Source organism: Saccostrea echinata, unplaced genomic scaffold (genome assembly GCF_033153115.1).
Source record: "Saccostrea echinata isolate AGI-Se365-2 ecotype Australia unplaced genomic scaffold, CSIRO_AGI_Sech_v1 ptg000009l, whole genome shotgun sequence".
NCBI lineage: Eukaryota > Metazoa > Mollusca > Bivalvia > Ostreida > Ostreidae > Saccostrea > Saccostrea echinata.
Window position 1 is genome coordinate 26952391 of NW_026889758.1, and position 72089 is coordinate 27024479.

General features: G+C 31.6%; 2 protein-coding genes and 1 long non-coding RNA gene across 3 annotated transcripts; all 3 read right to left on the minus strand.

The window, feature by feature from the left end:
- Positions 1-7045: 7045 nt before the first annotated feature.
- LOC133183533 (uncharacterized) lies at positions 7046-9411 on the minus strand. Its single transcript, XR_009720666.1, has 2 exons — positions 9002-9411; positions 7046-7987 (listed from the first exon to the last, which is right to left on the minus strand). It is a non-coding gene; the product is annotated as an uncharacterized LOC133183533 (long non-coding RNA).
- An 18331-nt stretch (positions 9412-27742) lies between these two features.
- Positions 27743-29011, minus strand: LOC133183534 (uncharacterized). Its single transcript, XM_061318478.1, has 4 exons — positions 28936-29011; positions 28495-28736; positions 28298-28411; positions 27743-28195 (listed from the first exon to the last, which is right to left on the minus strand). Exons 1-4 carry the CDS (start codon positions 28937-28939, stop codon positions 27848-27850), a joined length of 708 nt encoding a protein of 235 aa, XP_061174462.1. The 5' UTR covers positions 28940-29011; the 3' UTR covers positions 27743-27847.
- Positions 29012-39667: 10656 nt separating this feature from the next.
- On the minus strand, positions 39668-58036 carry LOC133182128 (potassium voltage-gated channel protein Shaw-like). Its single transcript, XM_061316855.1, has 4 exons — positions 57692-58036; positions 48350-48580; positions 41646-42803; positions 39668-39854 (listed from the first exon to the last, which is right to left on the minus strand). Exons 1-4 carry the CDS (start codon positions 57977-57979, stop codon positions 39675-39677), a joined length of 1857 nt encoding a protein of 618 aa, XP_061172839.1. The 5' UTR covers positions 57980-58036; the 3' UTR covers positions 39668-39674.
- Positions 58037-72089: the final 14053 nt, after the last annotated feature.

The window sequence follows — 72089 nt, forward strand, 5'->3', positions numbered from 1 at the left end:
AAAGGGAAAGAAATCCAAATAAACTTACAGAAAAATTGAAATTGCCCATATCAGGAGACAAAATTACTTATTTTAATATTGAATATTTAAAACAAATCCTCTTAAAAGTTCCTCTTCTTTTTCTTCTTTCAATTATGGTCCCAATGGACCCCATTATTGGTGATGTTGATGTAGTTGAAATGCAATCATTTTAAAAGGTCCCCCGTTCTTTCAATTTGGCCACAGAACTTCATTTATCTTAAGAATCCTTTTGAAGATTATGCCAAACGTAGGGCGAAAAATTGAAGAGGAAGACCTGAACACTGTCACAATGAGGATACTGTTGGGAATCATTAAGTCCAGCGGGGTAGCAATGTGAATGTGATGGGACTTTTTAACAATACACAGAGACGTAAACCTAGTCAAGGACATTGGTCTTACAATAAACCTATTATACACGATGTCTCCTTCGATTCACTACTAGCTTATATTAATACACACTTAGGTCTTCATCACATTCGCACCAAACTTTACCCTGTTCCTTTGAAAGTTTTAAATAGTCTATTTTAAAAGTCAAGGAGATCCATATTTGGATTCTTCGACACCAGAATACAGGCTCGGATCCGTTATTATGGCTATTGCAAGTCATAGGGCTTTTTTGCTCAAACAATCCGTTTGTTCCTTAAACTTTAATATACCAACAAAGGAATTGACACAGTTATAATAAGTAATATTCTTTATCACAAAAGCTTTCAGTCTTTTATTCCAATATATCTCAAGTTGAAGTCCACACCTTGTATTTCTTACAAACATACATCGACTATAGCTTCCAAAATGTTTAATCACAAAAACTCTACAGTGAACATCTGAATCATAATTCTCCAATGTGTTCATGTTCTTCTTCACTCTTCAACTATAGTCCTGCTGGACGCTTCATATCGGTGTCGTAAATATAATTATTGATTTCAACCTTCAATTACTTATTTTTAAAAGGGTCAAAATTTAGGGACCCCGATAATTTCATAATTATTATGAATTCTATGAAAGATGACGCCAGGCGATGGGCCATACGTGAAAAAGTAGACCTCTACACTTTGTCAGAATGGATAAAAAGTATCAGATGGATATTTAAATCTCTCATTAAGTGATTGAGGGGCAGTTTGAAAACCATCTGTCCTTCTGTCTTCAATAATCCAGAAGTGAAACAAGAATGATTACAAGATCAATATATACTGGTCTCTGCCGATAAAACAGGTAACAAAATTGTCTTTCTTAGAAAGGCACATTATTTAATTACATGATCAGTACGTACTGGTCCCTGATGACAAAGCAGGTAACAATATTGTCTTTGTTTGTAAGGCTCATTATATTAAATGTATTTTAGAGGAACTTGGATTTAATTCTACAAGTGGTAATCCAACTTATACTCGTAGTTCCCTTTCTAAGGAAGAAATTCTTCAAAATCATATGTCAGTTTTAAATATTTTTAATATTCCAAACAACCAAAATGAATTTGAATTACCATATTTATATTGGATTCCAAAACTTCATAAAAATCCTTACAAACAAAGATACATAGCGGGTTCCAGTAAATATTCAACCAAGCCTCTTTCTCTACTCCTCACTAAGATATTAACAGTGGTGAAGGAGAAACTTCAAGAGTACTGTGCAACAATATATTCGAGAAGTGGTGTAAATCAGATGTGGATAGTTACTTAAAAATTCCAAGGAACTTTTGGAAAATTTGAAATCGCTAGGTTTTACCAAAATCAACAGCTTAAAAACTTATGACTTTTCTACTTTATACACAACCATTCCCCATGATAAATTAAAGTCCAGGCTTTTTGATATAATTGACAGCTGCTTTTTCAATAAAAATGGAACTCGTAAATATACTTACCATGTCATTGGTCATTTGCAAAATTATTTTCTTAAAAAACATTCTGATTGTACACACAAGTACTCTGAAGTTGACATTAAAAAGATGCTTGAGTTTCTGATTGACAATATCTATGTGGTTTTTGGAGACCAGGTCTTCCAACAATCTACTGGAATTTCCATGGGTACCAATTGCGCCCCGTTATTAGCAGACCTTTTTTTGTATTCATATGAAGCAGAATTTGTCCAAAATCTTGTACGTGAAAAGAAAAAAACACTTGCTGTGGCCTTCAACTCGACATTTAGATATATCGACGATGTATTGTCAATTAACAATGGCTATTTTCATTCTTATGTCGATACGATATATCCTGGTGAGCTTGAGATAAAAGATACCACAGCGTCTGACACATCTGTTTCATATTTGGATATTTTACTTGAAAAAGACGTTACTGGTAATCTAACAACCAAGCTTTATGATAAACTTGATGACTTTAACTTTTCAATCGTCAACTTCCCTTACTTATGCAGCAATATACCTTCATCACCTGCATACGGGGTATATATCTCTCAGTTGATTCGATACGCAAGAGCATGCTCTACGTATGAACAATTTCTAAAACGAGGTCAATTATTGACAAACAAGTTGATGAAACAAGAATATCAGCTGTCTCGTTTAAAGTCATCATTTCGTAAGTTCTATGGTCGATACAATGACCTTGTCAGCAAATACAATTTATCATTGAGTCAAATACTGACTGACGTTTTTTCATACTAATTGTTAGGCCATTATTTACACACTGAATTGTCGACGGATTTTTCCGTTATTTCCCGATCATGAAAAGGAGCACACGGCGGGTGTGACCGGTCGGCAGGGGATGCTCACTCCTCCATGGCACCTGATCCCACCTCTCATGTTTAGAGGTCCGTGTTTGATCTGCTCCTACTTTGTATTGTTTAATGGACTTTTGAGCTTGAATACTGTTCGTTATCTCCATATAATTCATTAATTGTATATCTTTTAAGAGGAACTGGGATTTAAATCTGCAAGTGGTAATCCAACTTATACCTATAGCTACCTTTTCAAGAACTTGCGAAATGATTACTTCAAACGAGATTGTTAAAATTCTTGTTTCATCAACTTGTTTGTCAATAGCATGCCTCGTTTTAGAAATTGTCCATACGTAGATCATACTCTTGCGTATTGAATCAACTTGAAGACATAAACCCTATATGCAGATGATAAGAGTTATTGCTACATAAGTAAAAGAAGTTGACGATAGAAAAGTTGAAATCATCAAGTTTATTATATAGTTTTGTTGTTAGGTTACCATTGTCGTCTTTTTGTAGTAAAATATCCAAATATGATAAGGAGGTTTCAGACTCTGTTGTTTCTTTTATTTCAAGTTCACAGGGATATATCAAGTCGACATCTGAATGGAAGTAACTGTTGTTAATTGATAATATGTCGTCAATGTATTTAAATGACGAGTTGAAAGCCACAACAAGTGCTTTTTTTTCCTCTTGTAAAGATTTTTGAATCACTTCTGCTTCATATGAATACAAAAATAGGTCTGCTAATAACGGGGTGCAATTGGGACTTATGGGAATTCAAACAGATTGTTGAAAGAACTGATCTCAAAAAATTACAGACTGGATATTGTCAATCAGAAAATCAAGCATCTTTTTGATATAAACTTCAGAGTACTTGTGTGTACAATCAGAACGTTTTTAACAAAATAAATTTGCAAATGACCAATGACAGGACAAGTAAATTTACGAGTTCCATCTTTATTGAAAAAGAAGCTGCCTATGATTTCAAAAATCCTGAACTTTAATTTATCATGGGGAATATTTGTATAAAGTTCTGAGAAGTCGTACTTTTTGATATTACCGATTTTGGTAAAATTTTGTGTTTTTAAATTTAAAAGTTCCTTTTACAGTATAAAAATACACGTAAATAATTAGCCAATTACAAACAAGAAAAATGTTGTTACCTGTTTTATCAGCTGGGACCAGTACATACTGATCGTGTAATCTATCTAATTCTTGTTTCACTTCTGGATTATTGAAGACAGAGGATAGTGGTTAGAGCGTCTGCTCTATAGTCGCGGAGTAAGGAGTTGATCCTAAGGTCGCGGGTTCGAATCCCACTGCGGGACGTGGCCATGGAGACCGGTCCTTCGGATGAGACCGTATAAAACATCCATCTGAATATGATAATAAATAAATTTACAACTGATCAATACATTTCATAGATTCAATGTTAACAATGAAAAAATGAAGAGAACGAGGAGTTCTCAAGCTCACAGTTCAACTCAAAATTGAGAAGTGCATACACAAACCCCTAAAAACACCAGAGATGGGATCAGGTGCCATGGAAGATATGCATCCCCTACCAACCCATCGTGAACCATTTGCCTTTAAGGATAAATAACACAATTTTTTTCTTTCAAGAGTCAAATATCTTTGCTGAAGTAGATGTATATCTCACTAAATATATATATATATATATATATATATATATATATATATATATATATATATATATATATATATATATATATATATATATATATATATATATATATATATATATGGTATCTGTTTAGTTAAACAACTTTATGTTTGGTCAAGCCACATACTAGTACGTCGGTGAAAAGTAGAAAAATGTGACTTAACAGCTCAATGTAATATGGAAACATATGAAGTTGTGTTACAGCAAAGTTTCTGGATAAATTTTTCAAAGTTAAAATTTCTTAATTAGATTTCCATTGAAAGAAATATTTTAAAAATAGTAATGTAATTCTTCTGTGTGTGTGATGAGAAATTTAATGGTATGTATCTTTAAGATGCAAACTATCAGTATAAATTGTTTGTTTGAATGTCTGTATGTTTGTTATTATTACATCTCATATTGAAAATGAGGTCACCAATCATGGATAATTATCATCAGTTTCTTTCTTTTTCAGTAGACAGCAAGTAATAAAGGAATAAGAAATTAGAAAATATGTTATGGACACAGCTGGCAGAGCTTGTAACAATACAGTATTCGTGTATAAGACTTTTGCGAGAAGCACTGACTTTTACAGTCGACGACTTTCTTGGACATTTAAACCTGCCTAATGTACGGAGGTACGGAATTGATAATAGACATGAAAACCTTAATAGTGGTTATAGATATGGTGTTAGGGGCACGGACATGATTTACCGGTATGCCATCAACGCAAGAGATGATGGGAGGCAGAATTACATAACTTAAATTACCTTATTCGTAAAGGGTAGTATCTCTTTTCAATCTCATTTTCTGGAGGAATCAAATAAGGAAGAAAAACATCGCGGAAGGAAAACTAAGCAAGAATGTGTGAAGAGAATTAAGGGTAGGATGGTTGCCGTTCCCTTCCTAGATAACGTAAAATGTGCTTTGAAATGGCCCATTATTATCGTTTGATTAACTGTTAAGCTTAATATTTATATCGAAAAAGAGCTTCCGTATATTGTCAAAGTGTAAAAGTAAGCCGTCGTTTGTAAAAGTCAGCGCTTCTCGCAAAAGTCCAATATTGAATACTACTACATTTAGATATACAAAACAGAATGCACTATATATGCACTGTAGTAATTTTATCTGGTGTGGTGATTTTAATTTAGTTTTAAACCCAGAATTAGATTATTATAATTATAAATCTATCAATAATCCAAAGGCAAGAGAAAAGGTTTTGGAAACAATAGAAAATAATTGTTATATTGACCCTTTTCGACAATTGCATGAAAATGTTCGTTGATACTCTTGGAGAAGAAAAACTCCTTTGAAACAAAGTCGTTTAGATTTCTTTTTAATATCAGAGTACCTTTTGTCAGGTTTAGAAAAATGTACTATAGAATCTAGCTACAGATCAGACCACTCCATAATATCATTGTCTATAGCCTTTAACGACTTTAAGAAAGGAAGGGGTCTATGGAAGTTTAAGGGTTTGGTTTTGTGTGCAGCCAAGTGAGACTCACTAAAAATAAAAACCTTAATATCTCAAAAATTAAGCCTTGCTAACACTTGAAAACTGGTCCATGTCATCTTCATAATGAAAACAATCTCTGGGTATATGCAGCTTAATTGACACTTGCAGCAGTTTGCAGCTATGAAGTGCACAATACACCTGCAGGACTGCGCAGCCACAGGTTTTAGTAGTGCACCAAAAAATCCAAAAAAATATGAAATAGTTAAAACAATTAAGTGGCTACAACTATTTGTGAAGAACCTTTGATTTAAATGTAAACTCACTACAATAGGTACATTTCTTTAAATGCATACTTACAAGAAAATGTTAGCCATGAAAGTAGTCCCAACCACATGGCAATGTGTTAAAAATAGAATTAAAGAGACTCACTTTTGATCTAAATATAGCACTTTATATGAAAGCCCAGATGTTTCTAAAATATTACTCTATGGTGTGTACAAAACACAGGGAAATTAATGTTAGAAAAATGATTTTCTCCTTAAAAAGTATGCCAAATAAGATGTTAAAAATCTGCAGGGATAATGGAAGTGGGCAATTTAAATAAGAGGCCTAGCCCACAACATTCACTTGAGTCACCTTGGTGTTCTTCAGATTTCTAAGACATTCTTATCCCCCTTAATTCTCATAAAAACAAATCTGAGCTAATATTGTGGCCCCACCCTGGGCCATAAGGCCATGTCTAATCCAAAACTGATTCCACAACATGAGGATATTTCATTATCAGTATTGCTAACATGGCTTATATGTTTTCTAAAGTTTTTTTTTCACATTTATACATGCATTTACCAATTTATATGTAAAATCTGATCTCAGATTTATTTGAAGAAAAAAAATGAAAAAAATACAAATAGGGAATATTTTAATATTATTATAATAATAAGTCAGGCAAATGATTTTGACCAACTTGAATCTTCACTTCTTGAGGATGCTTGCATACATTATGAGTAAATCATTACCTTGTTGTTCATTAAAGGACAATTTTTTCCTATCTATTCCCATGTCAAACTTTGATACCCCTATTTTAGGGTTTAATTAATGGATGACAGATGGACAGACACCAGAGACTCTTTGATCAGAAAAGTTCAACAGAGCCTCTGCTCAGATGAGCTAAAATGTAAATGTCTTTGATTATTGTAAAAAAAAAAGTCACCAAGAAGAACAAAAGAAAAGGATGATAAATGAACTTTTTTTTTATTCTTAATCACTTCCAGGATATTATATTTCTTTTAACATGTTAACCAGTATATGCAAGTTTGACTATTTTTTTGTGAAACTTTCTTTAAAGATATAAGGTATAATTTTATAAATAAGCTTCAATTCTAACAATATAACTCTAATATAACTCTCTAAGATATTTGAGACCTGTGTTCTTAGCATGGGTTTCACAAGAGTGACTTTAAAACATTTTTTTGCATTTAAGGACATACGCAACATAGTTTGAACTTTATTGTCTTTTTCATTGGAGTTGAAGAGTTCCAATACTTAAAGGAACTGTGTGCTAAATTTTAATGTCTATATATGCTATTGTACACTTCTTCTAAAACAAGTTTGGATAAACATAACATCTAGAATATATGTTTAGTAATTTTTGTATATTTTTCTTTGAATTATACAAGAATTTTCATCAATTGATATCTTTTCAAAACCCCTGGTAATGCATGCTGATTTTTTGTCTACGAACATCTGATAGCACTATAATCTTAAATTAAGAATATCTCGAAAAAGTATCAGTAGGTAAGGTACGTTGCGTATGTCCTTAATGCACTAAACAATATGAATAAATTAGATAAAACACTAAAACACTAAACACAATAATATCCTGTATCAAGATCCCAAAATGTTCTTCATTGTAAACTCGTGGAAAGTTCAAATATGTATTTTTGTTTGGTCATCATATGTTCTTTTTCAATGATGTTTGGAAAGTTCAAAGCATTTGTTCATACAACCATGGAATCAAAAATATTAACTTTCTTTAGTCATATCATATGAAACTAAATCACAGTCTTCACATGTTGCTGATATTTTCTCCAACACTGCTTTCCAAAAGATTAACTGTTGAGACAAACCAAGATGGACCAAAACCTCTGTCATTTGAATGATCTCCTTAACTTTGAAATCTGTAAAATATTAAATATAAATAATTTATAATATACCACTAAAAAAACAATACTGTTGATCACTCTCAAAGAGGGAACTTTAAAGTTAAATCTTTACATCATGACTAAGTAAAAAGCATGCAAAGACAGACATGTAAATTTCAGGGTCAAAGGCTACACATCCCTCAGCAATGATGGTCACATTGTAAATGTTGGTTAACACTGATTGTTGGACTGAATATATCTTATTTTAATTTACAATTAGTGTAGATCAGAGTAGTTTAATCCATATAGAGATATATGAGTCTAATCTGTATACAAAGAGATCAACCATAAATAAGATCAATTAAGGTAAACCCAAGTGATGGTCATGTCATCTTGCCTTGGGAAGTAGATGAGACAAGCATATAAGATCATAATTAAATAAAGCAAACAAGTACAAAATCTGAAGGTTAAATGACAAGGTAAGGATTTGATGGCAGAATTTTAAAAACCTGATATGATGACATGTGTGTTAGTAAGCTACAAGAAGATGATCAGAAACAGTTCCTTCTAAAAGAGATTGAAGTTTTCAATTATTTAAAAATAACCTCTGATGTGACTTCTTTTTTCAGTCACTGTTTACCTAACATTTGGTCATAAAGTCAACTGCAATATAAACAATTACTTTTATTGGGTTATAACGTGACATCACACATAAGGTTTGATTATTCATGATAACGATACTTAATTCGCTCAAGCAGCCTCGGGTAGGAGAGAGCTGTAGGCGGACTCCAACCATGGCTTGAGACAATGTGATGGACACATACACAAAATTCACTCAAACAAAATCTTTCTTTTCATCCAACCGCATATATATTTCTCATCATAAAAATTGTACATTCTTTCATTCATTACCCATAGAATAACATCTGAATCCAATCATACAAAATGAAAATGACTAGTCAGCTCACTGTGATTATAACACCTACCTTATACCTTTATACACATGTCTATTAGATTTACAGAATCTTTTAAATGGGATATAAAACTCACCTTACAGGGGAGGTTTTTGGGAGGGCTCCAACACAGGTATCACATGATTATGAAATGCAGAAATTGACAGTCCAGAGAAAATATCTGAACAGTGTTCTTTTTTTGTGAAACAAGGCATTCTGTAAACATGGTAAACATAGTTATAATAAATTTTAGGAAAAAAGTTCAAAAACAATTCTTTTAAATCTAGATATTAATATTAATCTTTGTTGAACATGTTGAAGGGTGTCAGTGTTTTAACTGAATGGTATTTATTTCCTGAAACTGTGTCCGTTAAAACTTTTGTTCTATGAGACATTATAAGAATAGAGTTTTGCTTCCATCTCTCAAAATTATGTGAATTTGAATTTGATTATTGTTTGTTATCTTCATATTTCATTTAAAGTCTCTTCCATTTTTTTCTTTAAGCATTTTAACCTCAATGTGTCAAACTACACCAGATTTCTTAATTTTTTTTATTGGTCCCATCAGGATAGAAATACAATGTAACAAGGTTTGCCTGTACCATTAAAATGCAGGTCCTCCAAAAAATAATAATAATAATAACCTTTGAGATAAAGTGGTGGCTACATGTACATAACATTCATTTTTTTTTCAATTTTATAGAAAAAATCTTAGAGGTTTCTACAAGAATATTATGGTATTTATGGATCAATACCAAGGTTTACCCCCCACCCCACCCCCAGCACCTTATCTCTTCCTTACAAGTGCAACCAACAACCTAAGTCTAATTGAGCATATGAAAAACTTTCATAAAATGAACATTCAATTAAAAATAAACATGCTTGGTAGCATTTGATTCAGCATGCTCAATGGTAACTTAAGATCAGGTACCTTATTATACTCCCTTTTTGATGAAACCAATGCCGTTGCAGAAATTCAAGTTTTCAATCTTAACCATTTCAACTAGAGAATATTAATTATTAATACTTTATGCAATTTTCATCTTTAAAAAAAACCTATTTTTCAATTTTGCTGCAGTCTCTTCATTTGATGAACATTGAACAATTTACATATCAAGCAATAAGCAAATTAAGTTGACATCCTTGAAAATTTTTATCGTTTAATTTACTTTTCCCCATGAGAACTACATATACTGCACTAATCTGCAAATCAGAAGGACCAAGTCCAAAATGATGGTTTGTATACATAGTATAAACTTATGTGAAAATTATTTATATAAATAATCAATAATACTTGCATCTCTTTTACAAAAAGTAAAACAAAAAAGCAACAAAATTTGAATATCAAAATTTTGATTTACAAATAACACATCTGATTTACCATATATGTGTACTACGTAGAGCCACTTTACTTAGCCGTCATTGGACATTTAACTTGGTGTGTCTGAGGCTCAATGAAGGATCTTACACAAAAATCGCTCATTAGTGAAAACAAAGTTCAGTTCTTTACTCTACTCATAATATTTGAAACCCTGTTTTTGACTGAACTATATTTTTATACAATGACGAATACTTTTAGTATTTTGAAACATAGTAACATTTATTAGAGGAACCTTAAATATTGTCCGCTACCAAATTGTGGTCTGCAAGAAACACGTGGAAATTCTCAGATCCTTTGTATAACGTTTAACCTTTTTTAAAATTGATGTGCATTAGATCGCAGGCGTTGTCATACTCAAAATGTATTACTGATACTAGGATTTATATCGTATTTCTGAGATAAGGCTCATAAATCACAATAAACACAACAAATCGACTTACCAACACACATTAGTTGGTGCATTAAATAAACCTGAAATAATGTCAAAATTTGTTGAATGCATCTGCTCTTCAAAAGTACTAGTAAAATCACTTGTCAGTCATCTCCTTCCTAGTCTGACAGAAACATTACAGAGTGTACTTGACCCTCTAAGAATATCTATTGATAATCTCACAGACCAGTTGAGGAAATCGGAAGAGAGATGTGTTGAATTAGAATTGAAAAATGATGATTTAGAGCAATATACGCGAAGACAAAATCTTAGAATATCCGGAATTACTGAAAATGAGAGTGAAAATACTGATGCCCTGGTAGCTGATTTTGTAAAAGAAACAATGAAAATTGACTTAAATATGCAAGACATTGACAGGAGCCACCGGGTAGGGAGACGTAACTCAAAACCAAACCGCGATATCATTGTCAAATTTACCTCATGGAAAACAAGACATAATGTCATAAAGAGATGGAAAACAGTTCACGAGTACAATCAGTCTCATAACACTTCCTTCTATATTTTCGAAGATCTGACCAAAAACCGTTCTGCGATTTCGTATCAAGCAAGACAACTTAAAAATAACAAAGAAATCAAAGATACGTGGACGGCAGATGGGAAAATCTTCATAAAATACCATGATGACAAAACAAAAATGTGTACAAGAATTGATGACCTTAAACCAGGTGCAGTATCCCAAACAAAAACATATGCCAGTGCGGCCATGGAAACAGTTGGACTTTCCTCATAGTGGCCACACTGACTGTAAATACCAAGGTGTCAGAGACCAGTCTGACTAAACAGACTTATACACCGGTTAAAACTTGCAATTTTGTTCTATGAACACAAAAAAACAATATATATATATATATTGCTCAGATTACCTAAAGTAGATATGTATATTGTAATAGTGTTGGATTTGTACAAAAATAAAGTAACAGAACTTGCCAGAAGATATATTTTAACTTTTATTTAAATTTGTTATTCAAAACCTAGATCCACCCCTTAGTTCTCCCTTACCTGTACATACATATATATACCTAAGGGCATTGGTCAGGTGTTTTGGAAGTGGTTATTGTTATTTTGGTTTTTATTGATTATTGATTTGAAAGGTCTGATTCTATTGGTTTTATTGACTGGGTTGGAGTTTTCCCGCTTTATTAAGACCATTCTTTGTTCAATGGTTGATCTGACCAGACTATATATATATTAAAAAAAAGACATTCTTGACTTTGGACAGATTTCCATTTCTGGTAAGTTACTAATATTATTTCATATTTTAAATGTTCATCCTATAGTATGCAAAAGCCATTTCCATTTGCACTTACTAAAGTGAATGAATGAATTTGAAAGAAAGTTATTTTATGATGTATATTTATTATTGATTACAAGATCAATATTAAGTATTTAACAGAAGTAATTTGATGTTAATCAGATTATATGTTTTTATGATGATCAAAGATATATTTGATGATATTGTTCAAAGTGAGCAATTGATATATATTTTTAAAGGGATAATATTTTTAAATAAATTGTATTAAATTACAGATCACCATTCATGTAGATACTTCTATATTAACAATTTGTGGGAAAGCCTATTCCCATAGAATGGTGAGATTTAGATTTATATGTTTTTAATCTGGAATATATTTTTTATGAATATTATGGGAGTAATTAATATGTAAAGATTTATATATTCAAGAGTTATCTCCCTTTGATGACAGTGTAAATATTATAAATGATGATAATCTAATTATTATCTTCATGTAAAATAATGAACATTGTGTGTGATAATTATTTACATTATATTTATTGTTGTTTTATGATATTTACAGGGCTTACATAATACAACACAATATATATATAATCACTCCACTGTGCAATAAATCTGATGAACCCTGACAGGAGTGTTGTATTTACTTCCATAGTGATTTCCCTGTTACAATATGCTTACCACATATATCTGTGTAACTCCAGATCCACGTGCATTTCGACTTTATGGAAAATCCCTAATGTCACGTGATACTTCTCAAAAAAGGGAAAAACACAATTTATTTTTAGAATACCAATACACATTTTTTTTATGCTGCGTATATTACTACGCACAGTACTTATACTATCTTTTTATGACGTGGGAAAAACTTCCCCTTATTATTCCTGTATATATTCAATTATTCTTTTTCCAAACAAGTTGCACTTTTCTTTGTTGTATTCTAGTGTATATTTGCACTTTTCCTCCTATATGTTCTTTATTTTCGTACCAGTGTAATTATTTTGCACTTAAAATGCTGAGTATAATCTTATCAAATTATTATGGAATTCTTGTTACAAATTATACATGTACGTATATCCTCCAAGTTGGCGAAAAACGGAAAAAATTGTTTACTGCTCCGGAAATTGTTGATCCTTTCAAATTCTATATTTATTTTGAACATGTCAACATCCTGTGTGTACCATGTGGTGAGACTCAGGTATTTTTTCTAATTATTCAATTGATAACTTATGATACACATGATTAATTTTCTTTTATGTGCTAAAAACCAGAGTCTCCCGAATTATTTATATATTCCAGATTGTCTGTCACTTATATGTAACTATTCAGACTTGAGGTTCATATGGCTCAATGTTGAATCACATACATCTGCATTTTTAAATGTGTTCAATAATTCTCATTATTATATTTTAGTATTGGGTTTTTTACTCATAATGGGTAATTTAGAAACAAACCCTGGACCAATACCAAATAATTCTGGAACTCGAAATTTAAGCATAGTCCATAATAATGTATGTAGTTTACTTAACAAAGTTGATGTGGTTTATAATGAGTTGTCTGAATATGATATTATTGGCATTACTGAAACTCACCTTGATAATAATATATCCAATGATGAAATCATGTTTCATGGTTTTCATCCTCCGATTAGAAAGGATCGTAATAGGTTTGGGGGTGGAATACTGTTTTATATTTCCCTAGACTTGCATTTTATCATAAGAGATGATCTTAATATTACTGACATTGAGCTTCTGTGGAGTGAAATACATATGCAAGATAATAAGAAAATTTTACTTGGTTTAATATATCGACCACCTAATTCCACTGTCTCCTACTTTGAGCGTCTTTCTGATTCACTAGATATAGTATCAAATGAGTCCATGCCAGTATTTCTTATGGGTGATTTTAACATTGATATGTTGAGCAGTGGAAATAATATTTTTAAACAATGTATGATACAAAAAAATTTATTAAACCTGATTAATGAACCAACAAATTTTACAACTACTCCTGGTACTTGTATAGATTTAGTTTTCACCAATAATCTAAGTATGGTAGATAATGTGTATGTAGCATCTCCATTCTGTAGTACACATTCACCTGTTAGTTTTGATATAAAATACAAAACTTTCAAACAATATGCTTATAAATGCACCATAAGAAACTATGAGGATGTTAATTTTAAAGATATTGAAAATGATCTTAACAAAGTCAATTGGGACTCCACAGTCTTTAATTCCTCAAACATAAATGAAATATATGATAATTTCTTACACACGTATGATGCTATCTTGGATAAACATATACCTAAAAAGGTAGTCACAATTAGGCCACGAGATAAACCATTCATGAATAATAGTATACGTCTAAGAATAAGGCAACGAAATCGTATACACAAAAAAGCGAAACGTAAAGATTGCCCAAACCTATGGTGTCATTTTAGAGAATTGCGAAATGAGGTAATTTCTATGGTTAGAAATGCCAAAGAAAAGTATAAGAAAAAACTTACATCTCAAATACTTAATAAAGATATTCTACCAGGAAAATGGTGGCGAATTACAAAATCAATTGCAAAACTTTCAAATAAACATAAACCTATGCCTCCCTTAAAATCAAATGGTCAAATTTTACTTCATCCATTAGAAAAGGCAGAAGCATTAAATAACTTTTACTCAAATGTTTCTAGTGTTGATGAAAGTAAAACCTTGCCTGAGCATGGACCTGGTCCTCCCTTAGTAACCATAGAAAACATATTTGTCACTGAACAAGATGTGGCTGATCAATTGAATAATTTAAATGTAAGCAAACCCCCTGGTCCAGATGGTATAACACCAAAGATTCTTAAACAATTATCCTCCTCCATCTGTGAACCACTAGTAAAACTTTTTAATAAGTCGTTTGAATTAAAACGTTTACCAAATGTATGGAAGCAAGCTAATATTACCCCAGTATTTAAGGGTAAAGGTAGTCCTGACTTAGTTAATAACTATAGACCAATTTCACTAACTAGTAGTCTTTGCAAGATTATGGAAAAAATTATATTTAAATATTTGTACAATTTTATTTTAGAAAACAATATCTTAACAAAATACCAGTCAGGTTTCCAACCAAATGACTCAACTATCAACCAATTAGTGGAAATTTATAATACGATTATATCAAACCTAGATAAAGGTAAAGATGTTAGATTTATCTTCTGTGATATTTCAAAAGCTTTTGATAAAGTTTGGCATAAAGGTCTACTTTTTAAATTAGAATCATATGGTATTCAAGGTACATTATTAAAATGGATCGAAAATTATTTGGATGACAGAGTTCAAAGAGTGGCCTTAAATGGGTTCTATTCTAATTTTAAACCTATATCTGCAGGTGTTCCTCAGGGTTCTGTTCTAGGTCCTTTCTTATTCCTCCTGTATATTAATGACATAACTGATAATTTAGCTAATAATACAAGGTTATTTGCAGATGATACATCACTGTTTATAATTGTAGATAATGATGTTAATGCAGCAGCAATATCACTTACGTCTGACTTAGATAAAATTAATAAATGGGCTTCAACATGGGCTGTGGATTTTAATCCAACCAAGACCTGTAATTTAAATTTTTCAAGAAGTTCGAATGACCATCCCCCAGTCCATTTTGGGTTTAATGGTAGTATTATTAATGAATCTAGAACACACTGTCATCTTGGACTCCTTTTCCAAAATGATGCCAAATGGTCATCTCATATAAATAATTTATATGAAAAAGCTTGTTCTTGGCTAAATCTTTTAAGAATGTTGAAACATTTGCTAGATAGGAGTGCATTGATAAAAGTTTATTTTGCTTTTATTCGACCCATTTTAGAATATGGTAGCATTGTCTGGGATAATTGCTCACAGGAACTTTCAAATCTTCTAGAAAATATCCAAGTAGAAGCAGCCCGAATAATAACAGGACTTAGGAAAAATTCATCCAGAAATGCTCTGTATTTAGAATTAGGTTGGGAACCATTAAATAATAGAAGGGAAAGACAAAAACTCTCGTTATTTTATAAAATTGTGTATGGTATAGCTCCTCTCTATTTGCAAGAAATGGTCCTACCTTTTATGCCACCAAATCATGGTTACAATCTTAGGAATATTGGTAATTTTAATTTTGTCATACCTCAAGCAAGGACAGTGTCATATTTCAACAGTTTTCTGCCTTCTACTATACAATTATGGAACAATTTACCATTAGAAACAAAATGTATTGAATCCTATTCAAGTTTCAAGAATATCTTAAAGAAACCTACTATAGACAGAATAAAAAATGTCAAGATCTTTAATTATGGTAATCGCAAGGAAAATATTATACATTGTCAACTACGTAATGAATCTAGTAATCTAAATGCTCACTTGTATAATCACTATTTAAGTGAAATGGCATCTTGTACTAAGTGCGGATATCCAAACGAGGATAACTATCATTTTTTCTTAGAATGCCCTGCCTATAATAATCAGAGAATGATACTTTTTGACAGTCTTCAGAGTATAATAGATTTAGAAACCCTCTCTCCTGATCAAATTTTGAGTAATTTGCTATTTGGTGATAGGCAATTACCTGATAAAACTAACTGTTCAATTTTTGAAGCAGTCCAATTATACATCAAGTTTTCAAAGCGATTTTGATATTATTTCATATTTAAGTTTTAATATTAATTTCCTAATATTTTTGATATTTATACTTATTTCAAATCTCAGCATTTCCATGTATATATATTGTATTTTTTCTTGGATATTTGTCTTTTGCATTTTCATTTTTTTTTTCTTTATTATTATCCAGTGTTTTTGCTTGTTCCAGATTTATTTATTTGTTATTATTAATATTATTTTCTTTGCTTTTTTTTCTTTTTTTAATTTCCTTGCATATTTGTCTTTTGCACTTCATTTGTTTACTTATTCTTTGCACTCTTTTATTTTTTCATTATATTGTATAGTGAGTATACATGCTAAGTAATAACTCTTGTGAATTTATTAATTTATCTCTCTTTTTTTTCCCATTTCTGGTAAAAAAAAAAAAAGAAGAAATTAATGTAACTTATTATGAATTATTTCATCATGATTGTAAGTCATTGTCAATTCTTAACATTTGTAACCTTGACCTTCTTGGAGAGGACTTACATAGGCAATGCCTGATGTCCAATCCAATTATGTAAACTGACTTTACATAATAAAATACTGATTAAATTAAATTAAATCGACTTACCAGCTCCTACTTTCACTTTAGCCGAATATCGCATGACAGACCTCAGAAATAAACTACGCTGAGTGATTATAGTTCTTAATTTTCGTGCAATATTTTTCAATATTATATGACATTGTCCTACATTTGTAGGATTAATATGCTTATTTGATAAAAGGTAATTAACAGCCTTACCTGCAAAAGAAATAACAGACGTTAAATTCAGTCGGAACTGCTAAAACTGGGCGCGTATTAATTTATCTGTCCATTGTAAAATCGAAGACGGAGCATTCCCTGATATGACGTAAACATCGATGTTACTTTTAAAATAAACAATATTAAACATTTAGATCGAAATATTCTAATAGCTGGAGATGTTTAACGAAATATCTCCCTAATTGCTTTGTGTAATCGAGGTACTAGAGACATCAGATTACAGAAATAGTCAGTTGGTTTCAATACCGGAATGGCAGCCCCCCGATTTCGCATGGCGGACATGCCTAGTTGATGAAAAACAGACAGTTATGGAAAAAGTACGCACAGTATTGTTAGGAACGAAACAAATAGTTGTACCCATGACGTTCAACTATCTGCACATATACAACAAATGTCATGTTATTGTTTTGTTAGACCTGTAGCTGTGCAGTCCTGCAAGTGTAATATGCACATTATTGCTGCATGACACTGCAAGTGACAATCAAACTGCATACATATCAAGACAGCTTTCAAATGGAAGGTGTCATAGGTCAGTTTTCAAGAGTAAGCAAGAAGTATTTATTAAAATATTGAGATTTTTATTTCGTACGAGTTTCACTTGGATGAACACAAAACCAAACCCTTAATAACTCTTTACTTCATGATGAAAAATATCTGGAATGCATCAAAAAAGTTATTTTAGAGGTTAAAAAACAATATGCAACTCCAGTATACAATTTTGATAACATAAATAATATTTTAGATTCAGACATTTTCTTCACTATTGATGATCAATTATTCCTTGAAACCCTGCTCTTTGAAATAAGGGGTAAAACTATTTCCTATGCAACTTATATCAAAAAGAAGAATGAAAACAAGGAGAAAGAATTAATAGAAAATATTAGAATATTGGAAGAAAATGTTAGTGAAAATAATATTGATGAATTGTGTAGTAAAAAGCAAGAATTAGAGAACATTCGAAAACATAAGTTACAGGGTACATATATCAGAAGTAGAGCAAAATGGGTTGAGGAAGGTGAAAAACCATCACATTATTTTTGTACACTAGAATCCAGAAACTTTACTAGTAAGATCATACCAAGATTGGAGGATAATAATGGAAATGTTATTTATGACCAGTCAAAAATTTTGAGGGAAGCAAAATCATTTTATGAACAGTTATATACAAAAACTACAGTAAATACAAATATCAATTTATTCAGTAAGTTAAGCATTAAAGAAATACCTAAGCTTTCATGCAAAGAGTCAGAATCTATAGAAGGCGAAATTACTATGGAAGAAGCCTCTTCTACACTTTACAAAATGAAATCAAATAAATCGGTTTTCTGCTGAATTCAAGATGTTTTGGAAATATATTGTTTTTTTTTGTAGTTAGATCTATTAATTACGGATATAACAGTCTGCCTGTTACACAAAGACATGGTGTCATTACTTTGTTACCAAAAGGTGACAAGCCAATACAATACTTAAAGAATTGGCGACCTATTCCTTTGTTAAATACCGTATATAAAATTGCATTTGGGTCTATTGCTAACAGGGTAAAATGTTATGTATAAATAAAATAATTAATCAAGATCAAACAGACTTCATTTCCAATGGATATATAGGAGAAAACACAAGGCTAATTTACGACATAATGCATTACACTGAGGAAGAAAATATACCTGGACTATTAATACTTATTGACTTTGAAAAAGCCTTTGATACTTTATCATGGAGCTTTATACAAGGCGCACTTAACTTTTTTAACTTTTGTCCCTCAATTAAGAAGTGGGTATCGCTTTTTAATACACACATTACATCTGCAATAAACCAAGATAATCTCTCTGATAGAATTAACATTCAGAGGGGTTGCAGACAGGGCGATCCTTTGTCACCATATATATTTATTATATGTGCTGAAATTTTAGCAATCCAAATTAGATTAAACAAAAATATTAAAGGTATTACTGTAAACAATATTGAAAAAAAAAGATTTCTCAGTTAGCTGATGATACATCAATCATTCTTGATGGTAGTAAAGAGTCCCTCACACAAACATTGGAAACATTAAAGAAATTTTCAGAAATGTCTGGATTACATATTAACTATGCCAAAACTCACATAGTGTGGATAGGTTCTAAAAAGTTTAGTGATGAAATTTTATTGCCAAATTACAACTTAACTGGGGAACTACCAGATTTAATCTTCTAGGAATACATTTTGATGTAGAATTGGATAAGGTACAACAATTAAATTATTAACCCAAATTAATACATATTAAATCAATACTTAAACAATGGGAGAAAAGGTATTTAACTCCCATAGGGAAAATTACAGTCATTAAAACATTAGTTTTACCTTTATTAAATCATATTTTAATGTCAATCCCAAATCCTTCTGAACTGTATTGTAAGGAATTGGAAAAAATCTTCTTCTCGTTTATATGGAATAATTCAACTCATAGAGTAAAAAAAAAAAAAAAAGAAGCAATTGTAAAAAAAAAATGAAGATGGGGGTTTCAAAATGTTAAATCTGATGTCTTTTATAGCTTCCATGTAATTAATTTGGGTAAGGCATCTCTTCTTTACAAATAGGGGGATTGAACACCTCATTCCAAAATTCAATTTGAACAAATCTTTAAGCTGTGGAATTGAATACACTACAACTTTCTTAAAAACATTGAAGAATAAATTTTAGACAGATATTTTTAAGTCATGGATAATGTTACAAAACCTTGAAAAAAAAGTTTGATGTTGCTGGTGACTCACCATTATTTTACAATCCACATCTACATATCGGTGGAAAACCATTTTATAATAAACAAATGTTTGACAGTAACATTAGACAACTTAATGATATCATAAATGAGGATGGTTCACTCTTTACTTATGAGTGTTTCTGTAACACCTATCCAAATAAAAAGACTAATTTTTTACAATACAATAGTATTATTCATGCTATAAAGGCTTGGATGAAAAATTCTGGTAAGGAAAAAACAATAAAACAGCTCACTAACCCATTAATTATGTCAAATATCTACACAGTAATGAAATGTAAAAAATCTAAATGCTATTATGAAATCCTAAATCAAAATTCTTCTGTTGCAGCAGCTAAAACACATTGGAGTGAGCTTCTAGAAATGAAATTAAGGAATGGAAAAAAAAATTCATATAATACTCTTCAGAGTAACAAAAGATTAAACTCCAATGGTTCCAGTATAGGATTATAAACAAAATTTTAGAAACAAAATCATTCTTATTCAAAATTAAGAAAAATGACTGTAAGTTCTGCAGTTTTTGCCACACCGATGAGGAAACAATAGAACACCTTTTGTGGGAATGCTAATACACAAATTTTTCTAGAAGAATTTGTTCATTTATATCAATTGATATATGAAATGGGACAGAGGGTGATAGTCAATTAATTGACATAAGGACAGGGCCATTTTATGCATAAAATGAACCTAGCTCTTTCATTATGAAACACAAAAATTTATTTCTTATAAGAATGGTGGAAAGGAAAAGTTTGATACCCAGTGGAACAAGTGGAACCTACTATTCTATTAACTCTCACTCTCTCTCTCATAAAATAAAAACGCACTTCTGCCTCTGAAACTTGATGTAAGTATATTATGTTATGGATGTTGTGTGGAGAAAAAAAAAAAAAAAAAAAAAAAAAAAAAAAAAAAAACTGAAGTGAGTTTAATTTATCGTAACTATACTGGATTCTAAAAAGTCATAAATCCTTACCAGGATATACTGCATGGTCCAGTGAATGTTTAACCTAGCCCCTATCCTGAGTCTCACTCAAAATATTAACGGTTTTGGATAAGGCACTTCAGACTTAGAAAGTTTAAAAATTTTCCATAAATCAACAACCACAGCACGAGTTTTCCCTTTATGAATTTGCTATTCTTTATACAATAATTACGATAAATTAAAAACTAGGCTTTTTGACATCTACAATATTTGTTAAGTCATTCTGATTCTACACACAAGGTACTGGAGTTCCTCAATGACTATTTCTATATAGTCTTTAGAGACCAGGTCTTCCAAGAATTTGTTGGAACTTCGATAGACACTTATTTTGCTCCTTTATTAGCCGACTTGTTTTAATATTCCTATGAAGCAAAATATTCTGATTGTACACACATTCTGAAGTTGATATTAAAAAGATGCTTGAGTTTCTGATTGGCAATATCTATGTGGTTTTTGGAGATCAGGTCTTCCAACAATCTATTGGAATTACCATGGGTACCAATTGCGCTCCGTTATTAGCAGATATATTTTTGTATTCATTTGAAGCAAAATTTGTTCAAAATCTTATACGTGAAAAGAAGAAAACACTTGCTGTGGCCTTCAGCTCGACATTTAGATATATCGACGACGTATTGTCAATTAACAATGGTTATTTCCATTCTTATGTCTACACGATATATCCTAGTGAGCTTGAAATAAAAGATACCACAGAGTCTGACACATTTGTTTCATATTTTGATATTTTACTAGAAAAAGACGTTACTGGTAATCTAACAACCAAGCTTTATGATAAACGTGATGAATTTAACTTTTCAATCGTCAACTTCCATTACTTATGCAGCAATATACCTTCATCACCTGTATACGGGGTTTATTTCTCTCACTTGAATCGACACTTAAGAGCATGCTCTACGTATGAACAATTTCTAAAACGAGGCAAGCTTTTGAAACAAGAATATCACCAGTCTCGCTTAAAGTCGTCTTTTCGTAAGTTCTATGGTCGATACAATGACCTTGTCAGCAAATGCAATTTATCATTAAGTCAAATGCTGACTGACGTTTTTCATAATAATTGTTAGGTTATTATTTACACTGATTTGTCGACGGATTTTTCCGTTATTTCCGATTCATGACAAGGAGCACACGGTGGGTGTGACCGGTCGGCAGGGGATGCTCACTCCTCCATGGCACCTGATCCCACCTCTGATGTTTTAGAGGTCCGAGTTTGCCCTGCTCCAAAATTTTTATTGTTTACTGTACTTTTGAATATTGTTCGTTATCTCCATATATTTCATGTACCGAAAAAACCTACATGAGAAGAAGAAAAATGCTGTGGCATTCGATTCAACATTTCGATATATTTACGACGTTTTATCAATAAACAATAGTTATTTCCGTTCATTTGTCAACTCGATATATCCCAGTGAACTCGAAGTAAAGGACACTTCAGAGTGTCTGCCACATTTGCTTAATACTTAAATTAGATATGTTACTGCTAAAGACGTTCATATTGAACAAAAGTACATAACAAACGGAATGACTTCTGTTTTTCCATAGTCAACTTTCCATATTTATGTAATAATATTCAACAACTACATGCATATAGTGCGTATGTCTCCAAACTGATTGGAGAGCATGTTCTTACATGTATATATCTTTTCATTAATAGTTTGTCAAATCATTTTAAATGGGAAACCTCCTCCGAGACTTTATTAACAATAACAGACTAAAAGTTTTACTGTTTTCTTCACTGGCAAGGTCTATCATTCTTTTAAATGTATTGATTGTATTGAATTAATCTTACACGGTATAAAGTTTGATGCACCAAATGCGCATTTCGACAAATTATGTGTCTTCAGAAATGTTCATGCCGAAACGTTGGAAATCCGAAATAGACACGTTCCTCAGTAATACATAATTTTTCCCAAGAATTTGTCATTGAACTAACGCTACTGTAACAAATTTCCTCACAGGAAATTGAGGTACCTTACCAAGCATTTGTGCAAGATACCAGGGGGTATTATTTCCTATTGGAAATCACAAGCATTGCCAATATCACAATTTTTTGATGTCTTTATTAACAATTGAAAACAGTTTAAAAATCATAAGATAATGATGATTGTGATTAATTTGTTGTATATTACGAAGAGATACAAAACAGATATTCGAGCAAGTTGTCGTCAGACCTTAAATAAAAAGGCAGCCAAAGACTGGATCCAAATACAATATTTATTTATATACATTACAAAGAAAAGTAATCGTTAACATAGAATTGAAAATGATCGATATTATGAGTTGTCCTTCTTTGATAATAAGGTATTTGCGCAAATGTGATTCACAAACGGGGACGTTGAAGTGATTTTTTTCCCATTTTGTGTCAAAACTCAAAGATTGTTCAAAAATCATGGGTGGATTCAGCAGGGTGAATACGAAGGGGGGGGGGGGTCAGGATAATGGAGATTCCTTCAACCTCATCGGAAAGACCCACAACTTTCACTTTTGGAATGCCGAGCGCTAAGCGAAAGAATGGCTGCTACTATTCTCTATTGAGAAGTTGATGGCTCGTTTTAATACTCCCCCTCAACTTCTCTACGAAAAGCCTAATAAAAGCAGTTCAGAAATTGACTAAATGAAGAACCAAACCGGGTCCCACTTCGATCGATGTTTTAGGATTGATGCATTATAATAGACATATTTTGGATGCACAGATGTTGTTTTGCAATGGAAATGCGATTTAAAATACCGATTCTGCTGACTTAAAAACGGTAGAACACTTACTTGCGATATCTGTGTCACCGGATTCGTTTATTCATTCAAAACTGCGTTTGAACCCGGTTGACCTCTAAAAAAGTCAAAAAAAAAATTCCGGATAATTTGGCCTCGATGTTCCAGTGTTAAATAGTTATCCGGAGGAATAGTTTTAGACTTTTTTAGAATTTCAAACGCAGTTTTGAATGAATAAACGAATCCAGCGACACAGATATCGCAAGTAAGTGTTCTATCATACAAAACGTGTCTTAAGTCAGCAGACTTGGTATTTTATTCGCATTTCTATGGCAAAATAACATCTGTGCATCCAGACTACGTCTATGATATCGCATCAGACCTAAAACATCGATTGAAGTCGGGTCCGGTTTGGTTCTACATTTAGTCAATTTCTGAACTGCTTTTATTAGGCCTTTCGTAGAGAATTTGAGGGGGAGTATTAAAACGAGCCATCAACTTCTCAATAGAGAATAGGCTGCTACCTATTTTTTATCAACTGGATTTCTTCTCAAAGTTGTTTTCTTCTATGTGTCACTTTAAACTTTAGAACATTATTATAGACATAAACCCTGGATCTGAATCAATCCCTCTTTATGTATAATACTACATTTCTGTTTGTCTATGCTTTAAAACCTTTCAGAAAAACTGCTTTCATATTCCTTAATTATTCAGTATATTTGTTCATAAACATCATTAACTGAGGTCTTCAGTCATACAACTTGATGGACTGATCATATAAAATCTAATTTAAAGGACATTTTGTTTTTATTATCATATAACTCAAACAGAAGATACGGGTTTGACTTTATCATAACCCTAAAAATTTGATTTTTTGAAAACGTTGTGAAATTTGCTTAAATATATGAGTAAGCTGAATACAGTGTATATGAAAGTGATAAATCATGAAAGAATTTGGCATAAAAGAGGACCGACCAGGAAATATAACATCAGTAGTTTGTTACATTTCTAAGTTTTTAACAGAAAAAGCCTAAAATGAAATATGGAGATAACGAACAGTATTCAAGCTCAAAGTCCATTTAGACAATACAAATCGGGAGCAGAGCAAAAACAGACCTCCAAAAACATCAAAGGTGGGATCAGGTGCCATGGAGGAGTGAACATCCTCTGCCGACCGGTCACACCCGCCATGTGCTCCTTGTCATGTTCGGGAAAAACGGAAAAATCTGCAGACAATTCAGTGTGTTAATAATAGCCTAACAATTAGTATGAAAAACATCAGTCAGCATATGACTTAATGATAGATTGTATGTGCTGATAAGGTAATTATATTGACCAAACTTGCGAAATGATGACTTCAAACGAGACTGTTGATATCCTTGTTTCATCAACTTGTTTGTCAATAGCTTGCCTCGTTTTAGAAATTGTTCATACGTAGAGTATGCTCTTGCTTATCTTATCAACTGAGAGACAAAAACCCCATATGCAGGTAATAAGGGTATATTGCTACATAAGTAAGGGAAGTTGACGATTAAAAAATTGAATTCATCACGTCTATCATAAAGCTTGGTTGTTAGGAACCCATTCCATTAAAATATCCAAATATGAAACAGATGTGTCAGACTCTGTGGTGTCTTTTATTTCGAGCTTACTGGAATATATCGAGTCGACATATAAATGAAGAGTACCGTTCACGGTAGCTCAGACGGTAGAGCGCTCGCTCCGTGATCGGAAGGTCGTGAGTTCGAATCTCGGCCGCGACAGACCTTAAGTCGATAAAAAATAGGTAGCAACTGTTCCTTCGCCATGCGCTCGGCACTTTGAAGTGAAAGTTGCGGGTCCTTCGGATGAGACCTTAAAAACCGAGGTCCCGTGTCACGGCAGGCGTTGGCACGATAAAGATCTCTCACTGCTCAATGGCCCTGAGTGCCGAGTAAAGGTCAAAATTTGAAGCCCTTATGGTGACGTCTCTATATGAGTGAAAAATTCTCGAATGGGACGTAAAACAACATACAATTATATAAATGAAGTAACAATGACTTATTTAAGGGGTTATTTTCTTGAAGAAAATGGTGTCCAAAGCCGTCTTCCATTTCACTTTTCGGATTTATTGTGTAAAAATCTTTGAGAAGTCACAATTCTTAAAATCTTTGTGGACGATGCATATGATCTATACTGTCTGAGAGAAAATTCCACTGAAATTTGATGTCTTCTGCAAATTTTGAAGAATAAACGGGAAAAAGTTAACATTTAGGAGGCCATAAAAGAAGAACGATTTGCATGATTTTACTGCATGGAGTTTGAACAATTCAGAAAGTATGTTTTTAATTTCTCACAACAATTTCATATTTTAAAAAAATACAGTACAATATTTGTATTGAAATCGGACCTTCTTTAAACATTATTAGACTATCAATAATTATTGAAGCACTTGTTAGATCTGATAAAGTTTCATTGGATCAATGGTGTTTTAAAAGTATTTTATTAATTATTCATTGTGATAACATGATACCTAGAGAGAAAAAATCATTCATACAAACGTTCTTAAGTGAAATATTACAGAATACGCCATGAAAAAAATAAAATCTACGAATGGTAAATAAGCTCATAATTTTATTCATAATCGTCAGAGATACAATATAAGCCTACCCATTTTTTTTTTAAATGAAGGCATACATTTACAAATCTCTAATTTTTATTTTATGAGCAAACTTGAAACAGGGAAATTCCGATAATCCCTACCCAGTACTTTTGATCACTATTGTTTGAAATCCGGAGTAAGGAAATGACTACTTATGGTTATAGAGAGTATTAATATTGCACTACAGATTGGTGTGAAAAACAAGTAACGTCATAGTACACAACCATTCATTTTATGTTGAACAAGTACACACGCGTATATATATTCAATTGTTTAATTTGAACATCTCTCTGTCGTTTCTAAATACGGAAAGAACTTATTTTATGGTTTTCTAGGGGAAATGTTTTAGGACATTACGTTTAGGGCGAGTCTGTGTTTTTTGTTTGTTAAGGTATCATAAAAGGATGTTTTCTCTTTGGCAGAAAATGGAATTTGACCACAATTCCCTTTCTGTACACTGGTTTCGTTTGTTTTATAATCTGAAATGTATTGAAATGCTTCCAGTATTCGATATCAAATATACCAGAATATATTGGCTTTGAACTGTAAATATCATGAGTATCGAAATTATACACTTTTCCCTATTTTTTGTACAAATGTCAGAATAATATTGTATTTTCAATCGTCGATGAAAAAAATGACATCTGTAAAATTTTAGCACTAATAATATATGTGCCAATTTATTAGAAATGCGATATTTAAGCAATTTTGCATGCAAAAGAAAAAAGATCAAAGATCAGTGTTCAAAATATCATTAGAGAAACTTGGCAGATCCAATGTGGGGACTTTCATTTTTCTTCTACAAAATTGAAGAAATTAATATTTTGCAACCATTCCGATGTAACACAATGTTGTTCTGCACAATTGAACCTGTTTTACTTTGCATAATATTGCAAAAGAAAGTTCGAGTGAACAATAAAATTTGCCATTTAAACTGACAGATACCAAGAAGAGAATTTTTTTTCATATATTTCATAGAAAGTATTACAAAAAGATATATGAAAATAACGAAATGATTAACAGTGCTCTGATGTATTCGATTTTCATAATTTTAATAATATCTAAAAAGGATGTTGACTTATATTAAAATTAATTTTGGATGACACTACTCTTGCAATAATATGATTGAAAAATTTTACATTGAAATATTGTAAGTAAAATGCCGTTTCAAATAAAATATATACTTTGCAAATAAATTAATAAATAAGTAAATAAATAATAAATACAAAAAAATTGATGAGTTTTAGGCCCATCCATCTATAATGCAATATTCGACAACCAACTTTAAGATGATATGTTACATCTACATTTCAACGTCATGTTATAGTTTTCAAGGTGCTGTTTGTTTCAGCAGAGCATAATCAGGAATCATTTTCTTCAAAAGCACTCTGGTATCCTTCAGTATGATAAAATCCCGTTTACGAATTAGCCTAGCCTCCATATTTACATCTCTATCCTCATCTTGCATTATCCCACGTGGTACGTAAGAAATGTCCCTGTTATTCATGGAATTGAAATATTTGCACAAAATGCCCAATATTTTGCTAATGGCGGATTTATACATCTGGTAAACTGTTTGGGTGTTACCCTGTATGGCCATGACGTCCCAACTTGACTGCTCCAAGAAAACCAAGACTGATGAGAAGGTAGCATAATCTCTATAGAAAACATCCTCTATCTGTTAAAAGAAACATTTTATCAGAACATTTAGTAACAATCAAAAGTTGTGTAAATTGAAAATAAAAATACAAATCAATACAATGTTTAACGACAGTTATACCGTTTCGTTTTCTTGGATGGCCTGATATAAAGGAAATCCTATGACATGGTGGAAATTGCTTTCTTCACCGGTTATTACATTAGCTTCAGCTGCGTCAATAAATTTGTGTTGAATCTGAAATAGAATATGAATTATGTGTTAGACGCATTAAATTTAACATGAAACAACTTGAAATTAAACATTAAAAAAGGACTCACGAAATATTGCTGAATCTCGGCTATTTTGTCATCTGTCTCTTTCAATTCAATGATGACATTATGCAGCATGCCTTTAATGGGTACTGTTGCCTTTGGAACTGTTCCTAAGATTTCCAAGAGAGTTGACTGGACCATTGTTTTTCCACAGGGAGATTGCCAGGCAGGGGTTGTGGTGATTGATGTCGCTGACGAAGTGGCAAGTGATATTAAGCTCAGCGAAATGTACACAAAGTCGAAGAAACCTGATTTAAAAAAAAGTACAATTATTCATTTCATAACAAAACATTTTTCAAGATTATATCAAAATAAATTTTAAGATTTATTTTTTCTATTAATTACAGTTAAAAAAGCAAAGCAAAAGTTTGTTGATTAAATCTTTTATATCGTATTCGTACGATTTAATACATGATAATAGAAATAGCGACAGCTTTTCATACTCACACATGATTGTTGAAATCGTGGGAGACTGTTAATGTTGCATTATCCATCTGAATGAGTTTATTTATATATGACAGGGCCTCGATATAAAAAGAATTTGAAAGTTTTGCCGGAAGTCGTTGGTGTCGATAACATAGACATGTAATTCGTCAGGTGGAAATGTTTGTTCGAAGATGATTAATGTCAGGCAAATAGGTGAACAAGAAAATATAAACCCAAAAATAAATGATTCATAATGAATATTTTTGTAATTCTTAATTTTGTACCTAGCCAAGATAAATGATAATTTACACTAATAATTTCCATAAATATTGTGGTAAATTTTTCAATTCACACAATAAGATAGTTCATGGTTGAATCTGGGTGCAATACCAATTTAGAATAATTAGAAATATATAGTTATATTGATCTTAATTTCATCATTATTGTTCGATTTCACATACTTGGATGAAAGACTTTTGCAAAATTATTTTATCTATTGCTTTCATTATCGATTTTTTCTTTTTGTTCTGTTTGTTTGGTTTTTTGTTTTTGGTTATATTTGAAGGGTTGTATCTTGAATAGTATTGAAAGGTAAAATAAAAATAAACTTTTATAGATTTACCATCAGAATAAATATTTTTAATATAAAATGAAGCTATATTCAACTATACGTCTTTGCTGTGAGCATTTGAATTACGTGACATAGTTTTTGTAGGTATGTCACGTGATGTAATATGAATGAAGACACAGTCCAGGCGGCGGATGCCAGCACTACCAGGAGGATGTAAAACAATTTGGGAAATCTAACTTAATAATTGCTATATCATGAAATTAAGATGTGCTTTCAAATAGCTGTACACGCTCCTTAAATGAAGCACTTAAGCTTAGTGAGCATTCATTTGTGGTCTACCGCAGGTTTAGCAAATACCATAAGTAGATTTTCTTAAAACCAGTTAGGAGGAAAATTATCCGAAGGATTCATTTTGCACTCCACTTAGTGATTACTAAAAAACTTACAAAAAGTGTTACTATATTTATATTCTAGTAATACAAAGTACCTAGCTGGAAAAGACTGTTTACATGTCAATAATACAGAAAGACTTCATTCGGGTGATAATTTTTGTCAAAACTAGTTACTTGAATTTCACATTTTTTTTTAACAAACCAAAATAATTGTAATATTGAAAATTTATATATTCATGAGACTTTTCCGCATTTTCAATTAGATATTAAATATTTATGGAAATTATTCACAAGTACCTTTGGGTATACCATGTGGAAACCACTTCAACAAATAAGTATAATCCTGCTAATGAACGCTGTATTATTTTGGAATTTAAACGATTTTATTTGTCATTAATTGACATACATACTGAAACACCTACTACAACGAATTATGAAAATAATTGTTTTTTAAATAATGTTTCATCATAAATTTTATATATTATAAATCGACAAAAGTTTAATTTCAATACAAACTCTATTTATGGCCTTGCATTTACTGAGCTTTATAACTGAATGCTGGTCGCAACAGCTTTTATTCTATGAGGTTGAAATATACTATCTAATAAAGTATGTTTTTCTTGGCTTTTTCAGAGAAAAAAGACCTGTATCCTTTTTTAAAAAGAATTTCATAGAGATTTTTATTTTTAGCAATATTGAAAAATGTTCATAAAAGTTAAGAAAAAACAACGTAAAGAATTATGTGTAGTCTATATTCATACCATATGCTATTGGAATCGGACCGAAACTTAGAGGAAAAGATTTTTAAACTATTTCACAAATTTTTATTTTAGTAACCAGGCAACACCTACCGTAAAAATCAGAAACATTGAAATATTTATCTTAGTACAGTCAATATTTGTACCAAGGTTTATTAAGATCGAAAGAAAGTTTTAAGAGGAGTAACAGTTTTATGAACAGAGATATAGACGGAGAAGTGAGACGTAACTATGGCAAAAGCTATTCTTGTCTTGGACCAGTAAAACTAAGTCAGAAGATTCTTCTATTCTTGTGAATCAGCGAATCTCCGGCAACATCACCTATTTTAATTATTTGCAAGTTCATGTTTTTTTCAGTGTAACAATGCTCATTTAAACATAAAGTAGTCTATGGAACGCTTAAACTGCCTCATGTGGAAAACATTCATGTCTTAATGATATTTTGTCTTTATGATCGGTGCTTCTTCATTACATAATGATACGTTGACATTACGTGCTGATACTTCTTCATAATATTCTGATACTTTGACATAAAATGTTGGTACTTTTACATACATGTACATGTATAACCTGTCATTATACAAGTATACTTTAACATGATATGCTTTGCCAGACAGTTTACAAACAAATCTGCTATTATATTCTTTTTCAAAATAATTCAGAAGAGTATTTCAATTGCGATTTCTAAAATACATGAAGCATGTTTTCCACTCGTGTTGAAACGATCTCATGTCTTGCCTTTGGGTTATAACCATTTCACCTGAGTATTATAAATTTCATCAGAAAATGACAATAATCAGACTATCAGTGTATTATGGTCAAAGTATCATCAGATGAGTGTGGAAGTGTAAGCATGAGAAGGGTGAATATAACAAATTGTGATCAATCTTAAAATCCTCTAAATACAACATATCAGCATATAAATATTTCTAATGGCAGGTATCATTACAACATGAATGTTATCCACATAAAACAGTTGAGTCTTTCCCTAGTAGTCTTTGAGCATAATTCGTCAAAGAAAAATGTTTTGTCCTGTATTTCAGCGTGTACATGTACTTGACTTTTTACCATCCCTATTTTATCAAAGCTTGAAAATATGACGGAATTTCCAGTTTATCAAAAATTTAGATAATAATCCTAAAAATATCCAGATAATCTAATTCCTGGAGCACACCCAAATAAAAAGAGGGCTGATGAGGCCAGCTCATGATCAGATTTTTTTTTAATGCAAAGGACTTTGTTAAATGACAAAAGGTTGCGTTTAAACATTAACATACGTGTTTAAATGCAATCGTTTTCTTTGTTAAAAAAGATCATAAGTATTTAAACTCGGAAGTGAATAAATATCCCTACTCAAAATTATTTTTCGTAGAATGTTTTTGATAAAGATTCTGAAGAAATATATTATCACAATTCGTCAATTCAATTCAATATGCAAGCATCTACAAGGTATATGCATTGAAAATCCTCGTTAATTCAAATATAAATTAGAAGAATAGTTGTAATTTCGTGCTTTGTGCATATATATATATTTTATTAAATGCTTTTTCTCGGCAAAACATTCAGCTTTAACGTTTTGCATATTGATTTGCAACCATTCACGAAATATGAATATAACGAACAGTAATCAAGCTCAGAAGTCCAGTGAAACAATCCAAATTTGAAGCAGACCAAACACGGACCTCTAAAAACATCAGAGGTGGGATCGGGTGTCATGCAGGAGTAAATATCCTCTGTCGACCAGTCACAACCGCCGTGTGTTCCTTGTCATCAGCGGGCAAACGAAAAAAATTCGTAGACAATTCAGTGGCCTAACAATTTTTATGAAAAACATCAGTCAACATTAGACTTCATGATAAATTGTATTTGCTAACAAGGTTATTGTAGTGACCATAGAATTTGCGTTATGTTAACTTTAAACAAGACTTTGATATTCTTGTTTCATCAGCTTATTTGTCAATAGTTTGTCCACAAATAGTTCATACGAAGTGCATCTTCTTGCGCGTTGAATCAACTAATAACGGGGCACAATTTGTACCCATTGGAATTCGGACAGATTATAGGAAGACTAGATCTCTAAAAACTACATAGGTATTGTCAATGAGAAACTCAAGCATCATTTTAATATCAAGTTTTGTGTACTTGTGCGTACAATCAAAATGATTTAAAAAAATATTTTTTGCAAATGACCATTGACAAGGTAAGTAGATATACGAGTTCCATTTTAATGAAAAGCACTGTTCTATGTTGTCAGAAAGCCTGGACTTTAATTTATCGTGGGGAATGGTTGTATAAAGTATTGAAAAGTCTTTCGTTTTGATGTGATTGATTCTGGAAAAATTTTATGATTTCAAATTTTCTAAAAGTTCCTTGGGGTTTTCACTTTTTGTGCAAAGTTCAGAGTGGAAACCAGCAATGTAAAAACCCTGTTTTTCCCTTACGGTATTCAATGTATAACGATCATATTTTGTATCTAGTAAATGAATGGTCCGATATTTTTTATCAAGGTAGCATTTTGAAGGTGTTATCAAATAAAAAAAACTCCACCAAAGCAATTTTCAAAATTTTGACTATTGTCCTTTACATTGAAGTCTATGGGCAGCGCATGTGTTATCAAGATTTTGTAAAAAGTAATTTGAACTTCATACAAATTTCTTGGTGAAAATATGCATAAACTCTCTATTAAAATACGAAATAAAATAAATCGTTTACCACAGAAATTTTGAAAAAATTGAAATTTTCCTCTTTTTATCAAGGGCAGATAACTCTTCAAAAACTTTTAAGATGCAAAATGGCCGGCTACTTGTATGTTATCAGTCATGTGAATTTGGTTCATTTCACTTTCATCGTTATCTAGCAATGTATATCTAACTGGTTTAAAATGATTCAAAATTGCTCAATATCCCCACATTATACATTGAATACCTTAAAACAAGTCTTCAGTTGTGATCTTGATATATCTCAGTGATATTAAATTATACAAAAGTTCATTAATGAACTTTTATGACCACGGTTAGGATTTAATTAGGCCATTCCAACTTTTTTCTCTGTTTAGCGTCCATCCATCTTTCAAAAACCTAACTACCTAATCGCAAAAAACACACAAACCAAAAAAATAAAACACAGAATTTATAATCATAAAAATGAGGTCAATCAAAGGAATTGATTTCATTATTCTATTTTTCTCATAGAAAGATTTAATCTTTAGAAAAATCAGGATATTAAATGCTTAAGTTTACCTAGCATGACATATTGTAGACAAATATTTATAGAAATTGACAGAAATCAAAGATTTCAACCAGAATAATCAATTTCAGGACTCCTGATTTTGTTTGTTTTTCCTAGTACGAGGGTCAAAAACCTAGGCGCACGTGGACGCTAAACATAGAAAAAACTCGGAATGGCCTTAATCTAAATATGCATTTTTCATAAAATGAATATTGTCTCATGTAATTGTTCTTATTTAAATACTGTGCTGAAAAAGAATATTTTGAATAAGCTTAAATGTTTATATTTTCTCACGTATATTTCATATTTATATACATATTTTTATAACACTCTAACGTACTTTAATCAATTTGTATACAATACAAATGGCAGCAAAAATTTCAAAATAATTATTATAATACAGCATTATCGCCGATTGCTGAAAGATTTACATTCGTTAAAATGCCACGCCAATCATCAAGATCATTTATTTAGATATCTCTTCAATTTTTGTCCTTCGGTATTCTGACATCTCCAAAATATCTAAGGTAAAATGGGATAAATTAAAAGGCACTCTTTGTGCCAGGCATTTTAATCATAAGAAAATTAGACATGGAATTTTTTCTCCCTGTGATGCACACTTTGTAGAATGACCTTTGATGTTTGTGTGTGTTTTGGTCATGCATATCTTTTTTTATTAGTTTAAAGCCAGTTTTGCTTTACATATATGCTATGCTTCTTTGTACTGATTTTTGTAGAACAAATATTTAAGTTTGTCGCAATAATCTAATTGGCTTCTCTAAATGAACCAAACGAATTCCCTGCCTCGCCCTCTGGTCATTTGCAACATTTCTAAGGTATGGTGCTGAAATTTCTTCTCTCGGGCAATATTTGTCACCAGGGTAAAACCGATGCAAAATATTTTTTAAAAAGTCAGTCTCATACCTCCCATATATTTCCTATCCTCATTTTGTGTGAAAAGGTCAAATTGATATCCATACATGTACGTATATAATATAAACTTAATTAGTATCAGTCATCGGGAGAGGGGGGATGTAGTTGGGGTAGACTGCCACTTGTTGTAGGGTTATTTACAGAGCCCATTCAGTTGAAGAAATGTGGGTATTTTTCTTTCCAAATCTAATTGTTTTGGGAATTTTTAATGTGATTTTGGACAACATGCAACCTGAAAATATATAAATATGGGTTAAATGAGGAATATGAGCAAATATTTCATTTTAAAGTTGTCAGAAGAGAGGTATACCCATGGCCACTTGAAAAAAAGGAGGAACCTGTGAGATGAGGGTTATTTCATGGTTATAAATTCCTATTTGAAGTCACAACATTTTACCAAAATCAACAACATAAATTTTTTTTGACTTTTCAACTGTATAAACAACCATTCCCCACGATAAATTAAATTCCAGGCTTTTTTATATCAATTGACAGCTGCTTTTTCAATAAAAATGGAACTCGTAAATTTACTTACCTTGTCATTAGCAAAATTATTTTGTTAAAAACATTCTGATTTTACACACAAGTACTCTGAAGTTCATATTAAAACGATGCTTGAGTTTCTGATTGACAATATCTACGTGGTTTTTGGAGACCAGGTCTTTTAACAATCTATTGGAATTCCCATGGATACCAATTGCGCCCCGTTATTAGTAGACCTATTTTTGCATTCATATGAAGCAGAATTGCTCACTCCTCCATGGTACCTGATCCCACTTCTGATGTTTTAGAGGTCGGTGTTTGCTCTGCTCCAAAATTTGTATTGTTTAATGGACTTTTGAGCTTGAATACTGTTCGTTATCTCCATATATTTCATTCAGACGTGAAGTTTATCTCAATTATAAAATACTATACAGTCATATTATTATTCAAAAATTAATTACCATAGTTAGGTACATGTATTTGCACGCATATTAATCATTTGTTAATTTACATGTATTGTAAGTGATTATTTTGGTTTCATACATTTTTAAAGAGGAAAACTATTAATGACCCACCTATTACAGTTTTAAAAAGATTTTGCTTGTCCCACCCTAACAAACGCCCAGAAAAGGATTTGTCCCATCATACTTTGCACCAGTCCCACCTGGTGATAAATATTGCCTGATCCTTATAGTGAGTGTCAGGACAAAAACTCTATACTTTTTGTATAGGTGACATTGTATCAAGGACACGATTTACAATCTGTGTTCAGAAAAAAATGAATAGTACAGGAAGTGCTCATATACAAAACAAATTACTTCAAATATTGCATTAACTGACGAGTTTCAGAACACATTTTTATACAAAATATGAAATGCTTATATCCCTTTCATATTTGGATATTTTACTAGAAAAAGACATTAGTGGTAATCTAACAACAAAGCTTTATGATAAATGTGATGACTTTAACTTTTCAATCGTCAACTTCCCTTACTTATGCAGCAATATACCCTCATCACCTGCATATGGGGTGTATACCTCTCAGTTAATTCGATATGCAAGAGCATGCTCTGTGAACAATTTTTAAAATGAGGTAAGTCATTGACAAACAAGCTAATGAAACATGGATATTAACAGTTTCGTTTAAAGTCATCATTTCGTAAGTTCTATGGTCGATACAAATACCTTGTCAGCAAATACAATTTATCAGCAAGTCATATGCTGACTGACGTTTTTCATACAAATTGTTTGGCCATTATTTACACACTGAATTGTCGACAGATTTTACCGTTATTTCCCGATCCAGACAAGGAGCACACGGCGGGTTTGACCGGTTGGCAGGGGATACTCACTCCTCCACGGCACCTGATCCCACCTCTGATGTTTTTGGAGATCCGGGTTTGCTCTGCTCACGGTTTGTGTTATTTTGATGGACTCTGGGCTTGGGTACTGTTCGTTACATCCATATTTCATTATAATTTAGAACAATTTAAATCTTTAATCAACAGATCCCTTATATTCTTTCGTATAACAGAGAGCTTCTTTTAACTGTACTTTTTGCAGATTTTGAGGCAGTCTTGATAGAGAGTACATGTATCCTAAACCGAGCCTTACCGTCGTTCTCAAACATTGGATGACGTCATTGATTTCGAAGGAAACTAGTAATGAAAACGAAGAACATGTATTTCTTAAGTTTTAATTGTGTAACATTACAAGTTAAAGAAAAAGAAAACAATTGACGTAAATGATTTAAATGGAATGGCAATTTTATGAGAGGTGAGTATTGGATGACATGAATTTAATGTGAATCAAAGTAATCTAACATTGGACAAGCTCTTCTGGAGGGAGGAAAGAAAACGTGCTTCAAATCATCGATGATTCAATAGTTTCATAACTGTGTAAACAAGTTTATATAATAAAAGTTCTTGATGTTTTACCATCCTAAAATTATGTTTAAACAAAGAAAATAATGTGAACTATGGGGAAAATATCAATTTCTAAATGTTTTCTAATATCTTTTTTTAATTTTGTTGCTTAGGGTTCAAGAAGGAAGAAATAACATTCATCTTTGCAAAAAATAAAATAGATTACTCTACGAATATTTTTTAATACTGTATTTGAAATATTATCAAATTACAACCTTGATTTGGTAACGAAATGCAAATCTAAAAATATCGTTGACAGTATTTTAAATTTATCCTGATCAACATTCTTAAGAGACACTTAGCAACAAATAATTTGAAAACTATTTAAAATTCTAACGTAACCAAAAAAAAAAAATTAATTAGAAGACATAAGAATTGATTGGTGCAACGACAACTAAACAATGTTGCCCAACATATTTCAGCTAAACCTTTAATCAATCAAGTTTGAAATTATCTGTTCTACATGAACATAGGGTAATGTTTGTCCGCGTTAAAACATCTGTTTTTTCCAAGCGTAATGGAAGAGAGTGAAAAGATCATTACTAAAAGTTGTTATCTTCTTTTTTTTTTATTTAATATCTTGTATTTCCACTTCAATTATGCTCAAACGAACACCATATTATTGTTTCTAAGATAATATATATATATATATATATATATATATATATATATATATATATATATATATATATATATATATATATATATATATCATATTGGAAAGGTGTATAGAAAAATAAATTAATTCTCTTTGATAATATTTCGGAATTGAACAGGGCTATTCACAATATTTAGAGTGTAATACATGTTCTCTCAGAAAACAATTTTTTTACTTTATTCAGTTGATCAAGTTGGGCTGAAGATTTCTTATTTATTTGCTTACCAAGTAGTATTCATTGTAATAAGTCCACATCGAAAAACATATACAGTGCATATAAAAGAGAAAATGAAAGGAACTCTAGAAAATGAAAAGAATTAATCAGAGTATAATAGCAAATATTAAAGTGATATTTTCTGCATTTTCTTTATTTGATACCAACTATATTTCGGGTGGCAAATGTCACTTTATATAGCCAATGATTTTCCGTACACGTATTCTGTTAAACATTTTTCACGTTATCAAAACATATGTTGATCATGAGGAACACTTGGACGGAGTAAAATTGCAGATTCAATGTACAGAAGATAGAGATTGATTGTGTAAAATATTTCCAAACAAAATCTCCCCTAAAAAAAACTAATCTTGTTTATTGTTTTAAATGGTACCTGCTTGTAAACACAAAATAAAAATTAAATAATTCTCTGATTTTAAAGTGTAATAATGATATCAAAATGTTTTGTTTGCCAAAAAAGTAAATAAATATATAAATAAAATAAATAAATCAAAAATTTAATAATAAAAAAAAACAAAACAAACAAACAAATTCGCTTACTTTATAAGAATACAAGTGAACATGAAATCATTTCATTCAAACAAAGTGCAATTTAATCTGCCAAGCAGGTGCCAAGAAACTTGATTTTGCATTCAATGAAAATGCGAATTATCGCCTTCTTTTTTATGGTCACCTACGAAAACAGTCTGCAGCTGATGACAATATTCTTAGAATACTGAAGTAGAATGAACTAGTTCAGGTGACATATCGATGTAAGCCATTCAATCGCAGACAGTAATAGCCAAGCAAGCACAGTTTGTATTTAAAAAAAAGGAAAGAAAGAAAACATCGGCACTTTCTTCAGATAATAATAATTTTGTTTACAGACCATAGTTGTCATTTTCCGATCTATTTTAAAAGTTGTATGAATTATAAATGTACCAAGTGATAAAAACGTTCAATTATAGTATTGCAGAACACAATGAATTTTTAAAGCTGTAACATAAAATGAGACGATGTAATATTGCCTATTGGGTATATTCCATAAATTCTACCTGACAAATGAATAATAAGTGGATTTTGGTTCAATATAATTGTTTCAACTTCTCATTCGAACTCAATCGAAAGTTTTCTTAATTTTTCGATCACTTTCATATTTTAGGTCAAGTTTCATATCCTTGCACAAGTATTCAGACTCTTTAAGCAGCAGTAGTTTTATGTCTATGCAGTCTTTTAATGTAAGTACTGGACATACTAAATTGGTATCTGAAATTTAAAAATATATGATAATTTTTATACTTTGGTGCTCTTTTTAACGTAGACCATTATTTAAGAATAAGTTTAAGAATTATTATATACATGTAAAAATGGAGATTAATTTAAAAACTCAAATAGGGTATAGGGCGCTCAGTTAATTTATCAAGATTTATAAAAAATAAAAAAGTGATTCTTTTTTTGTAGATACATGTAAATGTTATATATTTGATCCCAATAATTTTCTTTTATAACATCCAGCTAATAATGGAGGGGTATATAATAAATTTATCTTTATTTGTAACAGGAACTTGTTCCAAAGAGATTTCACTTTTATACTTTGGTCAGGACTTCCGTTTTGAAGCCGCAGCAGGAGCAGGTGTAGTCCTCGGGGTCTTCCCAGCATTCTGTAGTCTTTCCCTCTTCTCATTGAGCATGCCCAGCTGTCGCTTTCGCTCTTCCTTTATCCTCTCATCTTTTTGTTTTAGGTTATTTAGCAAATTTGCTGTCTCGATTTTGTGTTGCTGAAAAAATACAATGCGTTTATTGTGTGATATCAAAAATATAAATCTCTGTTAGTGATTAAAGAAACTGATAAGATTGCTTTCTCTCCTTAATAGTAAAAATCTTTTCTACTACTTGAAAGGTAATATTAAATGGCCGGCGTATAACACGTAAATAACGTATAACACTTCTAAAATACATCGGGTAGAAAAATAAGTTTGAAATTACCCAGTAATATTTTCATTATGAGATTGCATAACATTTCACTTAGCCCCTAAAATTTATTGTGCCCAAGTCAGCGAAAAACTACCCTTCATAATTAGGTGATTGATGGGCCATATTATATCTCTGACATGCCAAAGAAGAACAGTGCACTGCAAGATAGCTACCCGATCGGATGTAGACCCAACATGCCTCCATTGTTCTAAGGTTTATTTTGAAGAGCTGTTTGAAATAGGTCGATAATGTGGACAAAGGTCTTTGATATCTTTTATCTCACGTCTGAAGTTTTACCATGAACATATCAATATGCTCAAAGAGGTAACTATGGTAAAAATTGATCCTGGTTGTAAATGAGTATACCCTCTTTGTGATTTACAAGAATTCAATGACCTGTTTTTATAGCTATTGAATAGAAATTCTGAAAATTGATGTGATTAGAGAATTTCTGATGAAAGAGGGCTTTAGTAGACAATTAAACAGAGCAAAGAGCAATAATTAATCAGGAAATGGTTCACTGTAATTCGATATCTATTTAACTTGCTTCATTCTGTGGTTTAGAGTATTTAACATTAAACATGTTCTTTGAAACGAGCATTATTTCTTCTAATTAAATGAGTGTGTGGTTATCGCATCATTCTAAAGATCATCAACATGCATCATGTATCCCTGCACACTCTTAAAACATTTGTTAGTTTAATTAACGTCTGCATAGTTCTATCTCTCTCTCTCTCTCTCTCTCTCTCTCTCTCTCTCTCTCTCTCTATATATATATAATGCTAGATATTATTGTTTCGCTCGTTTTACAGAAATGTTAGCGATGTATTAATTGTAAGTGTTATTTATGTTCATCAAATAATCAATCAAAAATAAATAAATAAATAAATAAATAAATAAACACCCGGAATCATGTTTATGATCTACAGATATGGCATCCGTATAATTATTTTAAAAGACTATTTTAACCTATGCTCTTACAGCAACAGGTTTTGTTTTAGTAAATGCCAAATTTTAAGAGTATGATGCATCTTTTATAAAATTCCTATAATTGACGCAGAATGTTTATTTTTACGTCTTTGAAGTTGCTTTTAACACTGTTCCGGTACGATAAGTGGGAAATTGATCAACAATTTATATGCTGCATCACCGAGCTATTACAACAAAGCTTCATACCCTAGCTGTTCCTTGGACTTCCAGCGGGCGAAGAAACAACTTGCATGAATTGTAAAACACAGATAAGATACATTCTAAATACACCTACATCATGTTTAAACAGCTTCGCTCTGAGCATTTATTTAAATTAGACATTTGCTTTTTCTATGTAGATCGTTGTATTACAATGGGATAATGATCTAAAATTTCCCCTTTAGTTACAGTTTTCCCTTATTTTAATACTCCCGTTTGCTAGTTTTTTTTCCCCTCCATAACTACCGCGTGTGTAGGTCGATCTTAGATACACCACGTTTTGATTTTTATTGCCCGTAGGCATATTGATAGCCGTCAAATTCCATAATTTTTTTTCCATCTGGTATATTACTTGTAGATATACCATACAAAGCATTTACATGCCATAAGGAATTCTTAATAAGTACCTCTATCTCAGTCATATCTGTCTCTATCGGAGTGATGGATAATGGTGGACTTGCTGTAGAGTTAACATTGTCTGATATGGTAACTACTCGGGTACTTCTACTTGTGTCTGTTGCACCAGAGTTTGTTTTCGAAGTATTAAAGTAAAAATAGGCTGGATTCACTGAACTTGAGTTAGAAGTCTTGTCCGCAGGAGACTCTTCGCCGCATGGTGGCGCTCTTGGGCTCTTAATAGCGTTCATTTCCGTGAACTCTGTTGGTTCTTTTTTACGAGCATTCTTCCACTTATTGACAAGGTCTAATGACTTTTTATTTTTTGCATATAGTTTTCTTTTAAGTTCTTTGCGTTTATGGGCAGGTAATTTAATTCTCGACTGAGCGTGTGCGTAATAAAGTGCGAAATTGTTAACAACTATCGGAACTGTAAAGGCTACTGTCAGGACACCACAAATTACACAAACACAACCAATTATGTACCCGGCTTCCGATTTCGGCACTTTGTCTCCATATCCAACCGTTGTCATAGTGACTAATGCCCACCAAATTCCGATTGGGATATTCTCAAAATTTTCACTCTCTACGTAGAAAATAACACTTGCAAATATAAGGACTCCTGTTAGCAGAAATATTATCATCAGCATAAGCTCTTTAATGCTGACTTTTATTGTGTACACAAGAATATTGAAAGCACTGTAGTGCTTCATCAGCTTGAACACTCTCAATATGCGCACAGTTCGTAAGGCCAGCATGGATTTGAAGAGCTGACTCGTGCTGTCATTAGGGTTAATGGTCACTAATATGATGGCAATAAGGTGAGGAATTAAACAGAAAATATCAATAACATTCAAGGGTTGACGGATGAATTTAAACTTCTTCGGCGCAAAGAAAAATCTTATAGTATATTCTGTTGTGAAGTATGCGGCACAGATATAATCCATAATTTGCATGACGATATGGGGCTGAGTGTCGGAGAATTCATACTTGAGTTCGGCATTTGTTTTGACACAAAAGTCTCCTGAAGTTGATTCCTTAAGGTACAATCCTGTTTTATTGATGGGACTCACTTTGTCGTTTATAGGAACACGGAATTTTTCATAAGTCTCCAGACAAAATACTGCTATTGATAAACAAACAAAGAACATCGAAATCACAGCGTACGCCTGAAAATAAATTAGGATGTCTGTTAGACTGAAGTCTGTAAATCTGAAATATAATTAATTTCTACAACAACTGAATAAAAGATATAATATTTATATTTCTGAAAATAGTAATAGATACATATAGTATCCATACATGTATTATACACAACAACATATCTGCATTATCGCGCAGGCAGCACAGTACAATAAGGATATATTGTAAATCTCAAGATTTTCCCGTTTTCCCGATCATGACAATGAGCACACGGTAGGTGTGACCGGTCGACAGGGGATGCTTACTCCTCCATGGTACCTGACCCCCCTCTGATGTTTGCTCTGCTCCCGATTTCTAATGTTTCAATGGACTTTGATTACTGTTCGTTATCTCCATATTTCATGCAATTATTTTCATGAGTCATATACGTACATATATTCTGCCCAGGTAGCACAAAACGTTTTCATAACATTTTATTCCCGTTGTATTGATGTTATCTGAAAACGTTTTTAATAAAACGTTTATAAAATGTTTTTAAAACGTTTTATTTTGGTTGTAAACACGTTATTAAAAAACGTTCTTAACAATCATTTTAAAAATGTTTTTAATAACATTTTTTTCCTGTTGCAAGGAGGTTTTGAGAAAACATTTAGCATTTAACATTAATTTCTATAATGATAAAATATCGCGCAGCTATAAATTGAATAGCATGATTAAAAAAAATACTTTGTGTAATAATTATTATAAATTTCATGAAATACAAATGTTAGCAGACAACATGAATACAACATTGTCTTAAAATGTTTGCAAAACATTGCAAAAACGTTACAGAAATACCAACTCCAAGCATAGGAAATTTTTAATTATTTAGTGCAAGACGATACATGTATATAAATATATAAAACTTTTGTTTTCTTATAAATAGCTCCAAAGTTTGAGTTATGATTGATTTTGAGTTGTGGTAATTAAATTTAGACCCCCCAAAATTAAAAAAAAAACAACAACAAAACAACAACAACAACCCAGAAATGTGTTCATATTTTTCTTTTATACCATTGTAAAAAATATTTATATATAACAAGGAGAGTAAAAAAAATTCCAAAAACTTATTTGTTCAACAAAGTTCCTGAATTAAAAAATTCAGTGGAGTCATTTATTTGTGCTATGGGAAATAAGTTTCCCCTTCGATAATGTGTTTATCGAGAGTTAATTGAGTGACACAGCGGGATGCCATGGCCAGGGCTGATGCAGCCGATCCTTGTTGCAAACTATGTCCATGTGATCTATATAGGTCAACAGAATCACAGTTTTGAAAAACCCGGCGGCATTCTTGTAAGACAAAGAAAAGGAATAGGGGAATACCTTTCAAATGTCAACGTATGGTATGTTAAATTTTAAATAGTATTCATTGCCTGTATATTTAGCAATCATATAGTGTAGCTTTAAATACATATGCATTTAGAATCTTAGATCTTTCATTCTTATAGACTTAGGTGTATATATGTTTATAAAGTTCACTGGCATTTGAATTAGGCGGGCGAATTATTGTTTGAAAACTTGGGTTTATTTACATATATTAAAATTGTGTGACGGGTTTCAAAACATAATTAAAACATAGTTGGGAATAGGAATGGGTGTGGGAGGGGGTCTTAACAAGACAGGGTTAAATAATTCTTAAGAGGTGGATTAGTTAGACTTTTCCGAATTTGAGTTATGTATTACAGAATACAATGCCACGTTAAACCTATTTTCTTTTGGAAGGGAAAGGAGAGGAATTAATTAATCAATCTCAGGCTTGATTATATATTTGCTATCAAATTTTGAAATACACATTCTTCATGATAAAATATAACACTCATTTTAGTGAATGCAGTGGTTTCAAAGCAGGGCGGAGATATGCAGGACAATGATGCAAACAAATTCCATGGGTCAGTTCACTAAGACTGGACAGAGGGTTGCACCCCTTTAAAGAATTATTAAGAGTAAGTTTTATCACCATTAATGCTAAGAAAATGCATTAAGATTCAGTTAACATATTAACTTATAAATCATTGGAAAATGTATACAGCAAAAGGAAACTCATCTAAGTACTAGTAATGCTGTATTGTTTTCATTTAACTATTAAACATAGGCGTCGGAGCCGGGGGGTCTAAGCCCCCTCCACCCAACTTTTTTGCAAAGATAGACGTAATAGAGTTAGTGAAAATTCGGGTTAACCCCTCCCCCCAACGTTTTTGTTGGTTTAGCCCCCCCCCCCCACTTTTAAATTGCTTCCGATGCCTTTGTTAAATATGTTTATAAATTAACTTATTTACATTTCTTATAATGAATTTCACATAATATTTTAGTAGCTGCTGCTTACAAGCCTTACAAAGCATCGAAGACAATCTCTTACGATTTAATGAGAGGTGGGACGAAGAGGTTTGATCCATACCTTCCTGGAGGAATTATTAAATATGATAAGGTACGTTTGAAGTTGGTTGTCAGAAATATAGATATAATACCACCTGTAATTTTTTGTTTATTAATACAACTGTATAACAAAGCATACTTTCTTTGGTTTTATTAGATTTTTATATACTAGTATGTTTAGTTAGTTGTCAGATGCCTTATTACATGGATATGTTTAACTTAAAAGAAATGTACGAGTATGAATGGGTAATCATTTAGTAAAAGTTCTATGTCCAAATTAATCTTTGTTTTTCAGAAGAACACAGACAAGTCCAAGTGTATAACAGATTGATTTCTAATGGAATAAGGATGCTGTGATCTTTTCGTATTTCAAACAGTACAAATTTCATTTGAAGGAAGACTGTAATTTTATTGTGCAGGTGTTAAAAAAAAAAACAGTGTTTAGACAACATTAATGAATGGATTTAAATTTATTAAATTATAAGACATATATTGTTATTGGTTATTATGTTGTAAAATTGATTTTTTAAATGTTTTAAAAACATTTTAAGAAATGTTCTCAAAACGTTTTTAAAAATGTTTTCCAAACGTTTTTAAAAATGTTTTTAAAACATTTCAGTACAATGTTTTTGCAAAACGTTATAATAACGTTTAAAAAACCACACAAAATAACGTTGTAATAACGTTTTAGAAAATGTTTTCATAACATTTTCATAACGTTTTTATAACGTTTTAATAACGTTGTTGTGCTAACTGGGTGAGAACTTTTGCAGACAAAATATGCAAGTTCCAAAACGTGATACAACCCTTTGATTTCAATGTAAATATATACTAGTCTACGACGTTTTTCAAAACTTATTTTTTGAAAGAAAAAAAAATGATGTTTACAATAACATTTTATCCATTTAAAAGAAAATTTGATCAAAGCCCCCTCCCCCTTCCCCAATATATTAATAATTCCTGGAACCATGATTGTAAAAATTAGACTATCTCACTTTTTGATCTCAGTCTCACTTGAAGAAAAGATTTATTTTGAAACTAAAAATGAGAAAAAAGGGGCTCATCTAATTTTGAGGGCCCCGGAGTCTGGTTCGTTGCATTGTTTGTCTATTGCATTTATTAATGTTCTAGATCTGATGTTATGACCTCTCATCTTTACGACGTGTTTTAATAAAGCGAAAACACCCCCCCCCCCCAAAAAAAAAAAAAATCAAATCAATCAATAAGTAAACAAAACAACAAACACACACACAAAGCAACAACAATTAAAAAATAAGACAAATCAAAACCAAACATACAAAAAAAATCAGTCAATAAAATTGGGGGAACAATAATAATCAATATTAAGTAAATTTGGTACAATAAATATTTTGAGCATAAATGGTAGCCCAGCAACAAAACTTTATGATAAACGTGATGAAATTAAGGCATAATTGCATTTTTAATCAAGACTTATATAAACGTAATATTATTGATAATCCTTATTGTTCTTGTGGTAAACAAGAAGAGGCCTACCATTTCTTTTTTGGTTGTAGAAAATATGTTAATGCCAGAATTGATTTTTTCGATTATCTTTTTAGACTAGATGTAGATATCATAGATGTACACCAATTACTTTGGGGCAAGGAAAACTTATTGAGTTAAACAAAGACATTTTTGCTGCTGTTCACAGATTTATTATTGAATCTTGTAGATTTAAATAGCTGTGTAATAATAACTTAGATAATATAGTTAGATAATATAGTTTATTTGTATATGTATTTGTAAAATTGTGCATAACTATGTGTTATATATATGGAGAGAAATTCGTAAGTTGTCAGACCAATTGATTATTTCAATAAAATATGTTCAAAACAATAAACGTGATGACTTTAATTTTTCGATCGTCAACTTCCCTTAATTATGCCCTTACTTATGCAACAATACACCATTATTACCTACTTTTTTTGTCTCCCAATTCATTCAATAAGTAAGAGCATGCTCTACGTATGAACAATTTCTAGAACGAGGCAAGCAATTGACAAACAAGTTGATGAAACAAGGATATTAACAGTCTCTTCTGAAGCCAATATTTCGCAAGTTTTATGGTCGATACAATGACTTTGTTCAGCAAATACAATCTATCATTAAGTCAAATGCTGTCTGACGTTTTTCATACTAACTATTAGGCCATTATTTACACACTAAATTGTCTGCGGATTTTTCTGTTTTTTCCCGATCATGACAAGGAGCACACGGCGGGTGTGACCTGTCGGCAGGGTATGCTCACTCCTCAATGGCACCTAATCGCCCTCTGATGTTTTTGGAGGTCCGCGTTTGCTCTGCTCCCGATATGTATTGTATAAATGTACTCTGAGCTTGAATACTGTTCGTACTGTTCGTTATCTCCATATTTCATGCAATTAATTTTTTTAACAATGTGAGGTTTGATTATGTTTAATTTCTTAACATTTTTGTGCATTATAAAGCTTTGCTTTGTATGGAACCCTGTCTATTGCCAACCTTTCTGTGAATTGAGCGCTGTTTGCATGCATCCTTAATTTGTATATTTGCAATAATCCAAAGCCAGCGGTGGGCGTAAATGATAGCATTACCTATTTTCTAGTAATATCCAATCTACTTTAGCAATTACGTGATTCAAGATAACTTACCAAAAAACACATATGTTGGTTTGTATCGGAAGTAGCGGAGCTTTATTCTTTAAATTTTGGATTGCAGGTGAAGAGAGATTTACAATAAGCCCTAAGGCGACCCACCCATCTCAAAATTTAATAGGTTAGTTAGCTAAAGATAATTAAAAACAAATAAACCTAGTTCATTCATTTGAAAATCGACCAAAGTATTGATCATCTGATTAAGCGTTGTTGTAAATCCAACCATCGGACCAACCTTCTGGTATGCGGAACGACTGACAACATTTGTACGAAATAGATCGTTGATTAATTCTTGTTTGTAAATGGGAAGTGAATTAAAATTCCTGTCAAGGACGTAACGATCATAACAGATTGATTTGTCTAGCAATATGAAAAAAGAGCATCATGCCTTATTCGAGCATCATAAATGAACTGAAACAAGCATGCATTACTAAATTTGTTTTCATTAAGCAGAATTAAAGTTTTCTGAAAGTTACAAAATTCATTGCTTTTTTTTAAATGAATACCTTTGCTAGTCTAGAGGATCCAGGTTCCTCTAGAAACAGCCACATATTATGCTTGAACCTACTGAGACTCGAAGGTTTATCGTTATCCCAAGCTGTGGGTTCAACGTCAATTTGAGACGTAAAATTGTCGTCCAGCGCCGCCAAGGTCTCCTTGTGGTCCTTGAATTTACTGTATTGTCCCCAACAGCACGGTTCAATGTCAAGTTCTGTGAGTCCCCAATATTCCAACTCCTGAAATTGAAGAATTAGATAAAACACTCCATTATAGCCTGACGTTTGGACTCGTACAGTTTGCAATTGAACGAAATTGGGATTGTGTTCTTGTTAAATATTGCAAAATACTACTATAATAGTGTGGTAGCTATTTTTGCCCGACAAAATTATGTCATTTTAGGAATGACTCTAACTCTTGGCCAAATTATTCGAGTATAACCTGGTTTGGGTCAGTTTACGCTTTATAATCCGCGAAGCGGATTATAAAACAGCGTAAACTGACCCAAACCAGGTTATACTCGAATAATTTGGCCAAGAATTAGAGTCATTCCTTATAATTTAATTTTAAAATCATTAAATAACTATGGGTGTAAAATTTCGTTACTTTTTATTAGTTCAAATTTGCCGCTCAATAATACAACCATAGTAACGGAAGTAACGGAAGTGATGGGAATCGAGGGGAGGTAAAAACTGATGCATAGGCATAGCAGCCATGTTGTTTGGTTACATGTGGTAAGATCGAATTATTGTTTGAATTTAAAGGTACATTTATTAAATCTGGAATTTTCCATGAATCCCGAGGACTGGAAATGAGAGGATTGTATGGATACAGATAATTCAGCTGGTTGTCAGGGGGGGGGGGGGGTGTCCCCATACCAAACCAGGTTATACAGAAATAATTTGTGTTCCTTTTTGGATATTAACCAATCAGAGGCTAGAATACAAACAAAATTAAATTATTCTCATTTATCTAAAGTAAAACTGATTTAAGATTCCATAATCGCTAATTAAACTGTTCAACACACATTAGAAGACAGTATATAAACAGTTATTTTTGACAGCAAAAGATTCAAAGATATTTTATGTCATCAATCGAATGTGAAAATTAAGTTGTTTTTCTTAAATTTTGATTTTTTTTAAATTTCAATTTATTTGCTTCAGGCCCATAGCAACGGTTTCAAAAGGGGGGGGGGGCAACTTCCAAAAAAATCTGACAAGCTAAAAATAAATAAATAAAAAAAAAAAACCTTAACTGACCAAAAAGAGGGGGGGGGGGCAACTTCCAAAAATTATCTGGCAAGCAAAATAAAAAAAGGTAATTTACTGTCCAAATTCTGCAACTTGCCAGTGCTGGACCTTACATCAAAAAGTGGGGGGGGGGGGGGGGGAGGAGGGGGGCAACCAGCATTTAAAAGAAAATTTACTATAGGAAAATAATATAATCAGAAAAAAGGGGGCGGTCCCCCCTGCCCCCCCCCCCCCGCGTTCTACGGGCGTGTGTTTTTATTCTATACAAGAGGCCTTAAAGACCTAGGTAGATCATTTTTCCAAGCATGCACGAGATGAAAAGTAAAATGTTGCACGTATTAAAAAAGTAAGGTATGCATTGCGTGATACAAATAATTGACCCCCAAAATAGATCTTGATTGCCCATCATCAAAATAAACTCATTAAAATAATGAACATGGAGGACACCTCTCAAATGTCTTTAAAATTTTCATCAACTAATGGTCCTCTTTTTGCCTTATCTTGCCGAATCTAGCGATGCAAAACGGCTAAATTTTTCATGGCATAATGGGGACCAAGATACAATATCACGTGTTTGAATCATGCTAATATAATATTCATTGCGATGATTGCTTCATTAAATTTCGGAAATTGTTTTCACTATATTCATTGATAATCAATCCGAGTGTGTCTCATAAAATTATTCATTGAGATAGATATGTGCTATTTTGTAATATTAGAAGGGAGATGGAAATCAAAACATCCATTTGTAAACGGGGGAAATGAACACTAAAACTTCATCAATAGAGAAAAACGAATAACACTTAAGAGTTAGGTTGTAGAGTACAACTAACAAGAGCCGAGTGGCCACTGATCATTAATCTGTCATATAAAATATTGATAGGATTTAACAGCAAGCAAGATCATCACAATTACAATACACTCAACTTTCTGGTCCTTTTTTTTGTATCTTCCACATTTAGTCTTATCATTATATAACCATTTCTTCCATTTCATTCTTGTCAACGAAATGCATGCGTCATTACTTTGATGAACGCTTTGAGAAATGAGATATAAAGATAACGAGTAGTAGCCAAGCTCAAAAGTCCATTGAAACAACACAAATTTGGAGCAGAGCAAAAACGGACCTCTAAAAAAATCAGAGGTGGGAAAATATATTTTAAAAAGATATCTTTTAACATAGTAAGATGTGAAAGAATGTAAAATTAACCATATGAATGATTATTATTATTATTATTTGCACTTCAAGGTGTCATCAAATTCACCTGAGAATTCAAATTCAATGATGAATTTTCAAAAAGTTCTTCTTTAATTTAAAAGAAAAAACGAAATCATAATGTATATAATTAGATGGCAAGGCAAGCGAATTCAGGAAATCATTGACTTTGGTGAGAACACGTTACAAAAATTTTCAATTTTTCAACTACACATTTTAGATTCTCAATTCTAAGCATACAAGCAAATCTCTTTACTCTCTTTTAATTAGAATTCCTTGGAACAAAAGAGGGACATTTCAAAACATAAAGTTTCGTGAAATGCATAAGGCAAGAACTTTCTGTTTTTGTTTTGTTTTTTGGTATTTTAATCGTTTTTAATAAACACTTGTCGTTAGACGTCTCAAAGCTATGTACAATGAGGCAAAGTGTTGTATAAATGTCAGATACAAAGCCAGTGCTATGAAAGTTGATATATCCAGTCATATAAAGTACAATACATGAAAATTGTAGGGTCATTGACATTGTCATAAAAGAACGTAGGCATTAAAATGGCAATGATGGGTTGTAAGTTTTATTATTCAAATTTTTAATGATTTATAGAGATATCGAGTGTTTATGTGTAATTTGAATAATCCACAATGTGAGATTACCGTCCACTCCAAACAATTTAAAATTTATGGATCTCGGGAAAGGCCTAAGTTCTCAGGGAAATGTCAACCAAAAAAAATTACTTTATCAATTATCGCTCAAAGTACTGTTCATATATCAGAACCAATGCAAAAGGCAAGCTTCAAATGAAATGATGTGGGATTTTGTTAGTAGAAAATTTAACCAAATGGAAATGAATAGAAAGTTTACAACATGAGCCCAAAATAAATTTATTGTCAGACACTTCGACTCTGAAAAAAAAATAATATGGAAATTTGGCCAAAATGGTAAAACTGGGCCGAAATGCAATGTACATTACTATACAGTACAAAATATTACATCCATTTAAGTGTAAATTGTCTGACTAAACTCGCTTTAAATGGGATAAACAAAAACATCACGTTTCCGACAAAGAAGGTCATTATTGGTAAGAAAAGAATTTTTTTCATTCCAGAATCATAATTAAATGTAGCTAGACATTCTTTTTTTCATAGATACCATCATTACGATTGTGTTTTGTTTACACTCATTGCCGAGCATTCCAAAGTTGATCGAACCTTGTCATTTCACATGTTTATGGTTTTCAGAATAATTTTTCTTTACAAATGCTAGATTCCCTGAAATGTACATTTCATTCATATTTGCCCATTGAAGTCATACAATATATATTCAAAGGTATCCCTTTTTCTTTACATATTGGTTTGAAAAACATGACCAACTAAGTTTTGTGTACTGAATATATATATATTGTACATGTTTTAACAATAAATAAATGAGTTTATGTATCTGTCAACGGAGAGGTACCGTAACAGTTCTGCAGCTATTACAGTAAAACTTGGTTATATCGAAGTCACTGGGATCTGTGAAATTACATCGCTATATCCGTAATTCGTTTTATCCGTATAAGAAATTCATTAAATTTAATATAGCTGGGGATCCAAGAAAAATTCGGAATATCCGTGAATTCGATATATCCGTTTTCGTACTAAACGAGTTTTACTGTATCCCCCCCCCCCCCAATATTAATAGTTTTAAGTCAATGCTACTATTACCACATATTTTTCTTATAATGATGTTATATAACAGGGTGAGTGCACTTTCCTTTTTAGTTTATAACTATATTGATTGTTACTTATTTTTGACTCTTTATCAATATTATTTTAATGTATAAAAGGTTTGCTTAAGCATTCGTTACTTGATTAGGATTTGTTTAAAGATAGTCGCCAAGTGTCAAAAACTCAGTGATCAATTTTCTTTGTTGAGACCTGGAATTCCCTGCGTAATTTTAACAAATGTCTATAGAAATCCCTTGCCTTTTTTACTGGACAATTAAACATGGCGGCGGGGTACCGTTTCCGACTGGTGAGACATAACGGAACAGATCGAAAGTTTGCCTGGAGAGGAAGTAGCTCTACCCAGAGCTAAATTGGTATCAATTACCGTTCGATATCTCGCCATCTTGTTTGATTTTTTTTTATCCTGAATGTCCCCAAGAGTTGTATTTTCCATGAATAGGTTTTGTAAAAGTGTAGGTCTGATGGTATATCGCCAGAAGGGACCAACTCCCACTTATATAAATTCTTAATGTCAATAAATAACATTTTAGATCGATTATGTATTTATTAGTTTCACAGTCATTTTTTTCAATTTTAATAAAAAAAAATTTGGATAAGATCAGCATATACATGTACACCAATGATCCAAACTTCTTTATTTCACTGAACAACAATGTATGGATTCTGTTGAAGATACTTTTTTGCTTGTCCAAAATATACATATTTCTAGACATGTACTTTTCCAAACAATCTATAATTTTATTGATTGTGATCAGATCTCTGAACTTGATTTACTATTATATGGTAGTCCTGATCATGCACTCTATTAATATTCAAATATTTGAAACAGTACTTGAATATATAGCGGCAACAAAACGTTTTATTTGAACACTGTCATATATGTAACTTTTGTCAATATTTCCAAACCGGTAGTTTATTGTATTTTTCCTTCTTTTCTTTTTCTACAATGTTTGTTTAATTAGTATTATACCTGTATAGTGTGTATTTACCTTGACCTTGTTGTAGGGAGAGGGCTAAAATAAGTTATACCTGCTGCCCAATCCCATTCACTTTTCTTGAATAAAATTTTGTATAAATTAAATTTCACTAATCAACCTTTGTTGACTTTGTCTAAATAATTTTAGAAAAAATATTAATTAAAGCAATTCGCCTTCAGAATCAAATATTTGACATAATTTTTTCGTAGATCACTTTTTTTGTCACGATTGTGATTCAATATCTTTGGTACAGGTTTTGCGTTGTTTTCGTCTCCGTAAATGAGAACATTGCCCCGGTATCTGTTTATACAGTGCTATATAATGATAAAGCAATCTATTAGGTTCAGGTTCACTCTAAACATATAATATATTTATATGATTTTATACTGAGCTGTTAACATGAATATTTTATGATATAGGTTCATTTATACCAAAGTGATCATCGCAGTCAGATTCTAAGACAAATTTTCTCTGATGTTGTGAGGAACTCGGTACATACGAACCATTAAATTAAATAATTTATTGTGTCTGAGTGATTAACAATAAAACATTTATATTATTGGTTTATATGATATAAAATGAAGACCAAGACGTGAAGTTTATCTCAAAAACAAATATTATACAAATACGTTTCACGTTTATATTCATAATTTTGCAATGTATATCTTTACTTTTTTATACTAGGATGCCATATTTGATGAGTGTCATTTTGTTAAAAGAATATATATACTCTGAACAGTGTTTTTGAAATGGGAAATTACATTATAATTAATTTTTCAAAAAATTAGATATATGTAATTTTGATGTGGTATTCAATTGATTTGAGAATAGAAAGCGGAAGATATAGATCTGAAGTGAAACACTTTATGTGTTGAGAGTAAACATGTTCCGATAAATAAACTCTTTGAATGTGTGTTTTAAGTTTTTAAATTTCGAACAATATAAACTGATGGAAAATTAGTAAAATAATTGTCATGATTTTAAATAGGATATGAGTAAAAATGGTAACAATCATTGTCTCATGGGTAATCCAGCCAATTTTCCTAAAGAGATCAAACTCAAACAAAATTTGTAAAAGACAGATGGACGGAGTCATAGATTGGACATCCATGAGACAAATATATGTACTCGGGATATAAAATTGTATCTAAACTTAAATCTAAAATTCAATCGCAAAGTAATAAATGAAATACAAATTAAACAAAGAATGTACCACAATAAAATTATTCCCATCACTCAGACAACTCTTCAAATAAGCTTACTTTACACGTAAAAGTAAAAGTATTTTAAAGTAATATTTACATATTGTTATACTTCTATATATCGTGTGTCACTACAAGAACACCATACAATGTTGAAGAGGGTAACCTTGTAATCTGGGACCTGATTGATATCATATCAACACACCAACAATCTCATTAACTTTAAGTTTATGTAATAAATAAACAAAATTTTTCTCTCAAATTACTTATTTATTGCTTGTGTTAATTACTTAATCTGTTCCATCAGAAAGTGGATCCAAAAGTGACGTCACACCTGCTACAAAATCTTTGAAAATCGAAAATTATCAACAAAATTTTATATAATAGTACTACCTATATTTATTTTGACCTTTTCCTTTTCATTTTATTCAGATATATGCGATACTTTTTAAAAGATTACAATTAACAAATCGTTAGGTTTCATCTATCACCGCAGGTCAAGAATGTACCGACGTCGTTCTGACGTTTCTCTTTGGCTTTCAGTTCATATATAAATCTATTAGATAGGCTAGCTCACACATACGTTTTATTTCATGTACACCCCAATGAAGTGCTGGAACATCTGGTTTTGAGCTATTTCAACAAACAAAATTTAACTTTCCATATTGCTTTTGGATATTCGTTTTGCTTTGCGAACATGTAAATCTAGCGTAGTGTCGGATTTAAGAGTAAGTGACGTGACGTGAAAGACTCTTCTTCCACACCTTCCACTTCTTCTCAGCATCTCTTTATCGTTTGACTTCCATTTACATTTGTATCTTATGCAACTTTTGTATCTTTACAATGTTATTTTCTCCCCTTATTAGTAGTTAATGTTGATCAATTGTAAATGTCAAGCCTGGCATTAAGTCAGGTTATCCAACTTTTCAGCATTTCAAAAGAGGAAGAAGAAAGTTATGGGGTTGTGTGATCAGTCAACCTTTATTGTCACTTACTTTTGAATCTGATGTTACATAGGAATGCATAAAAAACATTTGGACAAAGTTCAAAGTAATTATAATATTGCAATTCAAATCAAGACACTGTATTGCAAAATGACAGTAAAAAGTATTAAAAAGACATCTGGGAGATTAAAAAAAGTGCCGAAAAGTAACGTCATAGCGCCGTGCGGCAATTGACAAAAACCTAACATTGTGTTTTCTTGATATTTTAAAAGTATATCATATAAATGAATGAAATTTTAAGTCAAAATCAAAATTCATAGGGGTATTGTTATGTAAACTTTTATTGATAACATTCGTTATTAAAGATTTTATTGCAGTTGTAAAATAATAGATTTCCGTTCGATTGATACCAGCCCTTCAAGATTGCATACATGTATTTGAAAAAGTCTACAAGAAAATACATTGCAAAAATCTGTGCATTAAAGGAATTCAATCCAGGATATCCTATAACATTCAGCGTCCTGCAGAAAACGCTTTGTAATGTAACGCTTAGTTCAAGGTGCTTTATGCTAATTAGTGAAAAAGTGCACTTCTGTGACGTCATTTGGATGCAGTTACTTTATAAAACATTATTAAAAGAATACAACAAAAGTCAAAAAGGTATTTCTCACGTAGCTTCAGTAAGTTTCTAATAGCTCAATTTCTAGACAGTTGGCCCAACAATTCGTAGAACATAAGTTATTTCTCTGACAGATAAGAGTTTTATTATCTGTAGTGTAGGCAAATAAACAACGTTATGTTGTCAAAAGGATGCAAAAAATCAATTTGAGACTGTCAAAGTCTAGGCAGATTAGCCATTATTATTCTGCTATCGGGCTATAGAAGCCTATCGCCCACGACACGAATGGTGCGCGCTTTATTGAAATGTCGTTTTCTTTAGGGGTATATACCGATTTTTATATGTGTCATATCGTCCTTGTTTATTCTTAAAGATTAAACAACTCTTTATATATGTCCTTTGTACAAGTGCAAGATTAATTGGGATATTATTAAAGCCTTAAATTTACGGAGAGTGACTTGCAAAATATAGATGTGTATCAGACAAAAATGATCATCTTTAAAAAAAAGATGCCATACATATTTATACTGGAGTCTAACGACAGAGACTGCATACTTTTTGTCGTCTTAAAAACCTTGATATAACTACTATAACATGGTTTTGACGACGATGACCGATAATTATAAATATTTTTACAGAGTGTATCTGCTATTTTTAATCCATGTTGAGATCTATTGACCAAAGGATTGTGAGAAATAATAATACAGTAAATCTCAGTAAGACTGATCATACTTCGCTAAATATTTATCAGGGTTATATGAATTAAAACAGCGTTCCATAAAACAGCTCCTTGATGCTGACCAGGAAAAATTGCAGTTGAAATATTGATTTTGAATCTTACACATTTTATTTCATAGAAATTATACAAGATGAAATACGCCAGATTATTTGCCAAGCAAGGTTATTTTTCCCCCTTTCTCTCTCTTTCTTTCTTTGTGATTTAAAATATTTTAGCCACTTTGTTAAATAAAATCAATTTTTTCCACAAGGCAATTTTAAATAATCGAAGCATATTATACCTGTTTTAAAAGTACAATTTACCAGTTCTTTTGCTTGTTAAATTAGAGAAAACTATTTATTTAAAAGGATCATCGACTTTTTATACACAGATTTAAGAAGGCTATGGTTGTACATTTTGCAAATTGCCATAAAACCGTATTTTAGTAAATCTTCAAAGTTAAAACAATGTCTATCTAATGTATGTACATGTATACTTATTTTTCTTGTGGCCTGATTTCTGTATTAGACCTATAAAATAAACCAACTGTTTTTTGTTATTTCATTCTTGAATTTCATATCTGTTACCTTTGGATAAAGAGCAATCAAACGAAATAAAAAGTTATAGTATAACTCCTTAAAAAACTAATAAATCAACTAAATTAGGAAACATGGAAGTTAAACATATAAATGTACAAACCCCTTTGATAATATTTCCACAAATATTTTGGTCCACATGAAGTTCTTCAGTTCGGTAATAGTGTAGTATGGACATAAATGCCCCAGAGTGTCTGTCAAAAAAGTATTCGCCATTGTCCGCATCATAGCTCTCATCTGCTTCTTTAAGAGTAGCCAACAAGGCCAGTCGGGTTCCTGGAATTCTCTCCAATGTACTAAACCAGGTCTCAAAATAATGACCTCCAATATTTAATTTCACACGTTTATCATTATCTTTCCGCTCTTCTTTCATCTGTTTGATATATTCCATTGCGGAAAATGATTATCCTATTGTCATCGAGACATCATGTTTGTTCTGCCTGCAATAAGCAAACAACTCATAACAACGGTGACGAGTCAATCTTTTTTTTTTTACATTGCAGAATTATTTTTTTTTTGTTCATCAGTATTAATCCCGCCTTTCCTTTAGAATTCTATTTAATTTTGCAAAATTATAAATATAAATATAAAAAAGTTTTCCTCCAGTAGGGTTCTACATCGACTGCTGCAGATAAAAAGAATCACAAACGGTGACCATTTGATCTTGGCAATTTGTTAATAAAACAATACTCTCTTGAGGATGCGATAATTCCACAAAAGCTCTCAGCTCCCCATTTCTCTCTACACATTAAGGGAGAATGAAATAAGATAACTCATGAATTGAATTAAATATTAATTCTAAATTCTTTGGTTTCCATCCGCACTAACTGTTTTTGGAATCAAATCAGGTGTTATTTACGTGCGCGACAATGAAGTGTCCCGTAACGGAATAGTTGCATGGCGGGGATCGCGGCACTTAGCGAGAGCTGTGTTACCTACTACGGTGAGAATGGCTTCAGATCGATATTCAATCAATATTTTACTCCTCATCATTCGCTGTCCGATCGGTAAATTGCCGATTTTGAGTGGATTTTTTTTTAAAATTCATTACTGTTTTTCATCTTTGTCATAACATAGATTAATAAATATATCATACTTATTGACTGATATGCGATATTAACTTGACGCAATCATCTGTAACCGATCCATGTGGTATAAATGTTAAAGGATGATGTGACACAAAATTCATGCAATAATATTTATTATGTATATTGATTCAATATTGCAAAATAAATTTGTGTAACGCAATATTGGTTTCCGAACACAAGAGCGGCATGCTGAGAGGTGCCCAGGACACGTTATCGCTGTACCTGAATACATATGATTTGGAAAAGCATAAACTATGTATATTTAAGTCCTGATTTATATATGGTCTATGCTCTGAAAATAACATAATCCAGTTAAACTCAACTCACCCAATTTCAGCTCCTTTGCAGTTGTACTGACATTTTACAAACGTGCTAACTGTTATAAAAGGAAGATAGGTACTTCTACAAACCTTCCTTGTTCTATTAATAAATTATATAATACATTATACTATATATATATATATATATATATATATATATATATATATATATATATATATATATATATATATATATATATATATATATATATATATATATATAAAAATAAAATTCATGTCGTGCAATTTAGTATTTATAAATTATACATATATCAACAGAACAAGGAAATGCTCAGTTTGTGGAGTATCAATCTTCCTTTTAACTAATCTAAAATACATGTATAAACCTCCTTGAAAAACAAAGGGGGAAATTTAAACCCATTACTATCACGCTAATAATTTAGAATTCTTATAAAAGTTTGACTATCACTCCATATTTTTCATCGAACGTAAACTTCCTAGTTTTTATAGACCTTCGAGTTTAAATTGCAGCATGGGTTGTTTTTATTTAAATGTTGTTGTTATTGCATGATGTGTAAAAATAACATGAAAAGATTTATAACCATTCATTTATAAAATTAACGAAAAGGGGTTGATTTTTATTTTTAAAGACTGGAATGTATTTTATTTTTATTTATAACCATTCATTTATAAAATTAACGAAAAGGGGTTTATTTTTAAAGACTGGAATGTATTTTTTTAAATCAATATAGCTAGCCATCTTATTACTGTTTCTGAAATTTTACCATTTTAAACATGACATAGCTGTAAGGAAGTCACAAAAAATGTATCCATTCAACATTCTAAGATACTTCCGGTCTATCTGAGAGATAGGTTTACTGTTGCATATGAACTCAATTTATACGGACCTCTCCGAAGGAATCTTCATGATTAAAGTTCTTCCGGTTTTTAATACAAAGCCAAATATACATGTAGTTTAACTACTACCTTGCCAATAAAAATTATTCTAGTTATTAGGTAAAAGTTATTAGTTACTATTTGTATTTATCGTGATTTTGTGTATATTAGATAGGATGGTCCTCCTTTTCTACTTCAAAATATTTATGGCCATGGAAATCTGATTGAAATTGTAATTACTTTAAAAAAAACAAAAGCTATCATAAAGGAGGAAAACCCAGTTTAATATATACACTGTACATGCATCTACCTTTGTTGATTAATGACTCAAAATGAATATTATTTAGACGGATTTTTAACATTTTGTAACTTTAGGAAACAAATTCAGTCAAAATATTATGCTTCTTTTATGATATTTGAATCATAAATCGAACGATTTATATAAAATAATAATAATATGAATACAACGAAATTTATTTTCGCCATAAAAGTAGTTTTTTTAGGTTCTGAAACCTTTTATTTTATGAAACTAATACTTTCAAGATTTCTATTATCCCTTTATACGTTACTGTGTCTCTTTAATTAAGTAATGTTCGAAAATGGCTACATGTAACTTATAATAGAATGAGACCAGATTACCTTTTTGATATTTGAAACATCACATGTATGTACAATTTGAAATATATGATGATATTTACATCCACTGAATATTATCTCCTTCATTTCTTAAGAAATCCTTTGTCGTTTATCAGTCAGTAAACACCGCAAAGCATATCACTTTTACAGACTTCTTGAGCGATGGCTGTTCCATCAATGGAACGTACAACGACGTACATATCAATAATACTATAATTCATCTACTAAATCCTACTTTAAATGATTATTTTTACAGATATAAATATAAAAAATAAAATGTCTTTCTTTGATTGTTAGTACGGGAATTAACGTTGAAGCTATAGCAGAACAAATTACATAACCCGCTTACGCGTATTTTTTTCTTCAACACTAACACTAAAAACCAAAGAAAACATTTTATTGTTTAAAGGAACAGATATAACATCTCAGCAGCTTACTCTTTTTCAAGTATATTGCACAAACAGTCGAACACTCTGTGGATGGTATCTAATAAAAAATATTGACACCTTTAATCGTGTTAAATTATAGAGGCACAACAGATGATGAATCCAATGGAAAGTTGCCAAGCAACCTGGATATAAACAAAAACTTAAAAAGTCTGAAGTGGAAAATGTCGATTCTTTCATTGTGAAATGTGTATGATCTCCTGTAATCGATCCTTCATATTTCACTGAAAAAGAACACATATTTGTTTGAATCAATATGGATTTAAATAAGAAAATGATGCAAAATAAATATTGAACGTGGTTGATCTACAAATATTTTATGACATGATGATTTCAAGGACGAACTCAAGATTAATGAAATGTCTGATGAATACAATATACTAATTTTTTGGATATATATATTTAGGATCTCCCATGATCTGTGGTAGGATATGATTTTTACCCAACGAGTTGTGTGGATTTTTTTTTTATCACCGAGCCTTGGCATGGGGATAAAAAACACACAACGAGTTGGATAAAAATCACATCCAACCAAAAATCATGGAAGATTCTTTTTATCACATGTTTTGTACATCACTATCAATGTTTTACACCGTTTATATTTATGAATCCATGTTACTTTACTTCATAACTTTCACGCAAAACCCATTGTGACGTCACTGCAGTGGGATATGAAAAAATATCCAATGAGTGATATCCTGATCCACGGAATAAAGGGGTACATATCGGATATATATATATATATATATATATATATATATATATATATATATATATATATATATATATATATATATATATATATATATGTGTGTGTGTGTGTGTGTGTGTGTGTGTGTGTGTGTGTGTGTGTGTGTGTGTGTGTGTGTGTGTGTAAGGGTGTGTGTGTGTGTGTGAGGGTGTGTATGTGTGTGTGTGTGTGAGGGGGTGTGAGGGGGTGTGTGTGTGTGTATATATATATATATATATATATATATATATACACGAGTAATGACAGTTATTTTACCGGAAGTCCAAGGGTTACTACACCAGGTTAGAGAAAATTCGACATCAGTATCTGAAAATGAGGCCCTCTTAAATGCCTTAGAATATTTCTTTCGCTCAGATCAAGAAATTGATAAACCTAATGCATCGTAGAAATCGAGCTGCAATTGTTGTACATGGCGGACTATCACGCTGTAATTGATTGGTCGGAAGGGGGATGTTTTAAGAGTTATAAGTTATTTCCTAAGGTTTAAAGATAACATTCAAAAATGAATACAGTAAGGTAAAAAGTAAATTTACAAACATCAGATATTTCATTTAAACCTTAAATGTCCTAACAAAGTTATAACCTGTATATAATTTTCCCCCTAAAATTCTTGTGCGTTTCACTATATGAACAGTTATTATTACATCATTGTAAATGAACCTTTTATATTTTAGCAATTGAACATCGTATTCTAATTCTATCTCTTGTTTACTAAGACAAGAAATGTTACATCTATTTATCTTTAAAATGATACATGGATTGTGCAATCACTTCCACAATCCGAAACATTTTCATTATTACGATTTTTCACAGCTAGAAAAGGATAAGATCTGACAGAAAACCATATCTATACATGTGAGTGATTAATGTTCTCGGCGATGTTTGATGCCATGTTAAGAACCAATAGCCAAAGTGGAAAAGTTGATGCATTTTTCATCAGGTAATGATATAAATGTTGATGCAAACTGTTTTAGCGGGGTTTTCGTGCTCTTTATTACATAAAATTACCGGTAGAGACAGTACAGAATCTAGTGGTAGCATCTTTCCATAAATTACTTGTGCTTGGATAAAAAATTACAATAGTTCATGTAAAATTAATTATACATAAATTCTTTTTATCAATGCAAATGGATGAAAAAGTAGATTTAGTCTTTGAAACATGAATTTTTCATGATTATCACTGTGTTCATTGCTTATCTATCATATGGGCCTTGGTTTCATTAAAACATTATCGGAAAGAACCTTGAAATTCCATTATCTTCTTTCTTCAACAAACGTATCCTATTTGCATATTTTAGTCATCTGGGACAGCTGTCCATGAAATTTTTATTAATTATTTATTAGTCTTTGTAAATTGCAAGAAGATCAATTCAAGTAGCTCTAAAATAAAATAAGACAAATTATTCCTCATGTAAGGCATATGAAATAACCTATTATAACTTATTATATATCTTTAATTGATTTTTTTTAAAAATTTATAGTATCTCTACGGTGTCTTGGTAACAAAGATATAATTACATAATGTAATTACATCATTTCTTCAAAATCATATGTCAGTTTTGAATATTTTTAATATTCCCAACAGCCAAAATGAATTTGAATTACATATCTATATTGGATTCCGAAACTTCATAAAAAATATACGAAAAGATACATAGCGGTTTCAAGTAAATGTTCTACCAAGCCACTTTCTTTACTCCTCACTAAGGTATTAACAGTAGTGAAGGAGAAACTTCAAGAGCACTGTGCAACAATATATTCGAGAAGTGGTTTAAATCAGATGTGGATACTAAAATATTCCAAGGAACTTTTGGAACATTTGAAATCACAAAATTTTACCAAAATCAACAACATAAAAACTTACGACTTTTCAACTTTTTCCCCACGATAAATCAAAGTCCAGACTTTCTGAGATCGTCGACAGCTGCTTTTTCAATAAAAATTGAACTCATAAATTTACTTACCTTGTCATTGGTCATTTGAAAAATTACTTTGTTAAAAAAAACAATCTGATTGTACACACAAGTACTCTGAAGTTGATATTAAAAAGATGCTTGAGTTTCTATTTGACAATATCTACGTGGTTTTGGAGACCAGGTCTTCCAACAATCTATTGGAATTCCCATGGGTACCAATTGCGCCCCGTTATTAGCAGACCTATTTTTGTATTCATATGAAGCAGAATTTGTTCATAATCTTTTACGTGAAAAGAAGAAAACACTTGCCGTGGCCTTCAACTCGACATTGAGATATATCGACGACGTTTTGTCAATTAACATGGTTATTTCCATTCTTATGTCGATACGATATACCCCGGTAAGCTTGAGATAAAAGAAACTATAGAGTGTGACACATATGTTTCATATTTGGATATTGTATTAAAAAAAGACGTTAATGGTAATCTAACAATCAAGCTTGATGATAAACGTAATGACTTTAACTTTTCAATCGATAACTTTCCTTACTTATGCAGCAGTATACCCTTATCACCTGCATACGGGATTTATATCTCTCAATTGATTCGATACGCCAGAGCATGCTCTACGTATGAACAGTTTCTGAGGCGAGGTAAGTTATTGACAAACAAGTTGATGAAACAAGAATATCAGCAGTCTCATTTAAAGTCATCATTTCGTAAGTTCTATGGTCGATACAATGACCTTGTCAGCAAATACAATTATCATTAAGTCAAATGCTGACTGTCTTTTTTCATACTAATTGTTAGGCCATTATTTACACACTGAATTGACGACGGATTTTTCCGTTATTTCCCGATCATGACAAGGAGCACACGGCGGGTGTGACCGATCGGCAGGGGATGCTCACTCCTCAATGGCACCTGATCCCACCTCTGATGTCTTAGAGGTCCGTGTTTGCTCTTCTCCTATTTTGTCATGTTTAATGGACTTTTGAGCTCGAATACTGTTCGTTATCTCCACATATTTCATTCTTATAATTCTTCTTCAGTCTAAAAATCAGAATACAAAGAACTTATATTTCCTATCTAAGAAGGAAAATCAAATTATTGGGGAAAATAGAGAAGTACATTGATCCAAAGAATTTAAACGTGTAAAAAGGAACTGTGCACATCTAATATACGCGGTAAAATTCTACGAGAATTTTCACACTTTAAAAGTTACTGAATTTTAAGTGTTTTTGCAATATCCTTCACTTACTTCTTTAAGTACGGATTTTATTGGTTTAAATCATAGCCAAATTTTTATTGAATGTTCTGAATCTCTAAAACAATTTTATTTGATTAATGCAGCTGCTGGGTTTCGCCATCGGTAGTGGCCTGTTTGAGAATAGAATAGTCAATACACTGTACTACTTTTGAGTGCTATACCATATGCACATATATATTTTCTATCCCGAGCCTTTGGCGATGGAATACAAAGCACAAAAAAAATTGATTTCAATCATTTTCAATCACAAAACATTATCATCACATGTTTTTCTCTACTTTTAAAAGTTTTATCCCACTTTTACTTTCCCGCCGGTGTGAAGACGAATAATGACCCCCAAGATTAATGATCAGGCGCCAAGACCATAAACTGAGAATAGACTTAAGACAAAATTTAGATTTTGAATATTTTAATTATTATTTAGCAAACATGCTTAAAAACTTGCAAGTTTGTAAAATATTTTAATACAGATATAACTTGAAAATTTTATTTTATTTTGAAATTTATTTCAAAAGTTACACTGATTTGAAATTTTGACTTAAGTCTGTTCTCAGTTTATGGTCTTGGGGCCTGGGGTCATTTTCGACGTCGAAAAATGACCCCGGTCAATTTTCGATGTCGAAAAATGACTTTTATGTCTATATGGAATTACCCTTAAAATCTGCATATCCTACACCTACGTGAAGAAAAATGACCCCCCGTAGAATAATGACCCCTGTAGATTTTGTTAGGGATATACATGTTTTGTTTTTTTTAATTTAAAATATTAAAAATTATAAATCGAAAGGCCTGTGGACAAAGTTGCTCACCTGATGTATAAGTAAAATGAAGATACAGGGATGGTATGTTGGTCTCATTAAATCTTTCGAATAAAATGATCTGTCTTTAGTGATAAATTGAGACATTAATCAACTTCAATATACACTATGTGAAAATGCTTCCATTTTGATTTGACAAATGCATCATTGTTTTTAAGAAGATTTAAAAAATATATATTTCAGAGAGAGAGAGAGAGAGAGAAAGAGAATTTTTTTTATTATGGATATCTATTTGTCTTTCACTAATTAACAATTTTCAATTTCCAATGAGTACAAGACTAATTAAGTGATTTCTCTCATTCTGTTGCTTTCTTCGCCCAAGGTATCTTACTGACTTGCAGTTGTAATTGACCATGTACTCAATAGCAATTGACAATCTTTAATTAGCGAAAGACATATCTGTTGATCAAGTTGCATTTGAGTGTATGTATTTTCAAGTCAGTGATTTTAACAGTGTACTTACATGTTACTTACATTTCGGACATACAGCAAAAGTATCTCATAATTTGAATAAGAGGAATTGCGGATGATTTAGAGACTTTTGGTACATTTTCATTCAAACCGAAAGAAAAAGCATTAATTAATTATCCATTATATACATGTATAGCAAACAAAAGTGAAGATACAAGCAATTGTAACCTAAATGCAAGTAAAACTTCCATGAAACCAAAGAAACCGCAAAGGAATGGAGTCAGTTAAAAAATTTTGAGCATGCAGATATCCATATTTCGTCCCCAAAGTGCAATTAATCCATGTGCTTTATACATGTACCATCTTTGATTTTCATGTCTGCTTCCCTTTATCAGAGGAATGATAAATCTTGTATTAAGAATAAACATCAAATCTGTTCGAACAATTATATACTTCGCTAAGTTATCAAAGCAAATACCCAGTTCGTCTGAACAATTCAAAAACAATTTAATCTACTTTCTTCTAAGTGTATTTAACTTAATGGTAGCTCAGTCTGTAGAGCGCTCGCTCCGTGATCGGAAGGTCGTGTGTTCGAATTACGGCCGCGACTGACCTAAGTCAGCAACTTTTCCTTCGCCAAGCGCTCGGCATTTTGGAGTGAAAGTTGCAGGTCTTTCGGATGAGACTTTAAAAACCGAGGACCGGTGTCACGATAGACGTTGGCATGATAAAAAACCCTCACTGTTCAGTGGCCCTGAGTGCCGAGTAAAGGTCTAAATTCGAATACCTTCACCGGTATATGGTTACTTCTCTTTAGGAGTGAAAAATTCTCGAACGCGGCATAAGACAACAAACGATCAATCAATCTGAGTGTATTTAATTTGTACGAAGGAAGAACTTATTTGTCCACCCAAATATCTAGTTCATTCGAACGAAAAACAATCTTGTCAGAACCATTACCTTATTTTCTTTATTTTCCCAAACAATATATTTTTTTGGGCTTCAACGGCGTTATCGTATTGAATTATATTCCGTATTTATAAAAGTTATGGCCTTCATGGATTTTTGTAAATTATAAGATGCAAGATTGACACTTCATCTTATTTGTCAGTAAAGTGCCTGTTTAAATACTGTGGATATATTTCCTAATAAAAAAAATGTTGAAGATAACGAACAGTGATGATTTTAAAATATCCACAAACAATACAATTCTGTTAACAGGGCATAAAAAGGACCCCCGAAAATTGTAGAGGTGGGAACAGGTGCCTAGAAAGAGTACATTGTAAGCCTCCCCTGTTGACCCGTCACACTCTCAGTGAGTCCAATGAATAAATCAGGTAAAAAGGGGACATTCCGTTGTCGAATTTAGTATAAAACCATTAAACTTACGAAACGTTGGCTTTAAACGAGGTTGTTGAAACCCCTGTGACATCAACTGACATGTATCTGCCTCGATTTAAAAATTAATCGTGCTCTGGGTATCGAATAAGTTGGTAGACGTAAACATCATATGCAAATGATAGCGGAATATTACTACATAAAAAGGAAAGTTGACGATGGAAAAAGTTTAAGTCAATATAGTTGTTAGTTGGTCTTTAAATATCGTCTATAGTCAATAGAACATCCAAATAAGAAGCAGATGTGGCAAACATAAGAAGGACATAAAATTTCTGCATGTCTAAAACATATACAATCGTATAATGTGCATTCAATTTTATTTATAAACAGTGGTCTATGGGAATTTCTTTTCAAATATATATAAGTAATTAAGAAGAATCCAAGCATAATGTACTAATGCACATTCAAGTCTGTTAACATGGTCGTCTGAGAATAGGATACTTACATGTAAGAAGAACATTTTTTTTAACCTACTTTAAAACAGTGATACATTTGTCAAATCAATATGGAAACATTTCAGTACAGTGTATATTGAAGTAGATTAAAGTTTTCAATTTATCATTAAAGACAGACCATTTTATTGACCTTCCAGGTGAACATAAGAATTTATTTTCCTACATTGAACTAAAAATAGATCAAAAACAATTCTGAAAAAGTTATTTCACCTGCATCCGAATATCTCTCCAATTTTTTTTAAATGTAAATTTTAGCAATTTCTAGTTTGAAAATGTTCATTGAAAGTCTTGTAACCACCGGATGGGGGTGTCCCCCCCCCCCCCCTTCCATTTTCATGAACGTAATTTTTATTTTTTCGATTGAAAATATTCATTGCAAGTCTGGTTGCCCTAACTCTAACCTTTTGATACAGTAGAGTAAAAAGAAATCCCCCTTACATCAATAAACTTTTTGAGGGGTTCATCAAAGATTTTTTTATGGTAAATTGTCATTTTTGCCTCTTATAATGCTCCATTTCCCCTTTCGATGCTATGCCTTACATTTACTAGTATTTTTTCTATATTGCACCAAAAAAAATTTCAAATGCAAAATTAATACGGGTTATGCTTATATTAACTCAGATTCTCTCACTGTGTTTGGCTAGGACTTGAGCAAATGTAAACAAGAAACTTGACATATCTGCTTAATCAGTTTAAATCAATTTAAATCCTTGAATCAAATAATTAAACAATTATTGTTTTTCTGTCAGTACGATGATTTTCCACCATCTAAAAACAATGTTCACCTCGCCCTTTGGGCTCGATAAATCTTTTACTCCTCAAGATTCTGAATCATTGCATTAATCTTAAAAACAGCAATAATTGTATAATGTATTCAGATCAACATATCATCGATTTATTCCCAATTTAGCTCAGGTGAGCATTTTGGTCAACAGATCTCTTGATTTATTTTTTTTTTGCCCCCTAAAAATTTCAGCTTTAATCTACAAGGGGTCATTATTCTACGGGGGTCATTTTTCTTCACGTAGGATATGCAGATTTTTAGGTGATGACACTTTTTCTACGGGCAAAAGGGTAATTTTTCGACGTCGAATAATGACCGGGCGTCATTTTTCGACGTTGAATGATGACCGGGGGTCATTATGCGACGTCAAAAATGACCCCCGTTCATTATTCTTTGGGGGTCATTATTCGTCCTTACACTGTACATTTATATCTTAAGTATTGTGTAAGTTCATAGTAATACGAATTAAAATACTACACATGGTTAATTGCAATTCGATATATCAATAATATTTGACATTTCAGTGAACTATGTTGTATATTTTCTTTTTTTTTTTTACTTATAGTTTTTCTAATTATAATTCATTCTAGTGTCGACAAATGTACATCTTGAAGCGAGGGATTCAGTGAAAACCGTAAGTAATTGATATATATACTAGCAGCACACCCGTTGACACACACACATATATATATATGTGTATATATATATATATATATATATATATATATATATATATATATATATAATTGTCATACATTCTTATGAGTTTTATCATTGGTTCGTTTGATATCACATGTCAAGGTATAAAAATGCCAAAATGCGGAGTTTGGGTCTCTAGTTGTAAACTTTAAAAATCCCATTTAACAATAGATAAGGGAAGCTTTGCTAACAAATAAACAAATAAATATACCTGGCGAATTAATAATAATTCGTGTTCCTCCCACTAGTTGGCTTTTCAGCTCGCAACTTATTTCATCTGGGAAGCTGTTTCAAGTCTGAACTTTGTGCAAATGAAAGTTATGAAGTACGTCTCAAGTCGGGAAATTTGCTGATAAAAATTCAGAGAATTTTCTCTTCCATGAGCATTACCTTTCTGCAATATCTTTTAAATTTACTGTCCTGTCACATTTTCATTTCAAAGAATTCGATTATGTCACCATTAAATTTTATGTAATTAATACAGTAGATCCTCTTTAACTAAGGGTGGGTAATTTAAGTTTCTGCAATTCCCTGATATGTGAGACACTTCTGAAGCCTATTTTGGGCTTTCATACAGAATTTTCATCGTCATTTAGTGTTCGTACTTGTAAAGTTTTATTCAAACGTTGGAATACTCTGATGATAATTGAAATATTGAATTTTTTTTATCCTTCTTCCAAATACTTTTGTCTAAATCATCTCCTGTTTCCTTTTATTCAATTTCTGATTCAGAGTTGTTTTCTACTTTGACTCTTGGTCATGCATTTCAATATGTTTATGTTTGAATTTCTCAGAATGGAACAGTAATAACTCTATTCTGTCAATGTCTAAGTATCTTTACTTCCTTCTTCTTGATTAATTGAATATTTTTGGCGTCATCAACAAACAAGAAAACATCGAATTCAACAGCATTTGGTAAGTCGTTTATAAAAATCATAAACAATAGACAGCTTTTTAAAACAGACCATTGAGGTGATCCTCATGTCACTTGATACCTTTGAGATGTTTCTCCATTCGTGGACTCCTGCTTCTCTGGATTTCAAATTTTTACCATAGGTTTTCCTAGTCTTTTAGGTGGAAAAGTCAAACACTCTTTGGGGTTCATATAACATTAATGCAAATGTTTAATTCATCCGTTAAAACTACATTATATGTTGGTGAATTTTTATAACTATTGTAATAATTACACTACAAAGCAGATCTTAATTTTAAATTAAAAAGGTCAAGATGATATTATAAAATGATTAACCTTGAAGAAAATGATATACATTTAGTTTTTAAACAATGTTTTCTGGTAGTAAATAGTTTTCTTCAAGATTATTACAAGAAGAAAAAAATGATTATGTATTTTGGTTAAAAAAAATGTAAAAATGCAGCAAAATATGCTTCAAGTAAAGGGGTTGCTATGAACTTGTCTGTTAGTCTCAGTAAAACTTACAATTTATTGGCTGCATCACCAAATACATGTACTAACATTAACAGTACTAGTAATTGTTGTCGAAGAACTTTTAAGTAAAATATCTTTGCTAGATTCTCGCCTACACAAAATCAAGAGTCACTATAACATGATTCGTAACATTTTTTTCAATCAATAAAATATCTTATCAAGGTCTTCCTTTATTAATATCTTGACTTCTGAAAAAGGTACATGCAACTAGTAGGTAAATGCACAATTTTTTAGGTAGTTATCTCCATCATTGTAGGAATATATAAGGAAGGATACTGGTAAATCATTTTAATTTCAAGCCCTCTTGTCCGAAAAATAAAAATTTCATAAAATAAGATGCTTTAAATTATCCAAATAAGGATTACCAAAAATTGATTTTGTAGTCGTTTTTGAATTTTTAGAATTTCCTGAAGTACATAAAATCTTACACATGTATACTCTGTCAGGTTACATAGTGAAGTATCAAGTATCTAAATTGCAAGGCCTAAAATGTTTGAGATTCATCAATTAAAAATCAAAACTTTGAATTACAGTATCGACTTAAACAGATAGCAATCTCCTCCATAGCTACCAGAGCGTACTAGGGTGCAAAATAGTTCGTATTGATTTTACTTCATTTCTCCTTTAAGATTTCTGAAATTGCGTCAAAGTGTACACTAACTCGGCTTGCTTGATTGATCTTGTATTGCTATCTGTGGTTATTTCAATACAAATATTAAAGAATCGCTACTGCGGACAAATTACTGATTAAAAACACACTTCCTTTTTCGCAGCGGGTGGTTCAAGAAAATTGCAATTTATCGAGTATTTATGCCTTCCCGAGCCTGGTGTTTATTTAAGGTCTTACTTCCATCATTTCCAGCAAACAGATTTGAATTGCGTCATTCACTTTCACCGTGTAAGAATATTCTGCTTTAATTTTTATTTGAACCTTTTTATGCCTGCACTTTCTAATAAAAGTTCGGGTATATTGTTATTATCCTGGTCCGTCCGTCAGTCTGTCATACTTTCTTCTTCCTGTAATTCCTCTTGCAATTTAAGCAGTAACCAATTCATTTTTTTTTTAACAATATGATAGCTTGTGTCCTGTAGATGTGCAATAATATTTCAGAATTTTATTTTCATCCTAGGGGCCAAAAGGGGGTTGAAAAAAGACGTTTTTCCTTGTTCCCAAAATTCCTTTAACATTTTATGCAGTAGCCAAA

What these genes read in the sequence shown, in the direction of transcription:
- LOC133183534 (XM_061318478.1), bottom strand. An exon ending in CCGAGATTCAGCAATATTTC is followed by an intron (nt 28,412 to 28,494) that starts GTGAGTCCTTTT and finishes ATTCTATTTCAG; the next exon opens with ATTCAACACAAATTTATTGA. An exon ending in CCATCCAAGAAAACGAAACG is followed by an intron (nt 28,196 to 28,297) that starts GTATAACTGTCG and finishes TTCTTTTAACAG; the next exon opens with ATAGAGGATGTTTTCTATAG.
- LOC133182128 (XM_061316855.1), bottom strand. Translation starts at nt 57,979, where the DNA reads ATGGAATATATCAAACAGATGAAAGAAGAGCGGAAAGATAATGATAAA. An exon ending in GTGGAAATATTATCAAAGGG is followed by an intron (nt 48,581 to 57,691) that starts GTTTGTACATTT and finishes CTTCAATTTCAG; the next exon opens with GAGTTGGAATATTGGGGACT. An exon ending in GATCCTCTAGACTAGCAAAG is followed by an intron (nt 42,804 to 48,349) that starts GTATTCATTTAA and finishes ATTTATTTTCAG; the next exon opens with GCGTACGCTGTGATTTCGAT.